General features: G+C 36.4%; 2 protein-coding genes and 2 pseudogenes across 3 annotated transcripts; 1 reads left to right on the top strand and 3 right to left on the bottom strand.

Moving 5' to 3' along the window:
• The first annotated feature begins 5,070 nt into the window (after positions 1-5,070).
• LOC145795802 (uncharacterized) lies at positions 5,071-5,559 on the top strand. Its single transcript, XM_082880706.1, has one exon. The coding sequence runs from the start codon at positions 5,071-5,073 to the stop codon at positions 5,557-5,559; it is 489 nt and encodes a 162-aa protein (XP_082736832.1).
• Positions 5,560-27,488: 21,929 nt separating this feature from the next.
• Positions 27,489-31,402, bottom strand: LOC114311131 (uncharacterized; annotated as a pseudogene).
• Positions 31,403-32,815: 1,413 nt separating this feature from the next.
• LOC145795095 (protein RST1-like) lies at positions 32,816-54,194 on the bottom strand (annotated as a pseudogene). Its single transcript, XR_014335318.1, has 16 exons — positions 53,911-54,194; positions 52,809-52,977; positions 43,775-44,469; positions 43,504-43,672; positions 43,238-43,368; positions 43,050-43,141; positions 42,295-42,382; positions 41,994-42,216; positions 39,351-39,428; positions 38,483-38,665; positions 37,148-37,997; positions 36,703-37,052; positions 35,475-36,098; positions 34,451-34,601; positions 34,144-34,262; positions 32,816-33,367 (listed from the first exon to the last, which is right to left on the bottom strand). The product of XR_014335318.1 is annotated as a protein RST1-like (transcript).
• A 3,697-nt stretch (positions 54,195-57,891) lies between these two features.
• On the bottom strand, positions 57,892-59,715 carry LOC145795801 (protein FAR1-RELATED SEQUENCE 5-like). The gene is made up of 4 exons (XM_082880705.1): positions 59,057-59,715; positions 58,492-58,973; positions 58,298-58,367; positions 57,892-58,030 (listed from the first exon to the last, which is right to left on the bottom strand). Exons 1-4 carry the CDS (start codon positions 59,713-59,715, stop codon positions 57,892-57,894), a joined length of 1,350 nt encoding a protein of 449 aa, XP_082736831.1.
• Between the last annotated feature and the right edge of the window lie 12,374 nt (positions 59,716-72,089).

Genomic DNA, 72,089 nt, shown 5'->3' with positions numbered 1-72,089 from the left:
GGTTTGATCTAGTTAGAGTGCTTCCCTTTCCTTCGGCCTTTGTAAAAGTTGTGTTGATCGTCGAGGACTTCGTTTTGATCCGAGAAGTTTGGATTTTGGAGCACTTTGGTTTTGGTCTCTTCTCTGTTTGAGCTCTAACTTCGAGGTAGGGATATCCTACTCCATCTTATGAGCTTTGTCTTTGAATTTTAGCATTTTGATATGTTGGGGGTCGTTGGGTAAATTTGTGAAAGTTTGGGGTCATTGTGTATTTTTTTTTAAAAGATGGGGTTTCAAACATATAAACCTTTATGTCTATAATACATTGGAAAATGGACTCGGTGTTGGATTATTGATGAAAATGGAACCTTAGGGTTGGTGTTGTAATTATGGGAGAAAGCCCTAATTGTTGATAAATTAATTTGTATAATTAATTTTGGGAAATGAGAAATTGAATAGGAAATATTCAAGTCGGAAAGATATGAGATTAAAGAGTAGAGTTGGATTAATTTATCGTTCACCTAGACAAATGTTGATATGTTGTCCATTTGATGCATTTATTTCCTGTTTAGAGATAACTGCTTTGGGCTATCGGTGGAGGATAGTCTTGATTGTTGTAGACAATGTATGATGATTAGGCAAACTAAAACTAATCAATTGAATGTGTCATCGAATATGACGATTGGAATAATGCATTAACCTTATGTATTGATTGATTGTGTGTATGATAATTGTTTATATGCATTGTATTGTGTGGGAGGAGATGAGGGATGTACTCCACGGTTTATTGGAAGATGGGGGATGGACCTCTAAACCGGATACTGTTTGACATTGATACAGCACTACCATGTGTATCATTTGTGAATCATAGAAGTGTTTTGTTTGACATTGATATAGCACTACCATGTGTATCATTTGTCTTGATTGATTAAATTTGTATATGATAATTGCTTGTATACATTGTATTGTGTGAGAGGAGATGGGGGATGTACTCCACGGTTTATTGCAAGATGGGGGATGGACCTCTAAATTGGATTTTGTTTGAGATTGATACAGCACTAAAATGTGTATCATTTATGAAGTATGGAAGTGTTTGTTTGATTTGATATAGCACTAGAATGTATATCTTTATCATTTGTGAAGTATGAAAGTGGTTTTATGTGTTATTGATACAGCACCAAGATGTGTATCCATAATGAATTTCGCGAGTATTTTAGTGATGAGTTATAATCTTATTAAATTATTTGGCCAAACTTTGAGTCTTGTTTTCAAACTTAATGTCGAATAAGGAATGGAAGATGAAGTATAACATGGATATGATTGTCATGAAACTGTAATATGATATAAGTTGGAATATAAGTGTGGACCATCTATTGAATACTATTATTTTAGTCATTGTTTATAATTGGTTTAGTATATTTCTACTGGGCTATGGCTCACCTTATATGGGACTTCATTTTCAGGTACCGATGGTATGCCACCTCCAAGGACATAGCTTGGGAGGCTAGAGGCAGACAGACTATTTTGTTGTTGTGTTTCCTTTGGATGTATTTCACGTAAATCCAAGCCAAGGGCTTAATATGTATTTGAGTTAATACTCTCTTTTTGTAACCAAGTGTTGACTTGAAAAGTTGTAAGCCTATAGGGCAGTTACTTTTATTGTCAATGTATAATACATTTTATAAGGATATTCTGATGATTGTAATATAATATCTTTTTCCTGTAACTTGACTGTATGATATTATGGGTTTATTTTGAGGGCGTTACAGCATGGCATCGCATTCGTTTTGAAAAGAATATCTTGTTAATATTAAAGCATGTTTATTTATTTAAATTAACTAGTTGTGGTTAATTAAATAAATTGGATTTAAGAGATTATGTAATAGAATCATACGGTTTTGGCATGATATGATTTCACGTATATGTATGAGTATCTTTGTATCCGCATATCTTCTAATGTTGTAATATGAGATTGTTTGGTGAGCTAGTGGTTGCTCACTCCCTACCTGTACATGTGTATAGGGAATGTTTTCAAATTTGAGGATCAAACAACTTGGCATGGTTATAAAGTGGTGATGAGCCGTAGTGCTTTTTAAATGTTTCTTTGGCTAAGTTTTATGTTTTGTAAAGGGCAACGCTCTCTTATTTATTGTAAGCCTCAAAGTATTTTTTTTATTTGTATGTAAATGTCATTGTTGTATGACGAAAGAGAACATGTATATTTAATTATTCATCATTTCATCAAAGAATGAATTGTCATTTGTAAATGGACTTAATTAATGAATATTGGTGATGTTATCTAAGTAATAAAATACGGGGCATGATAGACTTTCTCCACAGTTCTCTTCATCTTACTCACGTGGCATCTTCTTCTTCTTCTTCTTCTCTCACTCTCTGCAAAACACCAATCCCCCTACTCTTTTTCTCTTGTTCTTTCTTCACTTTGCTCATCATATTCTCTATTAGTCTTGTCACTTTTTTGTTTCCCTCTTTGTTATTTAAACTAATATATATATATATATATATGTAATGGACATGACTAAAAATACATACATGAACCCATCATTTGCTACCAGTATTCTCGACGAAATTTACCATTCCATGGATGGCAAGAACAAGAAATGCCAAGAATTGAAGTTTTACAACAATAGAGTCGTCAAAAATACATCTATGTACCCATCATTCGCTTATGGTATTCTCAACGTGTAGCGACCCTGATTTTTTGTAAGCCTTTATTTATTTTTATTTTTTATTATTATTATTATTATTATTATTATTATTATTATTATGATCTTATTTTATTTTTAGATTTATTAATTGTGTGGTTACATGAGAAGTTAATGTGGTATTTAATTAATTTAATGTGTTATTTAATTATAGGTAATTAATCCGAATATTGATATATTTATATTGTTTTAAAAAAAAAGGTGTTTATATATTGATAAAATATATATCATATTTATATTTATATGTATTGTATTTATGTTGTATTTTTATAATATAAATATAATACTCAGTTAGGTTATAATATACTTAGACTTCGGTATAATGTGCTAGACCTAGATTGAATCACAAAAGTGAATTTTTAGGAGGAGAATAGCCACAGAAGGGAGAGAGAGAGAGAGAGAGAGAGATCAAAATCAGAGAGGGGAATTGAGAGAGAATAGAGAGACGGCGGCAAGAGGAGAAAGGAGAGAGGAATGAAAAAGAAAGGGTTAGGGTTTTGTTTTGGTGGCTCCATTAATTCTCCAAATATTTCTTTGATCTTCAAAAAAATATTGTGAGAACAAAACCAACTTCTCTTGATTTATGTTTAATTCGTTGTTTTTATTTATTTATTTGATGTCGGCTTGATTTTGTATTTATATGTAGATGATAGATTGATTTTAATTATTTTGATTAGATACGTATGTCAGGTTTAGAGTTTTTGTATGTATTTATTTTATGATTGTAATCACACTCATGATTATATGAAATTAAAATAAATTAGGAACCCATAGATAAATTCCTTACACTGCACCATGACTCCATTGTTTGTTGTTTTATTTGAGTGTTGGTGAGAAAGAGTGTATAAAAAAAGTGAAGATTATGAGATTTATTTAAATGCCTTAGGCTTGGCATTGTTTTGTTTGTTCTCATGAGTGAAATGTTTTGTATATATATATATATATATATATTGTTGCCTTGTTCTCATGAGTAGACGAGTGATTTGATTTGCGCGTACATATATGCTAACCATCCTGGGAGTGTGGGTCAAACTCGGGACAATATCCTCGTGTAAGTTTGGTATCAGAGCTCTAGGTTACCCTAGACTTGTGAGAGTTTAGGTGATCCTCGGATGGTGGAAACATGGGTTAGCTGGTTTAGTTTGGTGATTGAGTTTATTCTAAGTATTTGTGAACGAATTCTTTTTGTGTGTTTAACTTGAAGGTGGTGGCTGGAAGGTATAATTTGAGAAGTGCTGAGCCCAATGGCATAGGGAAAGAAACAATTGCTAACGTGGCGGCAGCAGCAACTGCGGTTGCTACCGGGGCAACCCATACAGTGTAGGTTAATGTGGGGGAGATGATGGCTCAATTACTTCAGGTTGTTCAGAACAATAATCAAGGCTAGTAAGGAGATCCCTTTGCGAAGAGAAACAAAGACTTTGGTTCTTTGGGAGGTCATAAATTCTCTGGAGATGGAGGACCCATTGCAGCTAACGCTTGGGTTCAAAAATGTGAGATGGTGTTTGGTCGTATGCAGCTCACCGAGGTTCAAAAACAAGAGTTGGCTACACATCAGTTTGAGGGAGCAACCCTATTTTGGTGGAACTCATGGAAGGAGGGTCTAGATTTGGCGACTTTGACTTGGGCAGATTTCAAGATCCATTTTGATCGGAAGTTTATTCCTGCTGCTATTCGGTCTTAGTTGAGTGATGAATTTTCAAATTTGACTCAAGAGGGCAGAATAGTGATTGAGTATGTCACCAAGTCTAATGAGTTGTCTCGTTATGCCCCTTACTCGGTTGACATACAGGAGAAGAAGAATGAGAAGTTTATTAAGGGATTGAATCATTACTTGTCTAAGTCCCTTATTCCCTTTGATGCTAAGCCGTTTGACAGAGTTCTTGACTTGGCACTGAAGTATGAAGAAAATGAGAAGCAGTTTAAAGAAGGGAAGGCCAAGGTCGGAGAGACTTCTAGAGGGAGTCACTTCCAACAGCGAGATGGAAACAGATACTAACCCTATGATCAAAGGCATAGGGGTCAGTAATTTCAGAGGCCATAACAACAGGGTAGTCAAGGAAATTTCAGACCTCCGGGTAATTTCAGGCCCTAGGGCAATTTCTAGCCCCAGGGGCACTATTATCAGAGACAGGGTGGTCTGCGCCCACAGGGTTATCAAGGATAGCGGCAGCAAGTGCCACAATTTGGTTATCGTCCTCTTGTACCTCAGTTAGAGGGGGCCCCACCTATTAGAGTAGTAGCACCTCAATCGATCAATAGGAAGTGTTTTGGGTGTCAGCAGTTGGGGCATGTAATCAAGGATTGCCCTCAGAGACAGTAGGCGCGACCCGGTCAGGCAGCTCCAGCTAGGGCATTTGCAGTGATGCCAGGAAATGACAAAGTGCAAGGTACTTTTAATCTTTTTCAAGAACCCATTAGAGTAATTTTTGATACTGGTGCCTCTCATTATTTTATATCTAGACATTTTGTAGAAAGAGAACATATTGTAACTACCTCATTGTCTAGACCTATTTGTGTTGAGACCCCTTTAGGAGGGGCAGTTACTCTTGATGAGATGTGTAAAGATTTTGAGATTGACTTTGCGAATAGAGTCTTGTATGCAGACCTAATTGTTTTAGGGTTTGAGGGGTTTACAATTATTTTGGGTATAGATTGGCTGCGAAAATACTTTGTGACTCTAGATTGTATTGGAAAGACTATAAATATAGATATTCCTGGTATGCTACAGCTTACCCACACTTCTAGTGATGGAGAAGAGTCGGTACTGACGAGTTTTTTATGTTCGGTAGAAATCCCTAAGCAGGATATTAGTGAGGTAGATGCGGTACGTGAGTTTGAGGATGTATTTTAGGAGATACCTAGACCTCCTCCTCGACGGGTAGTAGAATTTCGCATTGAATTAGTGCCAGGAACTGCACCAATTTCTAAGGCGGCATATAGAATGGCGCCTAAAGAGCTTGTGGGGATGAAGAAGCAGTTGGAAGAGATGTTTCAGAAAGGGTTCACACGTTCAAGTAACTCCCAATGGGGAGCACCTACGACCTTTGTCTCCAAAGAATGATGACACACTCCACATGTGCATAGATTACAAAGAGTTGAACAAGGTGACAATCAAGAACAAGTATCCGTTACCTAAGATTGATGACTTGTTTGATCAGTTGAAGGGGGTAGCCATGTTCTCTCAGTTTGATCTCAGAACGGGTTATCATCAGATGGGTGTGTCAGAGGAAAGTATATCGCTTACTGCTTTTCAGACTCGGTATGGGTTGTACGAGTTTCCTGTAATGCCTTTTGGTTTGACAAATGCTCCTGCCTATTTCATGGACTTGATGAACAAAAATTTTCAACCGTATCTAGATAAGTTTGTGATTATCTTCATAGATAATATCCTGGTGTATTCTAAGAATGAGGAAGAGCACAGAGAACACTTGAAAGTTGTGTTGCAAACTTTGAGGGAGTAGCAGTTATATGCTAAGTTTAGTAAGTGTCACTTTTGGGAGAAAGAAGTTTGATTTTTGGGACATGTTATATCTAATTAAGGGATAGTGGTAGATCTTGAGAAAGTTGTTGCGGTCAAAGAATGGAAGCAACCCACGAACCCTACAGAGGTGAGAAGTTTTTTAGGACTAGCCAGTTATTACAAAAGATTTATAGAGAAGTTTTCCACTATTGCAGCACCCATGACCAAGTTGACCAACAAGAATGTGAAGTTCGCATGGACAGATGATTGTGAGAGAGCCTTCCAAGAGTTGAAGCAGCAGTTGACTACAACACCGGTGTTAATTATACCAGTACAAGGGGAAAAGTTAATAGTGTTTATTGATGTGAGTGGAACTGGGTTGGGATGTGTGTTAATGCAGCATCAGAAAGTTGTATCTTATGCTTCTCGATAGTTAAAACCTCATGAGAGACGATACCCTACTCATGACTTAGAGCTGACAGTAGTTGTTTTTGTGTTGAAAGTGTGGCGACATTACTTGTTTGGGGAGCGCTTTGAGTTGTACGTAGATTACAAGAGCCTCAAATATCTTTTTTTCTCAAAAAGAGTTGAACATGAGGCAACAGAGGTGGGTTGAATTCGTCAATAGTTATGATTTTGAGATCCTTTACCACCCGGGGAAAGAAAATGTGGTTGCAGATGCACTTAGTTGACAACATAGGATTATAGCTTCTTTTGTGATTCAGGAATGGAAGTCCTTGGAGTTAATTTCGATGCATGATGTTCAACCAATAAAGAGTATTGAGAGGGCATACATTGTTAGTTTGACCGTGCAGCCAACATTACTGGGTAAAGTTCGTCAAATGTAGAATTTAGATGGGTTTCTCATCAGAAAACTTGATGACCTTGTAGTGGATTTGATTGATGATTGTCCTACTGATTGGTCTGTGGACTTAGATGGGGGATTGTGATTCAAGGGCAGGTTGTGTGTACCTAACATTGTTGAATTGAGGAAAGAGATTATGGATGATGCCCATAGGTTCTGATATACCATTCACTCTGGTGGGACTAAGATGTATCATGACCTGAAGATGACGTTTTGGTGGGAAGGTATGAAGAAAGACGTAGGAGAGTATGTTTCTCGGTGTTATGTGTGCCAACAGGTTATGGCGGAACACCAATGCCCGTTTGAACTTTTGCAGCCTTTTGAGATTCCTACTTGGAAATAGAAGTACATCTCTGTGGACTTCGTGGATGGATTGCCGCGGTCTAAGCGAGACAATGAATCTATTTGGGTGATAGTGGATCGACTCACCAAGTCTGCTCATTTTATTCTTATCAGTGATCACCGAACTGCGGATAAACTAGCTAGGTTGTATATTCGAGAGGTGGTACGACTTTATGGCGCACCAGTTTCTATAGTTTCGGATTGTGATCCGTTGTTTGTGGTAGAGTTTTCAGCATGCTTTGGGTGCTAGGTTAGACTTGAGCCCGACTTATCATCCTCAGACAGATAGGCAAATTGAGCGGCTAAATCATATGTTGAGAGCTTGTGTCTTCGATCTTGGTGGTAGTTAGGAAGAACACTTGCCATTGGTGGAGTTTGCTTATAATAATAGCTATCACTCCAATATTGGAATGACACCTTTTGAGGCTTTGTATGGGAGGCCATGTCGATCACCTGCTTGTTGGATGGAGGTAGGAGATGCGCCATTGTTAGGGCCAGAGTTGGTGAGAGAGACCACAGAGAAGGTGAACATTATTCGGGAACATATTAAGACTACATAAAGTCGTCTGAAGAGTTACGCTGATAGAAACGGAAGGTCTCGCCGATGAAGGGTATCATGCGGTTTGAAAAGAAGGGAAAGTTGGCACCTAGATTTGTGGGACCATATGAGATCACTGAGAGGATTGGTAATGTGGCTTACAAATTAGCCCTACCACCTGCTTTAGCTATGATTCACAATGTGTTCCATGTATTTTTATTGTGGAAGTGTGTGCAAGACCCTTCCCAAGTAGTATCACCAGAGGTGTTGGAGATTAGTGATGATCTAACATATGTGGTGCGACCGGTTACTATTTTAGATCGAGATGTAAAGTAGTTGCGGCGCAATAAAGTGAACTTGGTGAAAGTGCAATGGAGCGAGGATGAGAACGATATTACCTGGGAGTTAGAAGAGAAAGTTTGGAGTGTGCACCCGTAGCTTTTTGTTTAGTACTCTCTCCTATCGAATCTCGGGACGAGATTTTTTTGAAGTGTGTATATTGTAGCGATCTTGATTTTTCGTAAGCCTTTATTTATTTATTATTATTATTATCTTATTTTATTTTTGGCTTTATTAATTGTGTGGTTACATGAGAATTTAATGTGGTAGTTAATTAATTTAATGTGTTATTTAATTATAGGTAATTAATTCGAATATTGATATATTTATATTGTTTTAAAAAAAAGGTGTTTATATATTGATAAAATATATATCATATTTATATTTATATATATTGTATTTATGTTGTATTTTTATAATATAAATATAATAGTCAGTTAGGTTATAATATACTTAGACTTAGGTATAATGTGCTAGACCTAGATTGAATCACAAAAGTGAATTTTTAGGAGGAGAGTAGCCACGGAAGGGGGGGGGGAGAGAGAGAGAGAGATAGAGAGAGAGAGATCAAAATCAGAGAGGGGAATTGAGAGAGAATAGAGAGACGGCGACAAGGGGAGAAAAATGAGAGGGAAGAAAAAGAAATGGTTAGGGTTTTGTTTTGGTAGCTCCATTAATTTTCCAAATATTTCTTTGATCTTCAAAAAAATATTGTGAGTACAAAACCAACTTCTCTTAATTTATGTTTAATTTGTTGTTTTTATTTATTTATTTTATTTACTTGATGTTGGTTTGACTTTGTATTTATAATGATAGATTGATTTTAATTATTTTGATTTGTTGCGTATGTCAAGTTTAGAATTTTTGTATGTATTTATTTTATGATTGTAATCACACTCATGGTTATATGAAATTAAAATAAATTAGGAACCCATAGATAAATTCCCTACACTCCATCATGACTGCATAGTTTGTTGTTTTATTTGAGTGTTGGTGAGAAAGAGTGTATATAAAAAGTGAGGATTATGAGATTTATTTGAATGCCTTAGGCTTGGCATTGTTATGTTTGTTCTCATGAGTGCGATGTTTTGTATATGTATATTGTTGCCTTATTTTCATGAGTAGACGAGTGCTTTAACCATCTGGGGAGTGTGGGTCAAACTCAGGACGATATCCCCGTGCAAGTTTGGCTTCCGAGCGGTGTTAGGTATACGGGAGGCACATGAGATATATGTGTAGGCCAGAAGTGGAGGCCGAAGTGGTGTAGTTAAGGAACAAAGAATTACATATGAGTTTATTGTTATAGTGTGAATTGTATTGATTTGTTTATCTTGAAAAATAGTAAATGACCTTGATAAATTATGAAATTTGAATAGAGACATGTATACGTGATTCTAGACAACTTTTGTCTTTTAACATTTTATTAAAAAGATCGATTAGAACTTGTAATTGGATGATTTTGGTTAAAATAGATTTTATTCATTTTAGCAGGACAGACTTTAGATGTTGTTTTAACCCATGAAACGAGCTTATTTTTATTAGTTTCGCGTAAACTGAAGTAAAAAATTATTCTTCACATTTTTTGTGTTTGAACTTTTCTGAAAAAAAATCATCTTAGGGCAGTTTCTGTTCATTTTCAACTTCAGATTTTTTGGTAGAATTCCTTCTAGGTTCTTCTATCAAGTTTTTCTCTCAACCTATTCAGTTTCTACTAAATTCGTTTGCAATGCCTTTTAGAAAATTTGATTATGTACAACTTTTGTTCTTTAAGTTTTGGTTAATTCAAATTATTTAAGTATGAAACGATACATTTTTATACTTTTTTAGCAAGTTACTTAGGATTAAATTATACTAACTTTATTCTTTGCAGAATGGTGAGTCTTACTAACTTTTTATGTAGGGCTGACCCACCATATTTTTTATTTAATTTTATTTATTTTATACTTAATTTATATTTCGTTGTGTATGGGCAAGAAACTAAACGTCACCGTATCTCGGGAAACTACCCATTCGTCTCGGTGCGGATGGAATTACTTGTTTTGTCTCGTAACAAGAATTAATGTGCTTTTTGTTGGTGTCTGGTGGACATGTGGATGTCAAATCTTGTACTCATACTAGTATACTTGTATACTGACCCGTTTGGTCTCTTGGCAACTCGAGTGCGTTCTATTTAAGTGGAGCCAAGCTTCCTTTGCAGGATTAGTTGGAACTACGGTGGTGAAGAGAAATAACTATGATCGTAGGACATGTCGTTTGAATTTCTTTTGTTTTCTTGAGCTTAGGGTTGATATTAGTTTATGCATTTATTTTTTTATGACCTTAGTATTTGGACAATTTGGCATTGTGGGTTATTTTTCAATGTTACATTATTTAAGTCGTTTTGACTAGTTGTTGCAACTTAAATGTTGGAGGTATTTGATAGTTACGAAATTATGGTGAATAGTTTGGTTGGTGTTTATTAATTATTATTATTTTTCAATCCCTTGTTATCTTTTGAGCATGGAAATTTACTTAAACCTTATGGAGACGAGAACGTTTAGATTTTGTTTCACCCCAAGGATTTGGATGGTGGAATATTGATTGGGGTTTAGTCCTAATTTAATATTTAATTGTCTAAAATTTTAAGGTCCTGATGTCCCATATCGGGAATGGAGGGAGAGTGTTTGGGCTATAAAACTAAAAACCTAGACCTTTATATAGCATCGAGGCCTTTTCCCGGGTGGTGAAATCCCTAACAGAACTCCACAGTTAAGTGTGCTTAGACTGGAGTAGTTTTGGGATGGGTGACCCACTAGGAAGAACAAATCCGTGCAGGCGTGGCCGCAGTAGTGTTTGCTTTGAAAATTTGGAGGCATTACTTGTATGGCGAGAAGTTTGAGTTTTTCTCCGATCATAAGAGCTTAAAGTATTTGTTTTCCCAAAAAGACTTGAATTTACGTCAATGGAGGTGGATGGCGTTTTTAGAGGATTATAACTTCGAGTTACATTATGAAAATGAATCCTACTCTGAGTCGTTTAAATGCTAGGTCGTTCCCCTCAAGTGACGCGTTGCGCCGGCCTCCGGGTGTTTCGAAAAGTGAGCAAGGGGTGCCGCATCGACGCCTGGGTGCGGTGAAAAATGGGCAAAGGTTTTCGCGTTTTTCCAGACGAGCACGGGTAAAGAAGCTAGTCCAAGACTATAGGTTTAGGGTAGCCACTTAGAACATAGGAACCTTAACTGGTAGGACGATGGAATTGGTAGATGTTGTGATTAGGAGGAGAGTTAGTATAGTTTGCATACAAGAAACTAAGTGGACGAGAGAGAAAGCTAGGGAAATTGAGGATACTGGTTTTAAACTTTATTATAGTGGTAAGGATAGACGCAGGAATGGGGTAGGAATCATAATTGCCAAGGGTCTTGTGAAAAGTGTGGTGGCAGTCACTAGGAAAGGAGATAGGATTATGCTAGTTAAACTAGTTATTAGAGGGAATATAGTGAACATTATTAGCGCTTACGCCCCTCAAGTAGGGTTAGATGATCAGACTAAGAGGGATTTTTGGGAGCAAATGGATGAGATCTTACAGGAGATACCCGTAGGAGAGAACCTGGTTATAGGTGGAGATTTTAATAGCCATGTGGGCATAGATAAACTAGGTTATGAAAGGGTGCATGGTGGATACGGTTTTGATAACAGAAATGAGGCTGGAGAGAGAATCTTAGATTTTGTTTTGGCTTTTGACCTGGTGGTGGCCAATACTATGTATAAGAAGAAGGAGGAGCATTTGATAACCTTTAAGAGTGGATTAGTTAAGAGCCAAATAGATTACTTCTTAGTGAGAAAAGTGGACTGCCTAAAATGTAATGATTGTAAGGTGATTCCTGGAGAGAGTTTGGTCTCTCAACATAGGATTTTGGTACTAGATTTATGTTTTAGAGGGAAATACCAAGCTAGGAAGGATGGTGGGCGTCGTAGGACGAGATGGTGGGACCTAAAAGGGGATAAACTAGAAATATTTAAGATTTGAATGGATAAGGAAGGTACTTGGGATTTAGAAGGTGATGCTAACACTATGTGGAATTCGATGGCCAATTGTATGAGGAGAATCTCAAGGGAAGTGCTTGGAGAGTCGAAAGGAACGAGACCCAGCTCTAAGGAAACTTGGTGGTGGATGAAAGAGGTTCAAGCGGTAGTTAAGGCAAAAAAAGAGTGCTTTAAAAAGTGGTAGAAGGATAGAACTGAGGAAAACCTTAAGAGCTATAGATTGGCTAATAAGGAGGTCAAGAAAGTAGTGAGAGAGACTAAGTTGAAAGCTTATGATGACCTATACACTAGACTAGATAGTAAGGAGGGAGAGAAGAGGGTATACAAACTTGCTAAGATACGGGAGAGGAAAACAAGAGATTTTAATCAAGTAAAGTGCATCAAGAGTGAGGATTCTAAGGTATTGGTGAAGGATGATGAGATTAAGGAAAGATGGAAGAATTATTTTGAGAAACTGTTAAATGAGGAACATGGAAGTACGACAATAGGGGAAGAAATAACCAGTAATACGATAAACCAAGACTATAGGTTCTATCGCAGGATTAGGAACTTTGAAGTGGAGATTGCACTTAAGAAGATGAAATCAAATAAGGCTTTAGGACCCGATGATATCCCTATTGAAGCTTGGAAGTGTTTGGGTAAAAAAGGAGTTGCTTGGTTGACTAGGTTGTTTAGCAAATTTTTGTTGACTAAGAACATGCCAGATGAGTGGAGGAAGAGTATTTTAGTACCAATCTATAAGAATAAAGGTGATGTCCAAAATTGTAACAACTATAGAGGAATCAAACTAATGTGTCATATAATGAAAGTGTGGGAGAGGGTGATGGAATGCCGATTGCGAGACATAACAGAGGTGTCAGTGAATCAATTTGGGTTTATGCCTGGTAGGTCAACAATGGAAGCGATCTATCTTTTGAGGAGAGTAATAGAAAAGTATAAAGAAAAGAAAAGAGACATTCATATGGTGTTTATCGACCTTGAGAAAGCATATGACAGAGTGCACCGAGATATAATATGGTGGGTGTTAGAGAAGAAAGGGGTGACAAAAGGCTACATTGACGTGATTAGAGACATGTATGAAGGGGTGGTGACCACTATTAGATCGCCAGCTGGAGAGACAAATGAATTTCCTATCACTGTAGGGTTACACCAAGGATCTACCTTAAGTCCTTATCTTTTTGCTTTAGTTATGGACGGGTTGACGATAACTATTCAGGATGACGTGCCATGGTGTATGCTTTTTGCAGACGATATTGTGTTAGTGGATGAGACTAGAGAAGGAGTTAACACAAAGTTCAAGATTTGGAGAAAAGCTCTTGAATCTAAAGGATTCCAGATAAGCAGAACTAAGACAGAGTACATGGAGTGTAAATTTAGTAACAGTAACAATGAAAGCAGAGGAGAAGTGAAGATTGAGAACCAAGAACTGCCTAAGAGTGAACATTTTCGTTATTTAGGGTCGATTATCATAACAACGGGAGAGATTGATGCAGATGTGGCCCATAGGATTAAGGCGGGATGGTGTAAATGGAGAAGTGCGTCTGGGGTATTGTGCGATAAACGAATACCCACTAGACTAAAAGGTAAGTTCTATAGAACGGCTATTAGACTAGCTATGTTGTATGGGACGGAGTGTTGGGCAACCAAGAAACAACATGTAGATAAGATGAGTGTGGCTGAGATGAGGATGCTAAGGTGGATGTGTGGTAAGACTAGACAAGACAGGATTAGGAATGAGTGTATTCGGGAATGGGTAGGAGTAGCATCGATAGAAGATAAGTTGAGAGAGAATTGTTTGAGATGGTTTGGTCATATTCAACGGAGACCAACAGAGGTAGTAGTGAAGAGATGCGATGCTGTAACGGTAGATGGAAGTGTTAGGGGATGGGGTAGGCCTAGATTAACGTTGACTAGCGTTATAAATAGAGATATGAATCTACTTAATTTGACTAATGAAATGGCCTTTGATAGGGCTGCGTGGAGAAGAAGGATTCATGTAGCCGACCCCATTTGATGGGACTTAAGGCTTGGTTTGGTTTGGTTTGGTTTGGTTTGGTTTGGTTATGACTTCGAGTTACACTATCATCCGGGGAAGGCTAATGTAGTGGCCGATGCCTTAAGTCGAAAATCCGTAAGTAGTTTGGCAAGTGTGGCCATTCGGGAATGGGTTATGTTGGGGGATATAGGCTAGTTTGAATTGCACTTGGGTGAGTCCGAAAAGGGTGCAACATTGTTTACTTTGAGTGCTCAACTTGTCTTAATTAGCAAAATTGTAGAGACACAACAAGGAGACAATGAAGTAGAGTTAATTCGTGATAGAATCTTCAATGGGAAGGAAGAAAAGGGTTTGAACATTCATTCGGATCAGACTATACGTTACCTAGACTGGTTGTTTGTACCTGAATCTTGTAGAGAGGAAGTGCTTTGGGAGTTCCCTCATTCATGCCTTGCGGTACATTCGGGAGGCACTAAGATGTATCGTGACCTTAGCCGTCAGTTTTGGTGGAGGGGTATGGAGTGGGATGTCGCATCCTTTGTGTCGAAGTGCCTTACTTGTCAACAAGTGAAGGCCGAACATCAAAGACCAACGGGTTTGTTACAACCCTTACCAATAGCCGAGTGGAAATGGGAGCACGTTACCATGGATTTTGTAGTTGGGCTTCCTAGAACGCAACGGGGCAATGATGCCATTTGGGTGATTGTCGATAAGTTGACTAAGTCCACACATTTCATTCCGAAGCGTATCGGTGATTCAGTTGAGCACTTGGCAGAGCTGTACGTTAGGGAGATAGTTCAACTTCATGGGGTTCCAGTAACCATTGTGTCGGATAGAGATCCTCGTTTTACTGCCCGGTTGTGGCAAAGCCTTCAAGAGGCATTGGAAACTAAGTTGACTATTAGCACCTCTTATCACCCTTAATCCGATGGGCAGTCGGAACATACTATTCAGATTTTAGAGGACATGCTTAGAGCTTGTGTCCTAGATTTCAAGGGATCTTGGGAGAGGCATTTACCGTTGTTGAAGTTTGCTTACAACAATAGTTACCAAGCTAGCATCGAGATGGCACCGTTTGAGGCCTTGTATGGCCGACCATGTAGATCACCAGTTTGTTGGGCCGAGGTAGGGGATGCACCGTTGTTGGGTCCGAAAATTGTTAGGGAGACAACCGAGAAAGTTGCTCTCATTTAGAAGAGGTTGATTACAGCCCAAAGCCGACAGAAAAGTTATGCCGATAAGAAGAGACGACCTTTATCTTTTGAAGTAGGTGACCATGTCTTCTTTAAGATCTCACGTAGGTTGGGTTTAACGAGGTTTGGCAAAAGTGGAAAGTTGTCTCCGAGGTTTATTGGACCTTTCGAGATATTGGAGAGAATTGGGGAAGTGGCATATCGGTTAGCCTTACCGCCATAACTTTAGGAGGTTCACAATGTGTTTCACGTGTCTATGCTTAGGAAGTACGAACCCGACCCTTCTCATGTGCTAGATTGGGTTGATTTGGAGGTAGATGAGGGCGTCTCTTACAACGAGCGACCGATTCAGATATTAGATACGCGAGAGCAAGTGCTACGGGGTAAAACCATACCATTAGTGAAGGTGTTGTGGAGACACCATGGAGTTGAAGAAGCAACGTGGGAAAGGGAAGCGGAAGTCCGCTCCAAGTATCCAGATTTGTTTGAAAATGCTTAGTCGTTTATTTTAATTTGTAATAATTGACGATCGCATGTTGTTATATGTATTGTTAATCTGAGCAAGAGATTATGAAGGAATGATACTTTGCTAAAGATGTTTTATTTCATATGTCTAGTATGAGCAATTGTGTTTTGACGAAATGATGAGGAAGAAAATGGTAAATGTTGGTTGAGCATTAATGTTGCGACTTGAAAATGTTGTTAGAATGGTCATAATTGCTAGAACCCTTCGTTTGATTAGTTTGTTTAAATTTCGGGATCAAAATTTCCTATGGTGGGGAGGTTGTGACGACCTAGTATGCCATCCGTCTCTTTTTCTTTGTTTAACCTCGGATTTGTCACGTTAGTGTGTCGGGTTTCACTTAGAGCCTTGTGAATCATTTGGGTTTGTGGTGTTCGGAAGTTTTCCCTCAAATAATTTTTGTTCTTGTTTATTCGGTGTTGAATTTCACTTGCTTCGGAGGATGCACGGTCAAGTCTGGAGTGCCTGGGGGTTGAACTAGAAAATTCTGGGCTGTTGGGCCAGGGCCACATGTGCAGGGGGTGAGGCTGCACATGCGGGGAGGGGTGAGTTTCAAAGTGTTGCACACTGCTTAAATTGCAGGTGCGGAGGCTAGTGTGGGGGAGGGGTGCCGCACATGCGGGGATCAGTGTCGCACGTGCAGGAAGTAGGCTCCGCACGTGCGGGGGCAAGTGTCGCACGTGCAGGATGGGTTTAGTCCGAGAAACTCTATTTTTTTCCTCTTTTCGGCTGAATTATATCATATTTTGACATTTCTCTCTCACTCTAAAATTCATTTTTCCTCCTCCTCCTCCTCTCTAATAACCTTTACCAAACACTCAAAAACTTTGATTTCTTACAATCCATGAGACTTTGATCTATCTCCTTTCACAAATCTTGGAGAGCAACTCAAGAACCTCACTTTATACGGTGGAGATTGAGTTTGGGGCCTTTTGATTTCTAGGGTTTCATCTTCTCCTCTTCGTCAAAACTTGAGGTAGGGATTTCCTTGAGTTATATATACATGTTTTGCTATGATGTTGTATTTTTAAGGGCCTTCTTGAAGTTATTACAATGTTTTGATTTTGTTATTCAAAATGTAGAGATTTTTTTTTTTTTTTTTCAAATGTGGGTTTAAGTCTCAATTTCTTGTAAATGCTTGAGGGCTTCTCTTTCATTAACTTAAGAAAGATGATTTTGGTGGAGTTTCACCAAGGAAATGGGAAATGTCTTGGTTTTAATGAAGAACCCTAGAAATTGGGGGTTTTTTTTTTTTTTGAAAATATGGAAAGGCCTATGGACTTATTTCCTTTCTTGTGTTAAAAGAATGAATGAGTGTGGATTTCACAATATGGTAAGAAAAATGATAATCTTCTTGATATATGAGAGTGGAGGATTCATTTTCAAACGATTGTTAAATGCATGAACATGTATAGTTGTGGGATGATAATTGTTGAGTACCATGGATTATGGGAATTGAAACCTTGGAAATTAATGTTTGAGAAATGACATATAGTCTTGAAGTGACTAAAATGCTAAGAATTGTGCATGATGAGAAGTTATTGCTATGTGTTGATAACATAGGTTGAGCATATGGTTATTTTTGTGAAATGGCATTGAGGGGAGGAAAGATGGAGAAATGTTATGAGATGTTACTTATTGCATCATATTCTCATTTGATTATTTATCATTATTGTGCATCTTGAATTGAGTTAGAAACTTTTATTTCGAGAAAAGATTATATTGTAATGAGAACTATGGAAATGTTTAAGGGGTAAATGCATTGGTAAGTCCGTATAGGAGGTGTAGATGAAATTGATAAGTTGGCCTGAGTGTCTGGGGTGAAAGACCGAAAACACGCGTGCAGGAGGTACCACTTCCCTTCCAGTTAGCAACTGGTAAAGTGGGGTTATTGGTAGTGCTTGTTGAGCCTACTTGTAAACACCAACCTAGGGATTACCTGAGTCGTATTTACCACCCCTAATGATTAAGATTGAAAATTTGAAATTGATGAGATTGCAAAATGTTATTGGAACATAGTGGTTTTCAAGAAGAGCATAAAATGAGATTATTTTGAAATAGCATGGCATGGCACTTGCATTTGCATTAAATGTGGGAAAATTTGCATAACTGTATATACTTTGTAAGGATTTTTCTGTTGGGCTTTGTGCTCACCCCTATGTGATTTTATAGCGATCCCGGGTTTTTCCCCTTTATGTACAGTATTCCGGACTTGGGTTCCATGATTGAGTATTGTTGTATATGTCTCGTTCCGTCCTTTAATTCTTTGTATATGAGTTTAAGGACATTGTTGGGCAGGTTTGTAACAGGTTGGTTGTGATTAGAAACAAAAGATTGCTGCCCAGTTTTTAGTGTCTTCGCTCGAGCGAGGCTTTTGTCGCTCGAGCGAGCTCTGTGTTTTAGCTCCTTCGCTCGAGCCAGGGTTCCTTCACTCGAGCGTGCGTCTACGTCTAGTTTTGGACCTGAAGGTTGTGTTTCTTGGCTCGAGCGAGCTTTCCTTTGCTCGAGCGAGCGAGGACTATGTTTTGGGTTTCTTCGCTCGAGCGTGCTTCTGAGTTATAGACTTGAAGCTTCGTGTTGTTGGCTCAAGCAAGGCTTCTGCACTCGAGCGAGGTTTCTTTGTGTCTGGTCACTCGAGCGACCACTCCTTCGCTCGAGCGAGCCTCGAATATATCAGTTCGCAGTAGCAGATTCTTCTTCACTTTTTCACCATCTCTTTTACACAAACCCTAGATCCGACTGCTCTTCTCTCTCTATACACCTTCTCTCTAAGAATACACCTAGTTCTAGTGGTCTTCTACCCTAGTCCCTTTGTTAGAAAGGTGGAGCTTGGTGTGGGCTACGTTTTGATCCGAAAATCTTTGAGTTTGGAGCATCTTGAGTTTTCATCATCTTCTCCATTTGGTCTCTTCACTTGAGGTAGGGATACCCTACTCATTCTTATGGGTTTTGACATAAATTTTAGTCATTTTGATTAGATGGTGACTTATGGTAATTTTGGGAAGGTTAGGGTTTGATTTATAATTTATAAAAGAGGGGTATTTCCATGTTTGGGCCAAATATGTATAAGAGACTTGAAATTGGGGTTGTTTATGTTATATGAGTAAAATTTGGCCTTGGGGGCAACATTTGAGAATAGAGGGATTAAAGCCCTAATTGAAATTAAGTAATTAATTTGTATCATTAATTTGGGAAATTTGGAAATATGAAATTGTGTTGGAAATCATGAAATTGGGAATTTATGGGATTAAATGGTGTAGTTGGATAAATAAATCACGCACCTATGAGAATGTTGATATTTTATCTGTTTGATAAATATATTCTTTGTTTAGAAATAACTGCTTTGGGCTATCGGTAGAGGATAGTCTTGATTGTTGTAGACACTGTATGTTGATTAGGGAAAACTGAAACTAATCACCTGGAATATGTCATTGAATATGACGGTTGGAATAATACATCGAATATGTGTATTGATTGATCATTGTATATGATAAGTGTTTAAATACATTGTATATGTATATTGTGTGGGAGGAGATAGGGGATGTACTCCATGGTTTGAGAGGAGATAGGGGATGCACTCTCAAACCTGTTTGGGAGGAGATAGGGGATGGACCCCATTGATAACTAAGTTGGCCGGAGTGTCCAGGGTGAAAGTCCCGAAATCTTAATTACGTTTGCATAACGTAGATAATTGAAGTATGGAAGTGTTTAATGTGAGATGGAGTCTCATTTGAGTTGTGGTTAACGGAAGTGTTTTAATATAAGTTGTAGTCTCATGTAATTGTTTGGCTAGATAATGAGTTAGGTTTATGAATGTGAATTGGATAAGTAAAGGAAAGTGAAATGAAACACAATTGTATTTGCCATGGAACTGGGATGTGCTGTAAAATTGGTTTATAGTGTTAACCATTTATCGAATGCTAATGTTTTAGTTATTTCTCATACTTGGTTTAGTATATCTCTGCTGGGCTTTGGCTCACCCTTTATGGGACATCATTTTCAGGTTCAAGTGATATGCCACCTCCAAGGACGTAGCTTGGGAGGCTTAAAGGCTGAGAGATCTTTTGTTGTTGTCTTTTTGGTATTACATGTAAATTCAAGCCAATGGCTTGTTTTGTATAAAGAGTTAGACTCTTCTTTTGTTGTAACCAAGTGTTGACTTGGAAAGTTGTAAGCCCGTAGGGCATTTACTTTTAATGTCAACATATAATACTTTTGTACTTGATACTCTGATAAATGGAAATAGGCTTTAGTCTCTTATGTCTATGCATGTCAAGAATGTGGGGTTTATATGTATTATTTTGAGGGCGTTACAGATTTGGTGCAGGTAAAGATGTGGTGATCCCGCCGAGTTGAGGGCGTGGACATATTTTGTGAAGAGTAGATGACTCTATTTTGTTGTATATCTTTTGTTAGCCAAGGGCTATTCATGTATGGGTCCGAGAGGCCACTTTTGTGTAACCAGACTTGAACCTTGGAAGTTGTAAGCCCATGGGGGCATTTTATTTACCTTTGAGATTTGATGCTTCACATGCTTTAGATTCATGCGTTTTCATACCATTGATTGTATATTTGCATGTGAAACTTTTGTATAAGCTTGTTCATTAATTATGTAAAGATGGAAGGATCATTATCATTATTTGGTGAATGTTAGCTGATGTGGTTGATTTATCTTGGTTAATTTTCAGGGCGTTACAAGTCTGCTTAGGCTGAAGTAATTCTGGGATAGGTGACCTACTAGGAAGAGCAAATCTGTGCCAGCGTGGCCCAAAGCGGACAATATCGATGACATGTAAAGGGTTGGGGTGTTACACAATGAAATCTGTCGTTCCATGGACGGTGGGAACGAGAACAGAGTCAGGGCCATAGTGTCATAGACAAAGACACGGCAAGCCTCTGTCGAGCATGTCTCCTCAAGCATGAGAAATCGAGGACTTCTTGTCTCACTGCAAAGAGGCCAAAGCCAGTGAAGACGACTAGTGTTTCAAAGAAGGAGAAACAACCGATCTGGCCTAGGGCCAAGCTCGTAAGCTTTTTAAAATCTCTGTTCAGTAATGGAAATTCGAAGAAGACAAAGAACTCAAGCTAATGATCAACTGGAGGTTACTGGGATGCACGTGTGGAGAGAAAAGCAAAGTCCACTTAAGCATCTACGTGTTCATGGGCATCTTCATAGTTGTTATCTTTTTTTGATATTATCATTTCTTTTTTGATGTTATCTTTTTTGATATTAGTTTGTAATCACCTTTAACCATTGCAACTCTCTCTATATTTCTATGATTTAGTTACCAAAATTTTTTAACGAGGATGTAGCACTCCTATATATTTTTACTTTTGACAAGGGCATATAGATGAATTTAGCTACCCTAAGAAGGAAGAGGAAGTGATAAAACAACATTAAGAAGTGATAGGTTGAAATGAAGTATTCGATGGCTCAACAAAAAAAAAAAAAATGCAATTTACCTCATTGTATAAAACGTAGAGAAAAAAATACTATTATATAAATGTGTAATTTTAGATTCCAAAGTATAAATTCATTTTTTTTTTTGAAAATTCTAAATTTACAAAATACAAAAAGACACATGTTATTTAATAATTCAATTATATATATTTTTTAAGGTTGTAATTAATTATTTGATCATTATAGTAACACATTTTAAATTTTCTATTATTGACCTTTCAAATCCCTTAATTAATGGATTTTTCAAAGTATTTATATGGAAATCAAGTCACTGGAAAAAAAAATTAAGAATACATTTATTTATTTATTTATTATTATTATTTTGGCACAAGAACACTACTTTGAAATGTTCGCCTAAATTTTATTTCTTATTGCATTCTAAGGACTCCACAATAATTAGTGATTTGCATGGGACAATTCTTTCCTACCTAGAGTCAAATTCATTTGGTTTGCATCAAAGCTAGACACTCATTATATGTGGTAATTATATATCAAAGTGCATATATTAAATATAAAATAATATAATTTTTTTGGCACTGCTATTTTTTTTTTTTTTTTTTGGGGGGTACTATGTAACATAATATAATCATAACTAATGACATGAGTCAAACTAATTAAAGAAAGTTGTGATATATCATGTCTTCACTTTACCTTCAATGCATGCAGCTTCCTATGGGACATAACTCTATACAAATTGATTAGTTCAAGAATTTTCAGACCCATAATTGAATAAGAACGAATCAACCGACACTTTTTACATATTTTATATATCTTTTACACACACATACTTATATTAATCATTGGTCATTTGAGCGGAAATTAGTATTTTCCCTAACAAAATGTGATTTAACATTGTTGGCTAATGAATTGAGATATGAACATTATGATAAGATTATGACAATTGAAATAATGAACTAGGTGTGCATAAGTAAAATTGAAAGTCTAGAACACTTTTTAAAGGCTTTTTTTTTTTTTTTTTGGAATTTAAAGACATTTGTTGAACACCTAATTTCTTTCTTGACGAATTTATGCTTAAATGACTTTTTTTAGATTGAATTAATAAAATACAATACAATCATAGTAATAGCAGCAACCACCACTATTATACTTGGGTAAGCATGTAATGCAAATCCAAGTAACCGTTTGAATAATTTGATGACCACTTTGATTGAAGTAGTAAAAAGTGTAATTGCATACCTACTCGCCATTAAGATAATTCATCAACAGCTCAAGAAATTTGCAACAACTTTTAGATGAGGTGTGGCAATTGTTTTTTGTCATTTTTTAAATGTGAAAAAATGATAAGTTTGGTAATTGTTAAATAAATTGTTTTAATTATGGAGAAAGTTTTGTCAGTCTTTTCAATTTTTAAGTTTTTTTGTGAGAAGTACGATATTAGTCTTATAGTGTTTGTTGAGCCTTTATTAACATAATCAAAGGGACATGGTGGGACTTTTCAAAGTATAGAGAGTAAAATCGTGTTTTAACAATTTTGTTGACATTTCGGAAAAAAAAAAAATTTGGAGAAGGTTTTTTAGTCAAACCATAAAGACTTTTTACTATTTTTAACTTTTTTAGCAAAGAAAAAAAAAACTGTTTATTTAGAGATTACCAAGATATTTGATTTTGAATTTCAAGACAATTTATGAAAGAAAGAGGAGTGAAAAAATAAAAAAAAAAAACCTTGTATTCCATACACTTCTCTTTCATAAATCCGAAGTCCAAACATTTATTAATTCCTAACCAAAAGCATAATGAAAAATTGTAGTGTAGTGACATGCTACAATAAATCTTTAAAATTTAAAATGAGACAGTAAAATTGCATAGCATATAGGAGCCACATTAATTTGAAAAGAAGAAATTTTAAATTTTATTTGATTGTATAATACTATTCTATTAGATGTACTACAAAATAGTAATCATATATCAATATCTACACCTATTATTAACATCAAATTTAATTATAAGGATGGACTTTATCATGATCGAACTACTGTAAATGTTGAAAACCTTCAATATACTTTTAATGCAGTTGTTTTAAAACACAATAATACACGTTTGTAGCTAATCAAATGAAAAACTAACATGATTTTACAAGCCTTCAATGGATAATAAAAAAAGGCCAATAATATTTACAATAAAAAAGGACTAAAATATTTAATGAGTACAAATTAATAATTTTTTTAAATACCATTTCTTCTTAAGTCTCGTATTAAATTCTAAAACTTCATTATTATATGCTATGCAATAGTTTAAACCATTTCATTACTAATACAAATAGTTTAAATAATTGTAAAAATAAATTTTTAGTAAAAAACTTTATAAAAAAATTACCATTGTGCAACTTTTTTTTTTTTTTTTTTTCCTTCTAAGTTTATGTCTACCCAACTGAATGGCGTAACCTTTTTTTTTTTTTCTTGTAATTTTATGTTAGCCCAACCGAATTGCTCATTTTACAATATTCAAACTCATTTTTTTTAGACATATTTTGTGAGTTAAAAAAATCGTGTGAAAACATTTGGGGATAAATCTTGAGTTTTCAATTGTGTCAATTTAAATTCTAATTTTTTGATTTATTTTCAATTTAAATCATTTTTCTATTTTTGTTAAGTAAAAGCGGCTGAAAAATAGTATTTTAATCATTAAACTCAATGTACATATACATAAAATGTTTAAAATACTTTATTAAGTTTACTTAATAAAAATAGGCAAATGGCTTAAATTGAAAACAAATCAAAAGTTTAAAACTTAAATTGACAAATTAAAAATGTAAGATTTATTTTATTATAAGACTTAAACTTTGAATTTTTTTAATTTATTTTTATAATTGTCCCAAAAATTAAAGTGGAGTGATTACTCTTAGGCCCCGTTTGTTTTGGGAGATAGAATGGAGGGGATTGATAGTGAGGGGATTAATAGTGAGGAGATTGATAGTGAGGGGATTAATAATGAGAAATTGTTAAATTATTTTTATATAAAATAATAAAACAAATAAAAAAATATAAAAAAATAAACATTATATTTAAAAAAAATTCCCAATATATAAAAAGAATAAAGCTTTGGACCCCCAGTGGGGGTACTGGGGGTCCTCTCCCATTGGTTCAAAAAAACAGTTTTTTTTTTTTTTTTTTTTTTTGAGTTTTCAACCAACCCCAGGCCGACACGTGGCACTGGGGGGTCACTGGGGGTCACCCCAACTGGGGGTCTGTAGCATTGCTGATATAAAAAATAAAAAAATAAAAAAATTTCTATTCCCTTCACTATTTTTCTAATACTATCTCTACCTCCTCCTTACCAATCCCCCTTCCTCCTCCTTACTAATACCAAGGGATTACTAATCCTCTCCCTATCTCTCAAAACAAACACCACATTCTCAATCCCCTCCCCATAACCCTAAACAAACGGGGCCTTACACTCTCTTTCTCGATTTTTAAGTCACTTCATGGATTGATGAGTGAGATAAGTTGAAAACTTTACCTAGGACTAGGTGGGTTCTTCATGAGGGATCTAACAAATATATTAATAATTGGTTATATTACTCTGTATATTTAGAAAAGTAATAATCAAAATTACATACCATATTCATTCCACTACTCATTATTGGATTAAATATATATATATGCTAATAATGATAATCACTAAAACTATTTTGATATGGAATATCACTTTCGTTATTTTAATAACTAATTAGTTATTAAAACTATTTTGATTGGCAAATTTTAATAACTAATTTGATGTTGCTGAACATGTAATCAAGGTGCTCTCACTAAGGACAAATTTGTCTGAGTATTTATTAAATTTGAAAAACATAGCTTAACTTATTAAAAAAATAAAATACAAAGTGATTTGAAATTGCCAATTGTATGCCCATCACAATCTTCCTATTTAACTACTGATTGTGGAAGTGGTTAACAATTAAACAACAAAATCTCTCCTTTTAATCCTTCATACCTATATTAAAGTTATTTAGAGTTTTGTATCATGTAAAACAAAACACCAAATCGGACCATACACAAAACTCTCAAATTCCCAATTTATCAATCAGATTTCAATAAAAAGTGAATCAAGGTTTTAACCAAATAGTAGTGCAAACCCAATATAGTATATCCAGATATACACATTTACGTAAAACTTAACAGGTAATTAAGCAATTAAAAAAAAAACAAATTCAAAATTCAAAATTCAAAATTCAAAATTCAAAATTCAAAATTCAAAATTCTCAAAAATCAAACAGGAAGTTGAATCGAAAAAGAAGGTACTTGCTACTGTTTAGCTACCTGTTCCCTTTGCTTGCTTTCTTGCTTTTTAATGGCTTCCATTGGGAACACTGTACACTTCCATTTCACATTTCCTTTATATATGTGTGCGTATATATAATAATAATTCACGTACACATGTGGGTAATTGCATAGAAATAAAAAATAAAAAAAAAACAAAAAAAAAAAACAAACAAACGAACTAGAAGATTAGAGAAGCTCTAGGTTTGTGCAGATCCAGAGAAGACTCTATAGGAACAATCACAGACTCACAGGGTATGTAACGCTCTCATGAACAGAGTGAGGAGACCCAAAATTTAGAATAAAAAGGGGAGAGAGAGAGAGAGAGAGTCAACAAACAGTGTGGTTTTTGGTCCATATGCAGTGTATCTCTTAATATTTGAAAATGATTATATGATCACCATGTAATTTGTGAATTGAATTATATTGTTAAATATTGTCTAATTTAAGAACAAGTGTCATGATAGACTAATAGATTATATACTTATTTTTAAATTTCAAAGGATGGCATGACCACCATGGCTAAATGCACTTTATTTTTTAACCAAGTAATGAAAATACAGAAATATTTTAGTCTTTTTCATTAAATTGTGATCAGGCCTAATGGTGCACTTCAATTCACAAACCACAAAGGGATTATGTGATCATTTTCAAACGTTAGGAGATAAACCGCACATAACCCTAATCACAGAGGGGTAAAATGAAGTTTACCCTATACATAATAAAAATAAAAATAAAAGAGTTTTCCATTGAGGGAATAGTTTGGCATAAAGTTGTCATGAATTCGAAAAGTTTTGTGATGTTATCCTCTTTTTATTCATCTTTTATTTAAGGAAAAAAAGACTGCAGTCGATTATTTGTTTCATTTTAAACTTTTTTGATTAATAATCGCAAGGTCTATTTTTTGGGGACAAACGAACAATAACAATTTAAAATGTTATATCATCTCAATTTATTTGTATATTTATCTATTATTCATTTATCTATTTACATCACTTATTTTTTCACATGTCATTTTTTATTTGTCCACTATACCTATATGTTCATATCACCACCACCACTACTGCTAGCTATTGTCGCCAGCTACTTCTAATGACTTGTAGAGCTTCTACATTTTTTTAACATAGAAAAGGAAGAATTTAATTTAAATAAGAAAATCAATCACACACACACGCGCGCGCGCACACACACACACACATATATATATATATATATACAGGGACTGATATGAAACGGAGATAAAGAAAACTTATCATGTATAACATTTTGCTTTAATTTAATCTATAATCTAAGCCAATATATAGTATTAGAAGCACTATATCAAAATAGAATTGAATTAACAAATATAAAATTTGGTGGTGTTTGCTGGTTTAATTGGGGGATTAGTAATGTTATGGTTTGTCTAAAATTACCAACACCACTTTGATTTTTTTTAAATATAAATAATAATAATAAAACTTGCCGTTTTTGAAGAATTAAAAGGGCTTCATTCTGATCATTACCATCTGCCATAGAAATTACAATGTAACAGTAACTCTGTTATAAGATGTGCATAGCCAGTCTCAAAAGCAATTGAAGGCATGAATTAATAATAATAACAACTCCACAGAGCACCCCCTATAGCTTTCATTGCCAAAGGATTCAAATTGAAATCCTCTTCGTATGATGCCTGACAGGTCATTGGAGCTAAAATTCAATATTTTGAGAAATGAAATGGAAGTTAATTCTGGAGGGATTACACCAGACAACTGGATACTGGAAAGGTCCAAAGACTCAAAATACTCATGTTTTTAAAATTTGGGGGAATTATGACCAGTAAGAAGGTTATTTGACAGGTTCAGTCCAATGATGCCTCTCAAATTGCCTATTTGGGTCGGCACAACACTGGTCAATTGGTTACAAGATAAAATCTATTATGGGAACAAATGTGGATGCAATTGTTCGAGTATTTCTGGCAACATAAAACTCACCTGACCCCTCATAATCAACAGGAAACAGAATGTTGCCATTGGAAACGTCATTACAAGAAGTAATGTTGTCAAGGCACTAGGGGATGCCATGTGAAAGGTTGTTTCCTAAAAAATCCAAGATAATCATTTGTTTTGATTGACACAAATGCACAGGGATTTCGCCTTGTAAATGGTTTCGTCAGTAAAAGCAGAGTTAACATAGGAAGAGGAGGAAGTTGAGTCGAAAGCTCTCTAGACAAGTCGTTTTCTCGAATGTCTAGGGTACCTAGAGAGGAGCACTTCAACAAGTTGTCTGGGTTCATTTTTAACAACATATTGTTGTGGAGATACAACTACTTCGAGTTTGGCAGGCTGGAGTTTTTTAATAGTATTTCACCATGCAAGTTATTAAAAGATAAATCCAAGTATTGCAATGAAATCATGTTTCTTGTCACACCGATAAGAATCTCTCCTTCTAATCCATTGCTCGATAGATCAAGAGTCCTCAGTCGCCTCATTTCATCAAGTTGGGTCCAAATATGATCTTGGTGGGATAAAGACATCCTTGCCATCAGAATTTTCTGTTTCAATGGGAAAACACTAGTTTCTCTCATACAATCTAGGACTGCAACAATTAATATCAGTTGATCAGGCCTGCGTAGTAGTTGGCTAAGAATTTTGTGTCCCTAAATTCCTCTATTCCAAAATACTCGCAATCATTAGATTATATGGAAGCCTTCTTGTTGCAAGTTGCTGCATGTAGTGTGTGAAGGTGTTTAAATTGGGAAGGAACTGAAAAAGAAAAGGAGAGAAGCCTTGTCATCTCTTGATAGAACCATATAGCTCACATGCATAATTCTTAGAGACATATACCAGTGTTACATGATCTTAGTTGTTGTAGATTGTCCAAACTCCATGGCACATGCCACCACCCCGTGCACGACTTCTAGAGCCCATAGGTTGCAAGCTTCTCGATGACTTCTGGAACTCTATGATCACTATCATTAGCCAATCAAAACATTTTCAAGTGCCACAATTGCATAATATTTACAGCTCATAGTAATGGCTCTTGCTGTCCAAGTTGCTAGAGCCCTCTTCGCACCACCTTCATTTACAACTAACAGTTGTGTTGCTTGGGGCACATAGCAATTCAACAAATCAAGTGCCACTTTCTCATATCTGAAGGCAACGGCAACTGATTTGAATCTGACACCAGAAAACTCTATTCGGGAGCTTTCAAGAGGGATTGGTTACAAGATTTGTTTTCTTCATTCCCCATACAGCACACAGTTTTTGATCTCGTAGCTTTACATAATCCATCTATCACGTACTTGAATGTCAGGCTATTTGGTGCAAAGCCCACCTTCAGCAACCTATCCTGAAGCTCTATCAACTTGGCAATATCACCTGCCTCACAATAAACCTTGAGGAGTGCATTACAACATTCTATGTCATAAATTTGAAATTCTTCAACAATTGAACCAAGTAGAGATTTTGCTTTATCAAGATTCCTTTCCTTGCAGAATCCATTTATCAAAGCCCTGCAAGTTTCAATATCAGGATTTACACCAAATTCAACCATTTCTCTCATTACGGACTCACCCTCCACACTTTTACTTAATCTACACAGGCAGCCTATAAGAGCTTTATAGGTAACTAAATAGGGTTTCATATCATTAGAAACCATCTCAGCTTTCAACAGTAATGCCTCCTCCACAAAATCACACTTGGATAGAGAATAGATCAATTCATTGTAAATTTCCTCTTTAGGCTCATGACCAACTTGAGACATTCTTTTCAAGAGATTCTTTGTTGCACATGACCAATTCTCCTGACAGAAAACAAGGATTAGATAATCAGTTGGATTGTCTAGATAACAATGGACTTGACTTATGAATTGAGGTGAAATGAATTGTCATGAAATGAATTAAGATAAAATGGCTTGAAATATGAAACTTGGCATATTATGATCATGTAAGAATACGAATGATTTCATCATGGGTATTGTATATGCATATCATACTTATATCTTTGTTAAGTTTCATATATTGCGCTAGATTGTTTCTACTGGGCATTGGCTCACCCTACTTGGAAAAACATATTCAAGTGCTGGTGATATGCCTCCGCCAAGGACTTAGTTTGGGAGGATTGTGAAGCTGAAGGCTCACTTTTGTTTACATTATATTTATCTTTTGTACAAGCCTAAGACTTTATCTGTATTGAGTTTATGACTCATTTTGTTGTAACCAAACACGGTCTTGGAAAGATGTAAGCCATTAGGGCATATGAATATCTATGTTAGCTTTCATTCTTTATTACGTCTTGTAACACATGTTGTAAATTCAGGATGAACGATTTATGAATATATATCGCATGTGTCACCTTTTGTATATTAACTCTGATTAATGAAAACTTCTTATTGTATCTATATCGCTTTGTACTGGTGTTTGGAGTTGGATTATTGTAATTATTTGGGGGCGTTACAAACCATCCTACGTAAGATTTGATGAGCCTTTCTCACTTTCCCTTCTTTACAGAGATCATTCATCAAGGCAGTATATGAAACCAAATCTGGCATCACGCCCCTCCTATACATAATCTTATACAAATAAAATGCATCTTTCAATCTTCCCTTCTTACAATAACTATCAATCAACGTATTATATGTCACAATATTAGGATCAAACCCTTCTTCTTCCATATTCTCCAAGAACTCATTCACCTTATCGACGTCTCCACCTTTGCAAAAGGCATGAGTCTATATTAAAAGTATAGGAATTGGGGTGTACCCCGATTCTTTCCATGTCTTCATAGATTTGCTAACACTGATCAGTATAATTCAACTTCAAAAGTCCGTCCAAAAGACTATTAAATACAGCAACATGCAGAACAAATCCAAGCTTTACCATCTTCAGAAAAGATCTCAAACCTTCTTTAATCATGCGCATTTTAACATAAGCCTTAACAAGCATATCAAAGGTAACGGGGTTCCAATTACACTCATTTGTACACTGAACCAAACTTTGGAAAACATCTCCACTTGCCGAAACATCTCTATTCAACTCTATTAATTCAGATAACAGTTTCATTGCCCGTGAATAGTTCCTAGACCATGCTAATATGTGAACAATAATACAGTAGTTATGGGTCGATGGTTTAAGACCCAAATCATTTTTGACCCAGTTAAAGAAAGTGAGAGCTGTGGAAGAATCAGACTGGCATCTCAACAAAACCCTAGAAATTTCATGGGTACCCAAATGAGGAAGAAGCCCTTGAATGTCTTTGTGAACAATGGGAAAATGGTTTGAGATTGGAGCATATGAGATCGACTATATTGTTAGGGTTTTGAGTATGGAGAAGGAAACTGTAAAGTGGGTTTGAGATTGATTTGGTCTGAAAATATGTTAGGATTTGGAGATATGAAATTGACGACGATGACAATGAGAATGACAATTTCAATAGAAAATTAGTGTTGAGGACTGGTTCTGAAGTCGGTGCAGAGCAGATTGATCTTTGGATGATTTGGTTAATAGAATTGATCGATGTTCGATTCATCGGTTACTAACAAAATGATGAAGCTACTCTACAAACTGAAACAGAGAAACATACCGGGTTACTAGGTTAGGTTAAGCCCTATAAATCAAATTTCGAACAGATGAGACGATGAATATAGAAATTCGATCTCTTCAGCTTCTCAGTTACAGTTTGTTTGATATCTGAAGGACACAAAGCCAGACCAGACCCTTTTAATCAGGAAACCTGTGTACCTTTTATAGGGGGGGAATTTTGAACAATCTAGGGTTTTGGATGAACAAATAACCCAATGATCAAACGTCCTACAATATTGACCGTTAATTTGTTAAAATTATATCGATTTATATTAATTTATACTGTTTTATCTATTAATTATAGATTAAATTTTAAAATTTATAATCTGACTTTTAAACCGTTTCCCTTCGTTTAGTTAATATATATATATATATATATATATATTTTAACCTCTAATAAAATATCAAAGTAAAAATGAGTGTGAAAGATATTTAAAATATGAAATTTGTTACAAATTTGTAGCTATATATATCAAAGATATTATATAAAATTACTTTGTGTTATATATATATATATATAAATATTATGTAAATTAATATTATATATTATGCAAATATTTGATAATTAATTAGAATATTCTTCAATCCATCAATTCGTCCAAAACTGTCCAAACCACAATTTGCTAATCTGCTAATTCGTCAATCCGCCATTCGATTTGTACACCCAAACCGCATTGCACACACCCTATTGATAGTTATCAATTGCATGAAAGTAAAAATAAAAATAAAAAATTAAAGGTTTTTCAAAATAAATAAAATGAAAAACTCTAAATACACTTTTTATTAAAATTAAAATATTTTTAAATTTTTTACTTATTTTTAAAAGCCTTTAAAAAATATATATATATATTTACTAATAAATCCTATATACAAGACTTGTCCCAATACTAAAAATGCTCTTTGACTGGGGCATCGTTTTTACTTATTTTTAACAGACTTTTAAAATATATATATATATATATTTATTAATAAATCCTATGTACAAGACTTGTTCCAATACTAAAAATGCTCTTTGACTGGGGCGTCGTTGCTAAATTGAAAATATAACAAGTTTCAAGACTATTTTTAAGACTAAAGTGAAAAATATATCCTATTTTAGAGTTCAAAATATAAATTATTTGACCTTTTTAAAATTAATTTCACACAGTACCACTGCATATAATTTCAGAAATGAAAAAAAAAATTCAAAAATTAAATTGAGACAACAATTGATTTGAAAATCTGAGAAACGAACCATACACCAAAATTTTTAAATATTTTCACTCAAATATTTTAGATTCTTCTTTCTTCTTCTTCGTTTTTTTTTTTTTTTGAACAAAAAATATTTTAAATTCTTCTAAGAACGTGAAATTTCCACAAGAGGTTACACCTTGAGAATAAAATGAAAAAAATCACATCTTGATTCAACCCATAACAATAAGATTCTCATTTCACTTCTCAAGTTTACCATCCAAACATAACATTGAAATGTAATCTCATTCCATCATAGAATGTTATTCTATCCTAAATTTCACGTTTATTAAACCGTTAATCTACATCAAGATGCGATATTGCATTAATTTTCCTATTAGAAACAATTTCAGTTGCTAACAAAGTTACATCACATAGAAAATCAAATTCCTCTGAAACTACTATACAAAAAACAAAATGTTACAAGCTGCAACTAATACAAACATCATGCGTTCAAGCCTTGTTGCAAGCATTTCAGCCTATGTCGCAGAATTCAAGGGACCACCAAGTTGGCAAGCTTGAATTGCTTCTCAGGAGGCAAATAATCTTTCAAAGAAACACAGGTACGATGCATCACCTGCAATAGGAAAAAAGCAGAAACATTCTCACTCACATCAATAGGCTGCAGGATAGGTGAATCATCACTGCGTGCTATACGCATGGCCCAATCACAAATTCTCTCTGTGGATGCCCACAAATACGAAGCCACAAACTCTGCAACCAACCCCCAGCTGCTATCTGATAAAAGAGATGAAAGGGTAACTGGTAGGTCACTCAACACCGTGTGTCGGTCCACAACTAGGAGAGGCATATACTTGGAGCAGCTACCACAGAGCATACCAACGGAACACAGAGCCTGCAGGGGAACCAAGGATAAATATACAAGTGCAATGAAGTTTTCAAGCTGTTAGCAGGTGTAACCCACTAAAATTCATCTGAAAAATTTAAGCCAGTTGATAACTCATAACCTAGTTTTTCAATAGAAAGACTTCAATGACACCATTAAAAAAGAAGCTAAGGTATTGTAAAAGTGCAGCAGGAGCCAACAAGCCCCAAAGAGAAACTGCTATGAACATATCAACAAAATAGAACTCAACCCCAAAAGTTAGTTGTTAAGGTGAGGGTGCCCTCACGTTTATATACTGCACTTTACTTTAGAAGTCCTACACTTCATGTGTAGTGGGTGATGAAAAAGGAGGTACCAATCTTGGGATCTCTTGCATTACCAAGCAATGTGAGACTTCACATCACACCCTCCCTCACTTGGTAGCACCCACCACATGCAAGCTAGGGATACGCACCCTACCTATCCCTGGTTGAACTTAATCCCAAAAGCTAGTTATTTAGTGGGGATGCCCTCACGCTTATATAGTGCACATTACTTTCATAGTTGGGCAATGTGAGACTTCACTACGCACTAGCATCCCATTAAAATGAAGAGAATAATTGGGAGATGAAGGCAGCATGTTTTCAATTACCAACACACTTATTTTCAGCACTAGATACATGATTTCTGATAGAAAATACTACCATGTATCGTGCATTTGTGCCAGAGTAAACAGACTAGGGTTTTGGGACAATCCACATCAATTTCAAAAAGTAACGATAACATATTAGAAGAATTGGGCCTACCATGGAAGGATAAATTGTTACACAGCTAATTTCCACTACATCAACAAGCCACTGTTTTTTTATACTTCCTTCAACATGTTGCAGAGCTGCTACAACTTCTACCAGAACATCCCAAATACCTGAAAAGATACAAAGTCAAGATGTAATCTGAAAGTGAAGTTTTCAGCTATAAAGGCATGAGACGCAATAATGCTCATTTTAACTTGGTGAAGAAATAAAATTTAAAGATTCCAGTTTCAGAATTTACTGATTATTAAATATAGTTTCCTTAAATTATAGCTAGGTTACAATTCTGTGAAAAACTAACCATCTGATCTAGTGTTCAATAGATAAGCTTTCAGTTTTCCCAGCTCGCACGGTGGGATGGAACCAATCTGAACTAGCCTGGCCTTCGCTTGCATCGTTTTCACTACCTTGGAGAATTCACCATCTCCTTCCACTAAATTTACTTCTGAAACCTGTACAGGGCATGCAGTAGTTAAAGTTACTGAACTAGCAGAAAGCTCAAAAGCTATGGTGTGTACAATATATAGGGAATAATGAAATTCATTTCCTGCAGAAACACATCATGCCCAGCAACAACTCAATCTTGCTTTTCCATGTGCAGCCCATAGGCAACGTAAAATACCCAATGGCAGTGCATGACTTGGTGAAACTAAGACCAGGGCTGAAACTGACCAATTCAAGCCGATTGATTTGGTTTTACTGTGCTTACTGGTTATGCTTCCAAGATTTGAAGAACACAGATGACATTGGATACCAGGTTGATTTTGAAAGATTCAGCTTGGGCCTTATTCACCTTGATTTTGACAGATTTACTTCGCTCCCTCTACCTTCAGTGTAAGATTCACCCTAGGCCTCTATTTAATTAAGCCTACTAACAGGTAAAAAACAGACTCATGAGGCCAGCCCAATTAAGCAGCCATTATTTTTTAATCTACTGATAATGTTGTACTTCAAGTATATGATTAATAAAATATAATAATTCGGTCCAAGGTTCAATTTTCTGGAACCGACCTGGGTGGGCTCCTTCTGGGGCTTTGGTACAGACCGCAACCAACCAACCCAACCCGTGTGTACCCCTATACCTACCAACCAATTTGTAAGAGAACTATTCCACTAAAACACAGGAGAAAAGATATTTTTAAGATGTCTATCAGAGAGAGAGAGAGAGAGAGAGGAGAGTTGCAAATCATGTGAAGACATCAGATTTCTGAAGGACATCAGCCTTTTGAATGAGTAAATTTAAATCACAAATTTAGAAAAAAATAATATCCATGTAACAAATATAATCACAATTGTGAATACCTGTAGAAGGATAAATAACCAACCTGTCGAGCCTTCACAAGACATCTAACTACTGCAGACCAGTCTACTGAATGCACCTGCTCCATCCCTGGAATAGTGTCTGAGTGCAATACAGGCAATGAAGAAAAGAGGACCCCCATGCAATTTTCCAAGTTTGATACATACTCTCGAGTGTCAAGAGAAGTTTCCATACAAAGATACAGGCCATTCCAGCACGAAACCCGCAATAAGCTTTTATGTTCTACGGTACAAACTTCTCTAAAGAGTAAAGAAGATAAAAAATTAGCCACATCATCAAATTGTTTCTCAAGCCTAGAACCCGAGAATATTTTTATCAGGTCTGCCAGATGAGAGAGAAACCATGATTGAAGATTCAGCTCAAGTGTCCTGAACCTGGACAGGTCAGACAGCTCATCGAGAAAGCTTAGGAGTGGATCAAATTGGTTTGCATGAGCTAAAGACAACTGCAGGCGTTCCTCCCTAAGGATTCCACTTATAAAAGCTGGAGACAATGACTCGGCAATTTGACCCTCATATTTCATGCACCGTCTGATGATTGCTCCCCAATCCAATGCTGGCAGTCTGGGAGCTTGTGAAAGGCAATGTAAAACAGTTGCAACTGTGTAAACATGTGAAATGTTACTTGCCTGAATTTTATAAAGTAAAATAGAAAAAACGGAAAAGACTAGAAAGGAGAGATTTGTATGCATCCACCACAGGCATTGGGGGGGTGACACAGAATTTTAATTCAATACTCTGCATAAGAAGTGAAAAGGAAAATAGTTTTCTGATTGATAGTTGAATCAGTTAATAATGTGATTTCCTTAAAAGAACCAGCAATCTTGAATCATCTCTTTATGTTTATGGAGGAGCAGCATATCCACAAATAAATTACCCAAAACTAGGTCAATACATGGATATTCATATCTACATCATGAATACTAGTAAGCTTAAATAGGTTACACAAGTAAATCATCTTTCCACATAAGTCAATATGAACCTTACAAAAGACAATTTAGCTATAGAGATATATAAAAATAATAAATAAATCAATAATGAGCCTAAGAAAATTAATTAGAAGCTCCCGAGTTTGCCTCTAGTTCTACTGCAGTGCAGATATATGTCACATTAAAGAGTGTCAGTCATAATTGCAGTATAAAATATTTTCTTCTATATAAGAATAAAGTGCTTTGATTACGAGCAATATAGTGCTTCAATAAGCATTTCCTCATAATCCAACTAGAGACCTACCCCAAGATAGTTCAGATGCATTAGCCACAAAGAGAGCTCCATGACTACATTGTCCTTGGGAAATTTTTTTGATACAGATTTTTGACCAGCAGCGTTACTTGGGAAACTACTCTCAGTGTTTTGCAATTCTCTGAACCACAAACAATGTCTAAGAAATGAAACTACCCATGCTGCATATTGTTGCAGTTGATCGTCATCGGAATTTTGTGTGACAAGAAACATCTCTTGTACCAATGATGTCAACTGGGACTCCAAAACATGACATGAAAGTAAAGGACCCATTATGTAAAAAGAATCTTGTAAGGAACAATTAATACTTGTCAAAAAAAGAGGAGAAAAAAAATTCAAATCATCAAACTAAAAGAAACACTGAGTTTGGTAATGCAGCAAAATATAATCACCTTTTGGTCATAAGTGGTGCGCAAAGTATTTAAAGGGTAATTGGGAACCAGAGTCCCAGCACCTTCTCCTAATGCATTAACAACACCAAGCATCCCACCAAAATGGGTAAGAGGAGGGTGAGGATCAGAGTAACTTTTCCGAAACCGGGCCAACAAATCTTTTACGACTTCAACTTTCAAAGAGTGCACACCTTCATTCAAAATACAGGCAAGTAAGCTTCCTGCTCCAACGCAAGATGCCATCAACAAGCTCTCTGATGGGAGATGCCTGATTTCCTAACAGACACTAGTTCCGAAATGAGCTCCCTAAAGCCACTCACTAGCTGGTCGAGTTCATTATCATACATCAGTTCTACTCTGGCAGAATGCCACCATGGACGGAAGTGCAAGACAAGATCCCACAGATAATACTATATCCAAACCTTCACTGTTAAAAGAGTTTTGAACTGAATGATTCAAATGTGGAATCCATGATAAGATAAAGGCTTTAATTTTTTGCACAACATCATGGGCCCCAGATCTGTATATTGCACCAATAGAACTCCCCAGACCAAGGACAAGTCCTGCAATACCCCATATATCTTCCTCCAAATCATTATAGTTCTTATCCAATGACTTGTAAGTTACATACCAACCAGTATCATCTGTACCCAGCGGGAAATATACAGAGAGACTTTCTAGAAGATCAGATGAAGATGGAGTAAACTGACTTATCATCTGACACAAGGCCCTAATGATTTTTCCAAGTAAATCTACTTCCTGCATCTTACAGGTTTCTTTTCCCAAGTCGGATTCATCAGAAGCTTCAACCCAAGTAAGAAGATCTTGACATGAAAATCTCAATCCAACTCCACAAGCTCCTTTTACAAGGGTGCTTCTGCTACAAGATGAAACCTGAAAGCACAGACCATGAAACAATAAATTAGACACCATTTTTTTATGTAAAGTTATTTCCTTATCATTATCACATTTCTTTTAGTAGTCCTATGTTCAACATGCCTATAGGGTATGTCAGCAGGAGACGAGAAAAGAGAAAAGAAAAAATTCCATTCTTTCCTGCTTTATGGCTGATTTCTGAGTTGAGAAAAGAATAGTGAGGAAATATTTTAAGAACATCTCTTTTTACAACAAAAATTATCCTCAGAAATGAGGAGACAATTCGAGATAAAGTCTAAAAGACAATTACACATCCACCAAAAATGTTTATCCAGGACCATATTCTCAATTAAGCCATGACATTTTATGAAACAAAGCATCAAGATAATTTGATTTTAGACCACAGTTTAAGGTACGTGATGATGTTTTGAAAACCATAATTTGATTCGGCAAACTTCTTCACAGCAACATGTTCCAAGTAGTAGGGCACGAGAACCGTGTACCTGAATAAGTGCTTCGATGTTTTGGAATTTTTGTTTGTGATCAGTCACATGCAAGCAACTTGAGATCAATCCAAGGGAAATAGCAGCTGACCACTGGCGATGTTCGTGCTCACACTGGAACAGCCAATCAAGCAGGAATTTTGAAGCAGTTGATTCAACAGCATGGGCAGATGGAGGCAAGACCTGGAAATAGCAAAGTTTTTCTAAGGACTGAACTGAGCAAGACATGTTAAATGGGGAATCTAAATAAACTACAAGCATATCACTGCTTAAGATTAACAATCTCCAATAGAGGTGAATCACCAGAATTGATGAAGTGGACAAAGTTTGGGGAGCATGACTTGCAAGCAAACTCAATCAATTAAGGTAATGTTTATTAGCTAATAACCAGGTAACTCAATTTGATCATTGCAACTTATTCTGAAGGTTATTATTTCTTACAATGGAGTAGGTTACGTTTTTTTTTTTGGATCAACAACAAAATTGTATTGATTAATCAAAAATAAGAAATGAGGATAAGGCATCCTCTACAAGAAAAAAAAATAAAGGAAAAAAAACATAGCCCAAAACAAACGACTACAAACAACAGAACTCTACATGTCACATACTGACAACTAATCTCTAACTAGCAAAAACAGTGGAATCCCCCGAAAAAGAGGATTCACTGAAGCCCAAAATAAAGTTAAGTGACAAATTTTATCCAAACCCATGCATTCCTTTCCAACCCTAAAACCCAAAAAGTTGCAAAGACGGCGCAATACCAAAACACTTTGGCCCTCTTCAATCCTCCCAAAGCACAAAAGTCGATTAGTAGCATATGCCCACTAACTTAACTGTAATGGAAAAATAATGACATTGAAATTCTTACCTCACAAAGCGCACCCAAAGCTAGTACAATGTTTTCTACAGATCTAGGAATTGATTCCTCTGCAAGCCGTTTTATTATCTGAAAGATGAGCAAGGATAAAGTGTCATATTTGTGACGCCTCGAAAATAATCCATCAAGATGAAATACTTTAACTAACATTCACTATATAAGTATAACGAAACCTTCAACTTTTACATCATTAATCACCGGTTTCATACAAAAATTCCACATGCGAATTATACATTCAAGGATGTTGAATACATGAATATATAGCATGTAGAGCGTCAATTTTCAAAATAAATAAAATGCTCTCATGGGCTACAACTTCCAAGACTTAAGCCCGGTTACACAAAAGTGGCCTTTCGGACCCTTACAAGAATAGCCCTTGGCTAGCAATTAAATCACAACAAAATAGAGCTATTTACTCTTCACAAATTATCCACGCCCTTAACTTGGCAGGATCACCACGTCTTTTCCTGCACCAAAATCCCATAGGGGTGAGCATAAAGCCCAGTAGAGAATTCTTACAAAGTATATACAGTTATGTAAACTCTCAATTGTTGAATGCAATGCCATGTAATGCCAGTTTAAAGGAAATTCCATGCACATGTTCTTAAAAATTATCAAGTTTTCAACAATAGTTTTAAAATAAGTCTCAAAATTTCCGAAATCTCCAATTTTAATCAATAGGGGCGGTAAATACGACTCAGGTAATCCCTAAGTTAGTGTCTGCAAGTAGACTCAACAAGCACTACCAATAACCCCACTTTACCGGTTGCTAATCGGAAGGAAAGTGGTACCTCCTCCGCGCGTGTTTTCGATCCTTCACCCCGGACACTTAGGCCAACTTATCAAATTCATCTACACCTCCCAACCGGACTTACCAACGTATTTATCCCATAACATTAAAATAGTTCCCATTTAAAATATTATTTTTTCAATGTAATGTTTCCAACTCAATTCAAGATGCATATAAGAGTGATAATAATAAATTGCACGAGTATATGATGTAATAACAAAAGCCTCATAACATTTCTCCATTTTCTTCCAACTAATCTTGTTTCACAATTAACCATGTACACAACCAAGCTATCAACACATAGCAATGTGTTCTCATTATGCACAATCTTCAACAATTTAGTCCCTTCAAGACTATGTGCCTGTTTGGCAGAGCTTAATTACAGCTTATTTCAGCTTTCAGCTTAATTTAAGCTATTTTGATATGTTTAGTTTAGCTTATACCTTATAGCTTATAGTTTTTTGGAAGTCAGAAATCAGCTTATTCTTTGAGTGGGACAGGAGATGCTTTAAGAATAAGCTGGAAATCAGCTTAAGCTGAAAGTTATAAGCTATAAGCTGTTGAGGTATAAGCTATAAGCACTTTCTCACAACTCTACCAAACAGGGCCTATATACAATGTTTTCGAACATCAATTTCCAAGATTCCCATTTCTCATGACCCATGTTACACAACAACTTGTCATCTCACAACCGTACATGTTCGTGCATTAATCAATAGTTTTAAAACAAATTCTCCTTTCTCATATATCAATAAGATTGCCATTTTTTGCTAAACCACATCATGAAAACCTACACTCATTCATTCTTTTAACACAAGAAAAGAAAGAGCCCCATAGGCATTTCCATATTTTTCCAAAATCCCTAATTTCTAGGGTTTTTCATCAAAACCCAACATTTTTCATTTTCATGGTGAAACCCTACCAAAATCATCTTTCTTAAGTCTGATGAAAAGGAAACCCTCTAGGATTAACAAAGGGTTGAGGTTTAAACCCACTTTTAAAACTCTCTACATTTTTAAATCTCAAAATAAAAATCAACATAAGAATCTTCAAGAAAACTTTTAAATCAACATTAATATAGCAAAACATGTATATATAACTTAAGAAATTCCTACCTCAATGTTTGATGATGAAAGAGATGAAACCCTAGATTTTATGGTGTTGAAGAGAGATCTCCACCACATACAATGTGATTCTTAAGAGGCTCTACAATGTTGATGAAGAAACTATGGACCAATTTCTAATGGATGATGAAGGATCAAGGATTTGGTCTTGTTTTGAGGTTGAAATATAGAGAGAGGTGAGAGCAATGTATTTTTAGAGAGGAAGAGAGACAAGAAAAATGATACACAGCCCAAAAGAGGAGAAAACAACAGAGTTTCACGGACTTTGGCCGACCGCACGTGCGGCACTTGCCCCCGCACGTACGGAGCGGGCCTCCCACACGTGCGGCTACCTCCGCACCTCCCTACCCGCAACTGCAATTTAAACAGTGTGCAACCCACTGAAATTCACCCCTCCCTGCACGTGCGGCCTCACCCCCCGCACGTGCGGCACTGGCCCAACAGCCCAGAATTTTCTGGCTTGATCCTCGGGCACTCCGGACTCGACCGTGCACCCTCCGGAACAAGTGAAATTCAACCCCGAACAAAAACAAGGACAAGAACTTTATTTTAAGAACAACTTCCGGATATTTCAAACTCAATGAGAACAAAAGGAGAACTTAGCAAGGAAAAAGAATATACCCGGTCGTCACAATATCATTCTTTACGCATTATACATGGAAATTGGGCTGGATGTGACTAAAGTGCAGTACGGACATTACTTTTAGAAGGGTAACAAACCTTCAGAATACCATTAGCAGCTTTAGATGTTTTATCCAACACAGTGGATGGCGCCTTAGCATCAAGGAAGGTGACACAAGCCCTCAACCAACGTTGCATGAAGGGTTTCCAAGATTGCAGTGAAAGAAGTGCAATCAGGATGTTTCTCGAGAGCTACAAAGATGCAACTATCTCCACAAGTGCATTCTCGTATTTAGCATGTACGTTTTGCAGTCCCTGAACTCTAATTAATGAAGAATTAGAAGTATGGTAAGGCCCTATGAAAAGATTTCAGCATAAAGCATTGGTGTAGTGATTTTACTTTTGCTGCCCCGTGGTCATGTCTTTAGGAGTCAAAGAAAGGCAAAACAGAGCTGCGCCAGGTAACTGACTAGCTCCAGTGGTATTTCCTGCAAATGAAATGCATATAAACACCTGGGGATCGGGATTACATACATGTGAGTCTCACCAAAATCATTAAGTTTCTACTTCAGCATCAATAACATCAACCACGCCCCATTCTTCTGATTTTCCTGAAGTTATTCACTTAACACATCTTTTCTATATTTAGAATCTCTTCTGGAAGTCTTCTATTTCTAAAATATTATATCTCATTTTCTGGTATTTTCTTACATTCATGTACTTCAAACATTGTGCCAGACTAAAATGACCAAGTAACATTTTTTATTTCTAGAGACTGGGTGTTGGTATGCAATACTTGGTTTTTGTTTTGTTTTATACACAGTCACAGGTTTGCTTGTAGAGGACTGCCTGTCCCGTTTTGTTTTTCTTCCTCTTTTTCTCAATAAAATTCATTTTGTTGCCGATCAAAAAACAAAAACAAGAAGCAGAAAGTGTGGTTACTTGCTGGTACTAGTCCCACCAATGCGGGGTACCAAGAGACTTAACGAGAGACACATGGAAGGAAGATCGTAGGAGGTCACAAAGATGACAAACAAGAAATTTTATTTTTATTTTGAAATTTATCTCCAACAAAACGGAGACTGGAAAAAACACCAGCATTTTCTCAGAAAGGCACAACCAAAGGATTACAAAGCAACAATCTGTTTATTATACCCGAAGCAAAAATAACCTGAGGGAAAACATCTAGCAACTTCTCAATCTTGTTTACAGCAACTTTTTTCTCCTTTACAAATCTGCGCCATGTGCTGAAGAAAAATGTTAAAAGGTTATCAAGTTAGCCACTTCAAACATTTCCAAACATGTGAAGCAGACAAAAGATGTTAATAAATATGTTTATTTACATGTGCTCATATGTAATAATCTTGACTTCAAATACTTCCATGGCCCATAGTACTTCAGGATCAGTCTCAGAAGTAAGCAGTTCCATGTTCCTTTTCTTAAAATCTGGAATGCTTTTTTGAATGTGTACTACCTGAGAATACATAACGCGCATGAAGTAAAAAACATAAAATCAGTAACCAGCTCAAATAAAACACAAGACAGAAGTAAGCAAAACTGCAAGGAACAATGAGCCAATAGGTATGTTCTCAACTTTGACAAAATTGACCTCATAATGAGTTAATGCATCGTAAGCAGAGACCCGGGCCTTTGCCCATAGAGACCCATGACCAGAATGTCTGGAGGTTCCAACATCCCACAATATTTGCAAAACATTTCTCGCAGCTTCAGGGTATGCTTCAGCATCCACTGCACCCCATCTTAAAAGAAGACATGCACTGCCCATAATATGAAATTTAGAGAATTTTAAAGGAAAGTAAGAACAGTAACAGATGATAGAAGAACTATGGCTCAAACACTGTTGAAGAGTGCCCACATACCAAACAAGAAACAGTACTGGATAGTTGGCCCTCAAAGATGCCATCAACAAAAGTGGGAACCAGATTTGAGGTAATCCCATTTTCCAGAGAATAGTCTGTTTTCTTGCACTCAACTCTTCAGTACACAACCCATCGAGTAAACAACAAAGCAACTCATGACTGTCATGCTGTTCATACCCCCTAAATTCGGAAGCCTTGGCACAAACACACCCGAAAAAGGATTTTGGATTTATCACATTTCTCAAGCCAGCCTCTTGACTAGTTTCAGTAAAGAGCTTCTTTAAAGAAACGGTAAGAGGACCTACAGACTTGTCACGACCCCATTCTGTCCCTAGTAGAATGATGCCGTGATGGCCAGTAATTTGAGATTACCAAAGGCCAACTTACAAAGATTCACACAACAAAGTATACATATGGGGCCTACATGTGCGGAAGCAATAAATTTAAATTTAAATAGTCCATAAGAGCTGTGCATAGATCGAATGAAATGACATACATCTTAACATGGTGTTACATCTTGGATACAAATAAACTAAAGTACATGATACATCTTGATCAAAAGTCTTCTCGAGCCAATACATACAAAAGAAATGAATTACAAACTAAGAAGCATGATCTTCAAGATGCTAGCAAAACATGAATCCAAAAACATCTTCCAAACAAAGCTTAGGCGACATCGCCTTCTTGCTCATCACCTACATATATATAAAGGGGAAAGTGAGCTTGGATACTCAGTGAATGATATAAGTAATAAAGGTTTGAATGAATGATATCCGAGATCTTTATCAAAACAATACATATCATAACTTGTAACAAAATAAGGGATGAACCAAGTCCATCAATCAAAGTCTTTCAAAGTTTCAAGGGATGCTTACTAACATCAACATAATACAAGGGATAACATTCCTGACAAAACAAGGGAATAATCGACCCGGAATCAATTAGACAAACCCACCCATACAAGACCGTCGGTGGCAAAGGAGATATCTCAAACAAGGGTACTAGTTGCATTATAATCCCCTAGCACTAAGGACTTTCCAAGAATGTCATCAAAACAAACATAATACTTGATACAAAAACTAAAGGATAATCATTCATGTTTGATCAAATACTTTTCCAAAACGAAACAAAGCTTTATCAAAACTTTATAACATAACTTTATTAAAAATACCACTCACAATAACTCTTCGAATGTAGGGCTTAAGGCAAGAATCCAAGACCTACAATCATATAGCAAAGGCTACTGAATGCATTTCCAAAAAGACAAGAAGGAATGTTCAAAGATGATTGTGCAATGCACTCTCAAAACAAGCTTTACATGAATGAAAATGATCCTGGCATTTCTTTCCAAAACCAAGCCAAGACACAGCAAAACATGTGCTGGGAGTCAAAACACTGTTTTTCTTCTAGGGAAAACATGCTAATGGATACACAGAGATGATCTAGGCAAAAATGGCCAAGCTGGGTGAACTCAGGGAGTCTTGGCTGAGGTCCCACACCTCTTGGCCGAGGTGTGGTCTCCTAGGCCTAGGTGTGCGGCAGCCTGCCGAGATGTTACAAAGTGCCGGCAAGGGTGTGCCATGGTCGACCTAGGTGTGCATACAAGATAGACTAAGATGCAAGTGATCATGCAAGGTAGGCCAAGGTGAGATACGATGCTTGGCCTTGGTGTGAGATCTAGGCAAGAATGGTCTCGGTGATCACACTTAGGGAAATGAAGTCTGGAAATCTGGGTTTCCCCCCTTGAAGAACATGAAGAACATAAACATGAAGAACATGAATGCCAAAAATCATAACTTCTTATTCAAAATATGAGATTTCATGATATGAGTTCAAAAATGTGGACCTCGGTACCCGTACTCGAAGATTTCATGAAAACAAACACAAAAACATGAAACTTGTTACAAATTTTCGGATCAAAACATGATTTTTCTTCAAAAACACAAGAACATCATTTTCTCTTTCTAAAACCAAACTTTAAATCAAAGCATGACTCATGAATCATGCTAGATCATGCAATGTGATCATATGAACATAAAGAACAACAAGAGTAGATCAAGAATCTAACCTCAAAACACGAATCAAATGGTTCAAACTCTAAGGATCAAGCTTGGAAATCTAGTTCTCTCTCTAAGAACTTCTTCTTCTTCCTAGAGCTTCTCTCTCTACGAGGCTAGGATATGGAAAGTGATATGGGTTTCTCAGCTAGAGCCTGACTTAACTCTCTGTTGGGACACGTGGCATCATCTGATTGGATCTCCTCAAAAAGGTGCCAGAGTGAAAAGACAAGAGTATGACAAAGTGTGTAAGGTAGCATGGGCACTCTGACAAGGCAATGATCCCGGATCAAGACATAGGCTTCGGGCAAGTAAGGTCTTCCTGATCTCGGCTAGGAAGGATAACACTTGGCCTAGCTGTGCCACACCTTAGCCTAGATGTGCCACACCTCGGTCTAAGTCATACCAGTCTAGGAACAAGATCACTAGGTGCATGGATCAAAGATCTAGGACGCCTAGATGATACACATCTCGGCCTAGGTGTAAGAGGTTCAAAGGTGTGACCTAGGCTTGAGACAGCAAAGATAGATGACCTAGGCTTAACACACCAAGCAAGGAACAAAGCATGCATATAATACTTAGGCAAAACATGATAGCATCAATATAAGACAAGAACCTTCACTTAGGCAAAACAAATCAAAGTCTAAAGATGCAAGCTTAACAAGGCAAAATCATGTAAATGCGTATGAGTATGACCAAGACAAGTGCTGGAAATTTGTGATAATGTATATAATATGATAGTGGTGTTGGTGAAGGATACTGGCATGTATAGAATATGATAGTGGTGTTGGTGGTAGATAGTGGCATGTATATAATATGATAGTGGTAGATAGTGGTAATATATAATATGTAAGTGGCATATAATGGGTTATAATGATGTTTGTAATATCTCCTATATAAGGAGTGTCATTTGGTCTTGTAAGATAAGAAGTTTTGAATATAACAGAAATATATTCCTTCTTCCTCATATTTTCGGAGTTCTTCTTCCTCATATTTTCTAAGTTGGTATCAGAGCCACAAAAAACACAGCAGCCCTAAAACCGTCATAGCCATGTCGGAAGTCACGTCTGAAACCACTTCAACCCCTGCCGCTGCCATTCCGGTGAAAACGTCCAACTCTCACTCTGTCCAAATCACCACCATTCGCCTAAATGGTGATAATTTTCTCCGCTGGTCACAATCTGTCCGGATGTATATCCGTGGGCAAGGAAAGATCGGTTACATCACTGGTGACAAGAAGGCTCCTGCTGTTAATGATCCGCTGTTCGACAGTTGGGACGCTGAAAACTCCATGGTTATGACATGGTTGGTCAATTCCATGGAGGAGGATATAAGCTCTAATTACATGTGCTATACTACTGCACAAGAATTGTGGGATAATGTTAGTCAGATGTATTCTGACCTAGGAAATCAATCTCAAGTTTTCGAATTAACTTTGAAGTTGGGAGAGATTCGTCAAGGAGATGATTCCGTCACCAAATATTTCAATTCGTTGAAAAGGTTGTGGCAGGATCTTGACATCTTCAACACATACGAATGGAAATCGGTTGACGACTGCAACCACCACAAGAAAACTGTGGAAGACAGCCGTATTTACAAGTTTCTTGCCGGCCTCAACATTGAGTTCGATGAAGTGCGAGGAAGAATTATTGGCAGACCTCCTCTCCCATCCATTGGCGAAGTATTTGCCGAAGTCAGAAGGGAAGAGAGCCGAAGGAGCGTCATGCTTAAGAAAAAAGGTACTGGTGAATCAATTGAAATTTCTGCTTTAATTAGCGATGCTGCGGCCAACAAGGCTGCAAATTACCAGCGCAGGTTTGATGATAAGCCACGGGTCTGGTGTGATTTTTGCAACAAGCCTCGCCATACACGCGAAACGTGTTGGAAGATCCATGGCAAACCTGTCAACTGGAAAAGCAGCAAACAAGGAGAGAAAAATCGTGGCTTTCCTACCGCTAATGAAGCCGATTCAGGTCCCTTCAACAAACAGCAGATTGATCAACTCTTAAAGCTGATAAAATCCAACTCCTCATCCGGTACTCCTAGTGTTTTGTTGGCACAAACAGGTAGAAATCCTAAAGCCTTCTCTTGCCTAAACTTCTCTCCGTGGATCATAGATTCCGGTGCCTCCGATCACATGACTAGTTTTTCCCATTTATTTAGTACCTATTTCCCTTGTTCTGGTCATGACAAAATCAGAATAGCCGATGGTAGTTTTTCACCTATTGCAGGAAAAGGATTTATTAAACTAACTGAGAAAATTAATCTCAATGCTGTTCTTCACGTCCCCAACTTAGCCTGTAATCTTTTGTCTGTCAGTAAACTATCTAAGGATTCTAATTGTCGTGTTACATTTTTTGAATCCCATTGTGAATTTCAGGACCAGAACTCGGGGATGATGATTGGGCGTGCTAGGATGCTTGAAGGTCTTTACTACTTTGATGAAGTACCTGCTAGTAATAAAAAAGCTCAGAGCTTTAATAGTACTAGTTCAATCTCTGTTCAAGAAAAAATAATGCTATGGCACTATAGGCTGGGACATCCTAGTTTTCTTTATCTGAAACATTTATTTCCGGAATTATTTAAAGGGATTGATTGTTCTTCTTTTCATTGTGAAAGTTGCATTTTTGCAAAATTTCATCGCTCTACTTATTTGCCAAAACCTTACCAGGCTTCCAAACCTTTTTATTTGATTCATAGTGATGTTTGGGGCCCTTCTAAAATCACTACTCTTTCTGGTAAAAAATGGTTTGTTACATTTATTGATGACCATACCCGCTTATGTTGGATTTATTTGATGAATAAAAAATCTGACGTGAAAAATTTATTCACAAATTTTTACAATATGATTGAAAACCAATTTCAAACCAAAATTGGTATTTTACATTCTGATAATGGAACAGAATATTTCAATGAGCAGTTGGGTGAGTTTTTGGAAAAAAAGGGAATTTTTCATCAATCTACATGTCGGGATACCCCTCAACAAAATGGCATTGCAGAACGAAAAAATAAACATCTACTTGAAGTAGCACGTGCTATAATGTTTTACATGCATGTTCCTAAATATTTATGGGGTGAAGCAATTTTAACAGCCTCTTATTTGATAAACAGGATGCCTACAAAGGTGTTAACATACAAAACACCTTTTGATTGTCTCAAAACTTTTTTTTCCTGACACGAGGTTATTTTCTGATTTACCCGCCAAAGTTTTTGGATGTACTGCCTATGTTCATGTTCCCAGTCAATTTCGTTCAAAACTTGACCCCCGTGCTATCAAATGTGTTTTTTTGGGTTATTCCTCAAACAAAAAGGGGTATAAGTGTTTCGATCCTCAAACCAAGAAATTTCATGTGAGTATGGATGTGTCATTTGTGGAAACAAAATCCTATTTCCCCAACACTTCTCTTCAGGAGGAGACAAGTGGAGTAGAAGACCGTTTTTGGGATATTTCTATCCCGCTCCCCAACGTCATTTATCCTACACAAAAACCACATCTGTCTGATAATGATCACTTAGGAGAACCAAGTTCTATAGTGCCTAGTCAAGAAGATTCTTGTTTAGGGGGAGAAGTACTACAAAATGATCTAAATCCTGAGCTTCAGGTTTATACTAGGAAGCGATTTCATCTGAGGAATAATGACCCGAATGTCCATCCTAATGACTCGAATGTCCACCCGAGTTCTGGCATCGAAATTTTAGGTCATCCTATTCCTTCTATTTCTGACCTTGATGTTCCTATCGCAATTAGGAAAGGTGTCCGAAATTGCATTAAACATCCTATTGCAAATTACCTCTCCTATAAAAGACTGTCTAAAAACCATAGAGCTTTCACATCTAGGATTTCACACTTGTTTGTTCCAAGGAATATACAGGAAGCATTGGATGATCCGAATTGGAAATTAGCAGTCATGGAAGAGATGAATGCTTTAAGGAGAAGTGGTACTTGGGAGATAGTTGATCTACCCAAAGACAAGAAAACAGTTGGGTGTAAATGGGTGTTTACGATAAAATGTAACGCAGATGGAAGCGTTGAGAGATACAAGGCGAGACTGGTGGCTAAAGGCTTCACTCAAACTTATGGGATCGACTATCAGGAGACGTTTGCTCCTGTTGCTAAAATAAATTCCATCAGAGTACTGTTATCTCTTGCAGTAAATTCAGATTGGCCTCTACATCAACTTGACATTAAAAATGCATTTCTCAATGGTGATCTTGAAGAGGAGGTGTTCATGAGCCTACCGCCGGGATTTGAGCAGAGACTTGGAAGCGACAGAGTATGCAGATTGAACAAGTCATTATACGGACTCAAACAATCACCAAGAGCGTGGTTTGAACGCTTTGGGAAGGCAGTTATCAGTTGTGGCTTCTCGCAGAGTCAAGCAGATCACACAATATTTTATAAACATTCAAAAAACAGTAAAATTGCAATTTTGATTGTTTATGTTGATGACATCATTTTAACTGGTAATGATGAAGCAGAGTTAGCAGCCCTCAAAGAGAAACTCGCAAAAGAATTTCACATTAAGGATCTGGGAGCCCTCAAGTATTTCCTCGGAATGGAATTTGCAAGATCCAAGGAAGGTATATTCGTTAATCAGAGAAAATATGTTCTTGATCTCCTTGGAGAAACAGGTATGCTTGGTTGTAAGATGGTGGAGACTCCGATCGAGCCTAACTTGAAGTTACAAGCTGCTAAGGCTGAAGAAGTCAAAGAGAGGGAACAATATCAGCGACTTGTAGGGAAATTGATTTACTTGTCTCATACGCGGCCTGATATTGCCTTTGCAGTCAGCATGGTAAGTCAGTTCATGCACTCACCAGGGGCAGAGCACTTTGAGGCCGTTTATAAGATCTTAAGATATTTGAAAGGAACTCCAGGGAGAGGCTTACTGTTCAAGAAACATGGGCATCTTCAAGTTGAAGTATACACAGATGCAGACTGGGCAGGAAGTGTTACAGACAGGAGATCAACATCCGGATACTGCTCCTTTGTAGGTGGGAACCTAGTTACATGGCGGAGTAAAAAACAGAATGTGGTAGCTAGAAGTAGTGCAGAAGCAGAGTTCAGAGCTGTTGCCCATGGAATCTGTGAAGTAATGTGGATTAAAAGAATTCTTGAAGAATTAAAGCTTTCTCACCCGACACCTATGAAGGTCTATTGTGACAACAAAGCAGCTATATCTATAGCTCATAATCCAGTTCTACATGATCGCACAAAACATATAGAAGTGGATAAACATTTCATCAAGGAGAAAATCAATGCTGGCATAATCTGTATGACCTACCTTCCAACAGGTGAACAATTAGCTGATGTGCTAACAAAGGGACTACACAAGAAGCAATTTGATAAGCTGACTAGCAAGCTGGCTATGGAAGATATCTTCAAACCAGCTTGAGGGGGAGTGCTGGAAATTTGTGATAATGTATATAATATGATAGTGGTGTTGGTGAAGGATAGTGGCATGTATAGAATATGATAGTGGTGTTGGTGGTAGATAGTGGCATGTATATAATATGATAGTGGTAGATAGTGGTAATATATAATATGTAAGTGGCATATAATGGGTTATAATGATGTTTGTAATATCTCCTATATAAGGAGTGTCATTTGGTCTTGTAAGATAAGAAGTTTTGAATATAACAGAAATATATTCCTTCTTCCTCATATTTTCGGAGTTCTTCTTCCTCATATTTTCTAAGTACAAGAATGAGGGTTGTTATAAGACTCATCCAATTCCAAGAAGTGATTCCATAATCTCTCCATTGCTAAGAGATTCTGCATGATTGAATTAAAGAAGCAAGTATTACCAAGATTAACCAAGCCTCTGACCACATAACCACTTTTTCCATCCAAACTACTTATGGTGTTTTCTAATTTTATCTCACTTATAACATTGCCACTCCCAAAATAAACATCCTCAACATCCACCAAGGCCCCTTGAAATGATCGCCCCTTTATCAATTTCACAATATCTTACAGCGGATCTTTCTGTTCACCACTTTCCTCCAATTTTTCAACTGGAATAAGTGTATTGCAAGGGAAGCACCAGTGTAGTTGAAGGTTTTCAAATTGGATAGCCAATGGATGACGGGTTTGACTGGCATGCTGAATTGCATGGGTTTGAGAGGTTGTTAGGAATCCAATCCCCCTGCATGAAAGATGACCACATTCCAAACAAACCCAAATTGCTTTAGACTCAGGTTTCTTGTCCATAGAACCTCCCCCTTTCTTCTTCACTTGCTTGCCCCTTCCCTTACTTGCCCACCTATCAACCACACCTTCTCTGTAGGGCCGGCCCTGAGTTTCCTGGGGCCTAAGGCGTAATAATTTTTCGGGGCCTTTTTAGATATTTATAAAAAAATAAAAATAAAAATCACTCTGTTTGATTTAGAGTTTTCAAAAATAATTGTCTAAGTTTGCAATTCGTTTTTTTTTTTTTATATTTTTTGTATTTGGTAAAGTTTTTTTTTTTTTTAAAAATATAAATATATTATAGTTTTTAAGCGTATCTAAATTAGATGTATCTAAAAAATAAATAAATAAAAATTGGGTAAAATATTTTTAAAAAAAAATACTAAAAAACACATAATTGGGCCATAAAGAGAGAAAATAATAGGCCACACAAAATTAGGCTAACGACTAATACATATACATATATTTTATATTTTATTTTTTTAATTGGACTAACAACTAAAACTTATAAATATTTTTTAATTGGACCTTTTATCAATTGGGCCAAATAGATTTTTTGAGACCCCTTTAAAATGGCCTAAATTAATTAAACAGAATTGGGCCATTTTAAGTTTTTAATATAGTGCAAGACTAAATTTGGAGGCCTTTTTTTGGGCCTAATTTTTGGGGCCGTAGGCACAGGCCTCACCAGCCTTAGCCCAGGGCCGGCCCTGCTCTCTATAATCTTCACACCTAATATGTTCTATAGACCTTATTCTTGAAGAAAATTTAGCTAAATCAATACCCTTATCAAGATGGGAACACACATTCCTCTCTTTTATGATTGAAAGTCCATTATCAGTACTTGGAATGCTATGCTGGCTGACAGTTTCAGTTTTCTGAGAAAGGGTAGAAACTCGCTTCTCTGTTTGACCACTTCGGGCTTTCTTCTTAACTTTTTTCGCCATTAATTCCTGAAACCAATCCAGGAAAACTATAAGCACCAAAAGAAATAAAACCAAATCCATATCCCGTTTGGATTGAGGGGTTTGACTATAAAAGAAAAGAAATGGTGAGAAACAAAAATCTTATCACTTATTTGGATGAATGAGGAGAGGCAAAATGATGTGAAAGGAAGAAATTGAAAGAAAGTGAAGTCTTTAAAACTCATGTTCTATTTTTCACCAAACTTGGTGCCATTTTTTGAGAAAGGTAAAAATTTTATAATACCTAAATTGTCCATCTAAATTAAAAATTAAAAAAGAAAAATAAAAATAAAAAGAAAAAAGAACACCAATAGAGTCCTCTTTCTATCATGTTCATCTAAACATAATGTGAGAAACCGCAGTTATTTCTTTTCCTCACCACCATAATCTTTTCCTTTCATTCCTTACCTAACTTACCAAGAGGACTGTTACCCTGTATATGGTTGGGGGATTTGGAAAGAAAAAAAGAAAAGAGAGGTGAAATATAAATAAAATCCCTTTCCCTTTCAAATTCGTTCTCAAATCTCCCAATCATACACAGCGTTAAGCAAACATCCTGATGATCAGGGAAAAAAACGTTCCAAAGCAATCCAATAAAGCAATAAACATTAAACACTAAATAACTAATAATTAAAAAAAAAAAAAAAAAAAAAAACAGACGCACTAACAATCATTAGTAAACCAAACCATTCCTAAAATCCCTACAGTCAATTAATTACAAACCCACATAGTAAAAAGAACGGAAACAAATACCAAAAAAAAAAAAAACATAATCACATCAAACGATCAAAACAAGAGATACATTCAACAAACCAATCCAATTATTCCACCAATACATACAAATATTTGAAAAAAAGTAAAACCCATCAAAGATTTGTGTTTGGAAGATACCCAGATGTTTAAAAAGAACAAAATATTCACCTCAAAATCTGATATTGCTTGAACAATCTCTGATGGATTCTCAGAAAGAAACTGTTGCTCGAAGATTAGGATCTAAAGATAAGGGTAGTGAGCTGTGTTAGAGAAAGAGTGGTCAGTGGAGTGCGCATTTTAAGGGGTTTGGCGCACCCTCATGGTCTCTACTAGCAATCTCTCTCTCAATGGAGCGAGGATAGTGAAACAGAGAGGACGTGGAATTGGAGGTAAAAAACACAGTTGAAAAGAGGGACAGGGTTTATCTCGGGACCTTGGAGAGTAATAGTCGTGATAAAATGAAACCTTTCATTAAATTTAAATTTCACAAAAATGATACTCCAATGTTAATATCAAATTAATATTAAATTCAAAATATTTTATATCTTTCATCAAATTGAATATGTCTAAATTTTTTATTAAATTACTGTAAATAGTTATTAGCTTTACAAGTATACACGAGTATTGGATGACCGGTTAGATGTTCGACCGGTTGTCCCTTGATCGACCACCTCCTTGCAAAATTTGTTTTAAGATTTTAAAAATTTTACACTAGCCGGTTGACCGGCCGAACATCCTCCGGTTGTTCTCTAGGTCGACTGTAACGAGTTGAATTAAATTGAAATATTATTATTATTATTATGGCAAATTTTTTTTTTTTTTTGAATTTTAATTATTCTTGGGTCTTGAGTATTAAATGAGATATAAATTTAAGGGGTTTTTTTTTTTAAAAATCCCTCATATTAAGATTTTATAGCATAAAGAACATCTAATATTTTCATAATGTCTAAGGTCCTTCAAGTTGATCAAGAGAAAATTGGTCCAAAGAAAATTAGTCCAGAGAAAATTACTCCAGAGAAAATTCACGTCACAAAGAAAATTGAAGAATTTCTCTGGACTTTCAAAATTTCTCCAGACAACGTAGCAACCCTTTTTTCAAGCAACCTGCTGGAAATCCAGAGAAAGTTAGAAAAGAAGAGGTTGCCAAATTTCTCTGGACAACATTGAGGAGTAGTTCAATCAAAGCCAGAGAATTTCTCTGGATCAACCCAAAGAAATTTTAGTTCAAACCATAGAATTTCTCTGGACCAATAGAGAAAAAATTCAGCTTAAACTCGAGAATTCCTCTGGACCAACCCAGAGAAATTTCAGTTCAAAGCAGAGAGAGAAGATCATTTCATTGAGTGAATAAGCAACAAATAGCAACCTATATATATATATATATATTAAACAAATTTCTCTGAGTTTGTTTTTTTGAAATTTCATTGACTTGTCAAGATATTTCCATGGCATCATTCAAGACATCAAACCCTAATCCCACACTTCATGATCCTCTTTCATGATGTAACCCAGGCAACACTCATGTGTATCTCTCATTTATTAAGCCAATCTTCCCAAAATGAAAATATACTTATGAACCTCCATTTTCATTCATCTCCAAAACCCTTAAACCCAATAACGAGAACGAGAAAAAGAAGCAAGGAAATAGTCAAAACAAGGCTTCATTGAAATCAGTGAAAGTCTTAGATTTTTCATTGAAATCGAATCTACCCTTTGATTTCAGGTACTCATACTCTAAGACTAACCCTTTGATTGAACCCATTGGGTACCGTGAACCATCGAGATTCTCTCCCTTTGGACCTGGACAGCTTGACCGGAAATGGACTAGCACTTATGCTCTGGCTGAAGAAGCAGTTGATTTGCTATAGGTAGGAGAACAGCAACGCGAGGTTCTTGGTGGACCACTCTCCGAAGAAGAAGTTGTTGTGCTTGTGGAATGGTTTCGTCATAATGATTGTTCTCAACAGATTAATTTGGGTTCTCTCTCTCTCTCTCTCTATATATATATATATGTATATATATCACTCACTCATCAGATTTGAGAGTGAGTGCTATAGTGTAATGGTAATCTCAAACACACACAGATCGATTGACTGTGTATTTTTGGCATTTGATTTGTTATTTTGTTGAGGATTTGGGAGAGAAGAAAAAAAATGGGCTTGTGAAATCAACAGATAGATAGAGAAAGAGATGAGGAAGAGAGAGAGGGTATATAGCGGGAAGAGAGAGAGAGGAAGTGGTGCTTTGCCATCTCTTCTCTCTAGGGTTTCAGAGAGAGAGAGAGAGGAAGTGTTGCTCTGCAGTAGAGGAGGAGAGACAAAGAGTCAAATTTCTCTGATACATGTTTAGGGACCTTAGACATCAAAAAATAATTTTGTGGATCTCTTCCATTACGAAAAGTGGGAGAGGGGGAGGAGGGGTCCCTGCTGTGGAGGATTCACAGCCGTGACTGCTGTGACGTAAAACGCCACCATTTTATTTTTTTATTTTTTATTTAATTAATGTGAGGGTTCATTAATTCTTCATTAATTCTTTCACTATAACAAACAAAACAATAAACCTAATAGGGACGGAGCCATCTTCTGGGTCCCGCGGGCCTATAAAGTTGAAGGGGGTGAGTTTGTGTTAAAAAAAATTTATTTTATAAATAGAAAATATAATAAAATAAAAATAATTCATGGAACAAATCAATTTATAAAACCAAATTGTATTTTTTTAAAAAGATTAATTTTAAAATTAAAATCAAACAAACCATACATGTTTTGACTTTTTCAAAACTGACTTAAATGTATCAAAAGTGAAATTGAAAGGGGAAAAAATTGTATTTGAACAAATCAATTTATCAAACCATAAGCAAAAAAAAAAAAAAAAAAAAAAAAAAAAAAAAAAAAAAAACCACCAACTTAAGGCCAAAATATATTCAATTCACATCCAACATCTATATAAAAAAAAATAAAACAAAATTATGAACATTTAAACTTCAAAATCTCCTACCAAATATTCCAAAATCTGTCTCAACCGTTCTAAATTATCCAAAAAAAATTCTAAAAACCTTCAATTTGAATTCTCAAAACAAAAACTACAAAGTGGATCGCCATGTCAATTTTGTGGAGGCGGTTGGGAATAAATAGAAAAATCAAAAGAACTCTCATTTCTAAATTCGGTCTCCATTGAATTGTGCCCCATCGGATTAAGTGATATTCCCTATAAAAAAAAAGAAAAGAAAATAAAAGAAAATTCATTAGAATAAATTTTATGGACTAAATTACATTACAAACATATATATATATATATATATATATTACTTACTTGAAAACTTTGTGGACTATGTGATGCTTGGAAAGACAAATGTTGTGATTGTGGATACCTTGGTGAGGATGAATTAGTATCATGTGTGAGAAGATTATACCCATAAGTTATCAATTGTGGCCAATAGAGACTCCCACCATCCTACTCCATAAAACACCATGAAAAGTAAATACACTAATACAATGTAGTCTAAAAAATAAACAAAATAACATAAAACAAGAGCTAACCTGTGGTTGACTTAAAGATGAATTTTGAACATTTGTGATATTGCTTGATTGACCAATAATTTACATAAGTTGTTAAATTTATCAATACATTACACAATTTATAAAATAATAATAATAATAATAATAAATAAATAACATAAAACAATAGCTAACCTGTTGTTGGCTTGAGGATGAATTTTGAACATTTGTAGTGTTGCTTGATTGACCAATAGTCTAAAGAAATTCAAAAAGTTATCAATACTTTACACAATTTATAAAAATAAATGCATGTCATTTGAAATTTCAAAAGTACGTAGGTAATACCTTACTAAGGCGGGTAGGTTGTGAAATAACTTGTCTTCTTATTCATCATCTAATGCCAAGGTTTTAATCTACCCCTCCCTTTGTGTCCAACATCTTTCTTCTTTATGCCCTTAACTTGTGCAAAGTTGGGGTCGTCCACATCTAATTCATTGGTACCAAAATTTCCAACTCCCTTCATCATATTATTTACTTTTACACACAATTCCTTAATTCCTTCATCAACCAATTGATAGGCAGGTTTGTGCATAGATGCTTGAGTAGCTAGTTTCACCATTCTTGGACAAAGATCTCTATAACGTGCTAATATTAACTACTTCGGATCATCCTCATCCACTACAACATTTTTCTCTTCAACTTCACAATCTTTTGCATCCAATCTCCATCGGCCTGATATATACCTTTCGGGAATTTTCATAACATTCATTCTACCAAGTGCTTTGATTGCATGACTACATAAAATTCCAAAGTTCTCAAATTTCTTACAAGTACAATGTATTTCTTGATAGCTTTTTTCTCCTCTTAGCCCAGTAACTTCCACCCTACCCTCCACAATATACTCTTCACCATTACCATACAAGCCAATCACGCACTTAACTTCGCCTTCTAACTCATGGAATTGCTTCACTTAACAACAAAGGGACGTATCCAACTCACAATGAAATAAATCAAAAATAGGAGGGGTGTACAAACTCGCAACTTGGATTAAAATGAGAGACTTTTTCAATTTCATTCTTGGCAACTTTTGTCTAGAATCATATATTGCAGAAATTTCCTCATACCGCTTATCTACAACAATCCGATTGAAGTGAGTAAAGAATTGAACAATGTTATGATCACCTTTCAAATATCCCCTTAATGTTCCATTTAGACTTTCACTAAGTTGTGTGCTTCGCATTCCTCCAGTAAATACCCACTTCATATACACATGCGCCCACTGCTCTCTTTTTCTCCAAGTTCTTTTCACACTCATTCTCTTGCAAGTTGTATTTATCAATCAAAGAATTCCAAGCTTCAATTAATTCATGCTCATTCTCGTAGTCATAAATGCAAGCTTTTAAATCGCTACTAAATTTTGAACCACTCTTGAACAAGTAACCTAAATGCTTCAAAGCATTTTGCATTAGGTGAAAAGTGCACAACCCATGAAAAACCTCAGGCATGATTTGTGAAATTGCCTTAGCCATTGCTTGATCTTGATCTGTGAAAAAACTAACAGGCTTTTTTCCTGACATTGCATCCAAAAATGTTTCAAATAACCATTCAAATGACTCTGCAGTTTCATCATATAATAATGCTGCACCAAAAATCGCTGTCATTCTAAAGTGGTTAAAGCCAGAAAATAAAGCAAGTGGACGGTACTCCTTATTTGTTCGAAAAGTTGTGTCAATGACACTGCATCACCGAAAAGCCCATAATCTGTTATCATCTGATGGTCAGCCCAAAAAATATTAGTAATTATCTCATCTACATCCAACTAAATGGCATAGTAAAAATATGGATTTTCTGCCACTTGCTGCTGGAAATATCGTAACAAACTCCATGCTTCACTATACTGCAAGTTTCGCTGTCTTTTTGCACGTAAGTAGGTTTTCTGATCCTCTCGCGTGAACCCTACAAATTCCTTCCCTCCTGCTATAGCACTAATAAGATCATATGAAGCCTTAAGAGATATACCACTCTCATCAGCTATGTCAATATTTATACCCTGAGCATCACATACCTTTCTCTGAGATGGCATCAAATGAGTACATTGAGGAAGATGCAAAGAGTGGTTGTGGTTGCTATCAAACTTCGACACAATCCACTTCGACAAGTCCCGCTTAAAAGATATATGCATAAATGCTTTACAATTTGTTCTTGTCTCACTTCGAGGATTTTTTATCATCGTGTACCGTTTATCTTTTTCCCTCTCTCCTTCCTTACAACAAACAAACTTTCTATTAGTCATAAAACCATCTTTCTGACTTTTGTTACAATAATCTCTTCTAATACTAAACCCCACAATTCTTCTGTATTCATTATAAAACTCATATGCAACTTCTTCTGATGGAAACTCCATACCAAGATATGGTGATTTATCCTTGGCCAACTCTCTCATTTCTTCGATGCATCCCTCAAGTCCACCATCATCCATTATACTATCCTCCATTTCAACACTAACAAATATGGGGAAAATATATATATATATATATATATATATATATATATATTAAACGAAACAAGAATCTGAGCAAAAAAGTTATTAATTAATTTTAAATGCTGAGTAATTAAACAATTCAATGAAATCTAATAAATCAATTAATAATATAAATTAATTAAAAGGATAGGGGAGAGGGAAAAAAAGATGTGTAATTTGTACAGTAACCTTGGAAATTTATTGTATCTGAGTAGATTATAATATACAATTGCAAAATTATATTAGAATTAGTATATTATATAATATAGGGAATCTTTTGGCAGACACACTTAAAGATGTGAATCATATGCCCTCTTATTATATAAATTTTTGATATATGTTTTGTATTTTTGTTACAAATGTTATGTCATTTTTTATTAAATTATAACAATTTATGATTAAAAAATTAAATTGGCATTTTATAGTAAGATTATATATTTTTTTATTGAAACTTTTTTTAGACCACAAAATGCATAACATTATTACAAAAATAAATAACATTGTTATAAAAATGTGTAATATTTCCACAAAAATACATAACATTGCTATAAAAAAAATAATTATGAATTACAAATTATCATAACTCCTTAAAAAAATTATATAATATTTATACAAAAATACATAATATGTACAAAACAAATTACATAATAAAATTTTTTTCTTGTAATATACAATTGTGTTTCTCAATCCATTCACAAAAAACAAACCAATCTATTATACTTGTTCAACCCACTAACATACTGTACAAAACAAAATACAAAACATATATACATATAATATATGTTGGAAATGGTGGAAAAAATTCTGGGTAAAACCAGAATTTTTCTTCAAGTTTGGTCTATTTTTTAGGTGGGCCCCGAGTGTCGATTTACTCGGGTCAAAGTGGTAACGCGTTCTATGCCGCGTTGTGATTCACGTGGTATATTTGGTTGCTCAAAACCATTACCGAGTGAATGGGAAATTGAAGCCAAAGTGTGCTCCATGGAAATGGAGTTTTGGTGGAAATTCCTTAAGGTTGTAAATTGGCTTGTCCCACATTGATTTTGTGGGAAGTTTTGAAAGGGTTTATAAGGCTTAGGGTGAGATACTTGGGGTGTGCCCCAAGGGGTACCCAAGTGTTTTAGAGGGAGAGGTTATGGGCTAGACCCATTGGACCCAAAAATCACCACACGCGCGCCGCCGTCGCCGTCCGATCGGGCGGGCTGGGCTGGCCTTGGGCGTGGTTGGGTTGGGCTTCTAATCTTTTTGGGCCAAAAACATTTGAATTTAATTTTATTTTTTATTAAAATAAAATCCAGAATTCAAATTAAATTGGTTTGGATTTTTTGTTCATCCAAACAGGGCCCTTCCCGTTTTCAAACAGAATTAAACTGTAATACCCCTGTTCCGTAATATGTTAATTGGTCCTTAACATGATGTGATTATGTATTTTGATATGATTTGTGTTCCACTATGTGAAAATATGTGATTTGAAGTTCCATCTGTTCACCGTAGGAATATCTGTTTGAATAATCAGCTTTGGAAATTTAATTGAGGGCCTTATCGGCCACAGAACCCGAAATCGATTACGCCATTGTGGTTGGCATAATTTTTAGAGCCTACGGTGAAATTTAATTGAAAATTGATTCTGGTCAATTTAAACTGATTGAAATGATAAATTAAGTACCCCATTATTTTATATTATTATATTGACTTAGTGGGACTTAATATATTTGAGCACTACACCTTATTTCTCTCCCTTGGCTTATTTTGGCTGATTCTTGAACTCAATTTGAGAGGGAGAGCCGACCATAGGAGGGAGAAAGAGGGATTATGCAACTTTGGTCTTGAAACTTGGAGATTGGAAGTCTAATTCAAGATTTGATCATAGATTGTGAGGATCAAGCTCCTAGGTGAGTGATTCTTGGATTATAATTGTAATTTTGTGCATGTCCAAGCTATCTTGGTGATCAAGAACAAGATTGTAATGAAGTTGAGTTGTGTTTGTTGAATTGAAGCTTAATATGTGCATGCATGTAAGAAATACTTTGAAATTTGCATGTTTGAGCACAAATGTGTATAACCCATGTGAAATATTAAAGGAAACTCATGTCTTGATCACCATTGGTGTTATCTAAGTTGAGAATGTGGCTAATCCATCACATGCATGTACAAATTGAGAAGATATGAGCTTTGAATGCATGAAATGGCTACATCGGTAATGAGTTGGTGGAAAATGAGCCATGCATGTAAATAAATTATGAAATTGAGCTTCAATATGTTGTAATTCTATGTTTGTACCATGTTAGTATATGATTATGTGAAATTTGGGCCGAAATCATGCATTTAGAGCCTTTGAATGTCAAGATGAAGCTCAAGAACTCAATCTGGAAAACCCAGATTTTCGATGTACGCTCGAGCGGGTGAAGTTATGCTCGAGCGGAGAAATCGAGCTCCCAGCATTTTCTGCAGATGTGGTGTTCGCTCGAGCGGGGAAGTTTACGCTCGAGCAGGGAGCTGTGTAGGCAGGCAGTCCGCTCGAGCGGCCTAGTTCACGCTCGAGCTGGAATAGAAGGCAACCAGTACTTTCGCAGACTTAAGGGTCCGCTCGAGCGGGTAAGTCCACGCTCGAGCGGGGACCCTATTTTCTGAAATTCTGTTTTTGCATTTTGTGTTCTGTTTTCCGTTCTCTTTCACTTGCAAGCACTCTTAGGCATATGCTAAGCATTGTAAATGAGTTAATGAGATAATAATAAAGCCTAAAGAGGAATATGTGAATTAAAGAACGGATTGAACTGTTAATGACCCTTTTGTGTTCATGAAACGTGTAGGGTCAAGCTCCAGGGCAAATCCACAAGCCGATCACTGTGAGTAATATCAATATTTGAAAACTTGTCAATGTCCAATTGTTATTCCCCTATAAATATTATGAGTTGTTAATTGGGATTGTGGACAAAAGTTTGACATGAATGAATGGGCCAAAGGCCGTTTGACATGAACGAATGGGCCAAAGGCCGTTTGACATGAATGAATGGGCCAAAGGCCGTTTGACATGAACGAATGGGCCAAAGGCCGTTTGACATGAAAGAATGGGCCAAAGGCCGTTTGACATGAACGAATGGGCCAAAGGCCGTTTGACATGAATGAATGGGCCAAAGGCCGTTTGACATGAACGAATGGGCCAAAGGCCGTTTGACATGAATGAATGGGCCAAAGGCCGTTTGACATGAATGAATGGGCCAAAGGCCGTTTGACATGAATGAATAGGCCAAAGGCCGTTTGACATGAATGAATGGGCCAAAGGCCGTTTGACATGAATGGAAACCCGGATGGGCCAAAGGCCAGAATGTTTGGAACTACAGTTACTTGACTTGCATTTCGTATAGTTATATATATTTTGCTGTTAAACAGAAGTATGAATTGGGCCCAAGGCCGTTTGGAGCATGTTGATCTACATATTGTTATGTAACTGTTATATTTGATATTATTCACTGGGCTATCGCTCACGCTCATTCATGTATTTGTAGGTGAGCCAAGGGAAGTCCAAACCCAGCCCCAGTGAAGTCTGCTAGGAACAACAGGAGTTTTGGGAGAGTCAGCCTTGTGCCTCGCGCATGAGACCATCCTTGCCCTTTTACTATGTACCTATGTTTTGTCTTGTTGGCAAGGACCCAGTGCATGTCTGTACATAGTCTGTTATAGGTTGACTCGTTTTGGACGATCCTGTCTGTAATGAATTTTGTGAAGCTGTACTTTTGATGTGAGTTATTAACGTATCTGAGTATGGTTTGTTTGATGTGCATATAAGCACGGCTCTATGGACAAAGTTTTTAATTTTTGCTTCCGTTTGGCCACCATTAACTCTGTTAAAATACGTTTAGAACAGTTTGAGGCCGTAGGTAATCTCATGATTACTGGCCGGTTACGTCCTTAACCCACGGGGGCGGGTTCGGGTCGTGACAGAGTGGTATCAGAGCACGAGTTAATAACTCACACACTTGTCCAAAAGAGCAATAAGCGTCTAGAAAAGATCTAGGATGCATTCATGAGATAAGTATGAATTCGAAAGCATCGAGAATATGCTTAAGTGTTTTGATTTGGGCAATTATGTGCTATAAGTTGTGTTGTACTTGCATTGCAAACTGTTTGATTACATATACTCTCTAGTATATGCATATTCGTAGAATCTTTTGTATATTGTATAATGCAAGTTTAATCAGACGGTGAATAAGAACTCCGTAAAGTTGTGTTTAACTTTAAATATTTGTTAATGATATGAAATGACAAAGTCCCCTAAAATGTTATGTTGGTATGAATTAATGATTGTTCAAAATTTTCCTTGAACATAATTGTGGTATCCTTAGCAGAGGCCCTCGCCCAGGGGACATAATACTGTGGCTTATGGTCATGAGGCCCTAGCCCGGGGGACATAATACCGTGGCCTATGTATGAGACATGTTGCCAGTATCGAAGATTCCCTTATGGAACTTGATGTGCTTGACCAATATGATATGTTACGCTAAGGGAAGTACCACACATGACTTGAATATGAGATATGAATTGTTACACTAACGTGTCAAACAAGTTTGTTTTGTTGAAATGCACACCCATGAAAAGTTGTTTATGTGCATCCAATTCTGCCTACGGGTGTCTATGTGAAATATGAACATGATTTGAGTATATAATTACTTAGTAAATGTTCAGCATGCGATATTTGATAAATATGCAATTATCTGTTACGTAAGTGATTAATTGCGTGCGATATGTGAAAGGAGAATATAACAATGTGTCTATGTGCGAATGTACTCATGTGATTTTGTGTTTAATTTCGTATTGGGCATCCCAGTATTTGGTAAAGTTTGATAAGAATTTGTGTAGAGTGTGGGCAAATTAAGGGCATACGGGTTGGAAGGTTCTTCCACAGCCCGACTTAATAGTTCGGAAAGAGTAGTACAAGAATTGGCAGAGATCTTGAGACAACAGCGTCAGTTGCCGCTACGGCAAGAACCTTTGCCACCACCAGTGTGAGAAACACCGAGGAGTTTGTTATCAGACTCCTGGGGCTCGTTATAGATATGGTAAAATGGACCATACGGTAAGGAACTGTCCCCGGATTGAACGAAGTGTGAATGAATCCTCTGCCTTGGCTAAATCCGTACCAGTGGTAGGAATTGCTACTCAGGATGGAGTAATCACACTCATCCCAGAAAGCACTCAGAATGTTGTAACCATTATCCCAGGTATCTATACTGTTTACAAAACGAATGCTTATGTGTTGATTGATTCTGAATTAGTACGTTTGTATGTCTTCGCTTGGGATATTATTTGATTCGGATCGGCATATATTTCATATCTGCTGCATGTGTATCTAGATTGGTTAGACCCACATGATCGAGACTGTATTCATTGGAGGTATATGCCCCGTTTGGGAAATTTGTGAAATACGTTTTGGGATATTGATGGACTCTGCACATGCACATATATCTATCTACACCTAAGCTCAGGGTGATTTATTATGTTATCGTCGTCAATGACTAAACCACTGGAATTGTGACCTTGTGATTGTATAACTAAGTTGAGCACCCCAAATAATAAACTCTGCAAATTATGGATCATGTATGTGGAACTGGTAGAAAATTGACTGAACTGCGTGACTAAACTGAGCTTGACTCGTAAGTCTTTGTTTTGTGACCGATTTGGAACTTTTGCGTGACAATCCTAGGTTATGTGTAACTGAGGAACCTTGTTTACCGTGTTACTGTGCACTATGTACTTGCATATAAGACTTATTTGGGAACTGCTGATTTGATTATGATACATACCTTTTTATATGAACAACTGCATGCAAATGCATCTACACCTGGACTTATGTGAACAATGTCGTATTGTACGTGACCTGAGTCATTTTGATATAAACAGTTGTGATGAATGACCCTGATTTGACTTTGAGAACTGATAGACTTAGGACAGTTGTGTAACTATCAACCAAGTACCTAAGCAAACGAAGTATGCCTTACAGAACCGAATGTGCCTATTTGAGAAAATTTTTATCTGATTCGATCCGGTAGAACCTTTGCTTGATATAATTTGATGGAACCTTTGTTCGATCTAATCTGACAAAACCGTTGCTTGGATCGACTGATAAGACCCTCTATCCAATTTGATTTTGTAAAAAGGGGATTAAGAATGGCTTGTGAATAAATAGCCAGATTATTCTTGGCAGAAAAACTGATAGACCCAAAACTTGAATTCATTTGGGATACTTGATTTATTTGAAAGACCTTTTGTGGGCTATCAACAGATTGATCTGACTATGAACACCGTTGAGAACCAATCCCCAACTATTGAGAACATACGTGTTAAAAACGAACGGAATTGTACAAACCCCGTGATTGGGTGTCGTAAGGAGTGTTGTTCCATTTTGTTTGTTTGACGCTATGGGAACCGATGACGGTAGACTGATTTGATTTTGAGCAGTACTGAACATTTGTCTTTGACTGATCAGAACATGTTTTGTAAGGGAGAGTGGTTGTTTCAGTATTATCAGATTTTGGAGAAATCAGGTTATAGTGAATGGTGTTGTGTTGCTTTGATGACATTCTTAGAGTGTCCTTTTATGCTAGGGGACGTTAAGCCTATGTAGCACCTTTGATTGAGATACCTTTTGCCACCGACGGTTTCGTACGGGTGGGTTTGACTAATCGATCTGGAATCGGCCGCCGACGGTCGCAAACGGGTGTGCTTCGATTCCGAGACGATTATTCCTTTGTTTTGTTTGGAATGTCATCCTTTGGCATTATGTAAATGTTATAGACGTCCAAGAAGCTTTGAAAAATCCTGATCAACCATAAGTGTGCGAATTCAGTGCACCATGTGAACGCCTGCCCAGCGCCATCATATTCTGTAATTGGGGCCCTGAGGATGTGTAAATTGTGCTTAACATGTGATTGACTCCTTTGATACTACCTTTGCCATTATGGAGGTTTATATATGAATTGCCTTATGCTTTTAACGACTATAAGATAAAGTAGAAAGACTTGATGGAACAGAGAATTGAATACTGAACTGAATTGTGAATTGCAAACTGTAAACTGTTGAATGAACTGAGAATACGTGTGTTCTATTAGAAGTCAATTGCCTCAGTGTTATTGTACCTTACAATCAGTATTATGGGGATGTCTGGACTATGTGTATTGTGTGGGTAATTACTTCGATGTTACCTTTGTTGTTTCGGGAATCAGTATCTGGATCCATCTTATGTTCCTGAAGACTGCTAATTGACCTTGGATAATTGTGATGAGTCACTGGACTAAATACCGAATCAGATCGTGAATTGGGGAAATTATTGAAGAATGAATTGAACTTTTGTGACACAGAATAGACCGAACTTCTGTGATAAAGTTAGCCGACATCTAAAATAAATTTGTTGGTGACCTACCATGAATGGGGCAATTAGTGAATTTGTGTTTGAATATTTTCGGTACCAACAGGTCGAAGTCGAATATCAGTGGTGGCAGAACTGCTTCAATCTCTCCATTTTGGAATGGGAATGGGAATATGTGGCTACGAATTTCGTTGTGGGGCTACCTTGAGCACCCAAGGTATAAGTTCCATTTGGGCTATTGTAGGTAAAATTATTGAAGTTGCCCATTTCTCCCTATAAAATTTTGTATGATGCTTGTAGACTAGCCACTACTTACATCGATGAGATCGCTCATTTACATGGAGTCCCAGTACCTATTGTTTAGACAGAAATTCTAAAATGTGTTTGAATCCGGAAAAGCCTTCAAAAGGCAATGGGGGCTCAGCTTCTGTTCTGTTATGTTACCCGGACCCGAAGGTTCCCTTATGAAACTGGTTATTCGTAACCTCACATGTATATGTTCTGTACTGTTCCGTTCTGTTCTGTTCTGTTAATGCTAATGGATGTGTCACGTAAACTTAATCATGACTTATGATTTCTGTATATGATCTGGACAAATTACGAGTTTGATACGAAACTGAATTATGATTCGGCGCCGTTTTTCCATCCGCAAATTGATGTATGATCAGAAAGAACTTGTTAGACTCTGGGAGAAATGCTCCAAATGTGTACCTTATATTTTCGAGGAATTGGAAAGATCTATTCATCGTTGGCAGACCTTACTCACGACGACGGCTTACACTTTAGTTTCGGTATGGCACCATACAGGCCTTGTATGGAAGAAAAGGTAAGTCTCTGACCGAGTAAGAACTGAGTTTTGTTTGACTTTGGGGCTAAGTAAGTGGCTATCAAAAAGAAATGGAACCGTTGAATAAGAAAGTATTCCGAATTATTTTCGACTACAGGTAAATTAAGTTTGGAGGACCAAACTTCCTAAAGGGGGGAAGACTGTAATACCCCTGTTCCGTAATATGTTAATTGGTCCTTAACATGATGTGATTATGTATTTTGATATGATTTGTGTTCCACTATGTGAAAATATGTGATTTGAAGTTCCATCTGTTCACCGTAGGAATATCTGTTTGAATAATCAGCTTTGGAAATTTAATTGAGGGCCTTATCGGCCACAGAACCCGAAATCGATTACGCCATTGTGGTTGGCATAATTTTTAGAGCCTACGGTGAAATTTAATTGAAAATTGATTCTGGTCAATTTAAACTGATTGAAATGATAAATTAAGTACCCCATTATTTTATATTATTATATTGACTTAGTGGAACTTAATATATTTGAGCACTACACCTTATTTCTCTCCCTTGGCTTATTTTGGCTGATTCTTGAACTCAATTTGAGAGGGAGAGCCGACCATAGGAGGGAGAAAGAGGGATTATGCAACTTTGGTCTTGAAACTTGGAGATTGGAAGTCTAATTCAAGATTTGATCATAGATTGTGAGGATCAAGCTCCTAGGTGAGTGATTCTTGGATTATAATTGTAATTTTGTGCATGTCCAAGCTATCTTGGTGATCAAGAACAAGATTGTAATGAAGTTGAGTTGTGTTTGTTGAATTGAAGCTTAATATGTGCATGCATGTAAGAAATACTTTGAAATTTGCATGTTTGAGCACAAATGTGTATAACCCATGTGAAATATTAAAGGAAACTCATGTCTTGATCACCATTGGTGTTATCTAAGTTGAGAATGTGGCTAATCCATCACATGCATGTACAAATTGAGAAGATATGAGCTTTGAATGCATGAAATGGCTACATCGGTGATGAGTTGGTGGAAAATGAGCCATGCATGTAAATAAATTATGAAATTGAGCTTCAATATGTTGTAATTCTATGTTTGTACCATGTTAGTATATGATTATGTGAAATTTGGGCCGAAATCATGCATTTAGAGCCTTTGAATGTCAAGATGAAGCTCAAGAACTCAATCTGGAAAACCCAGATTTTCGATGTACGCTCGAGCGGGTGAAGTTATGCTCGAGCGGAGAAATCGAGCTCCCAGCATTTTCTGCAGATGTGGTGTTCGCTCGAGCGGGGAAGTTTACGCTCGAGCAGGGAGCTGTGTAGGCAGGCAGTCCGCTCGAGCGGCCTAGTTCACGCTCGAGCTGGAATAGAAGGCAACCAGTACTTTCGCAGACTTAAGGGTCCGCTCGAGCGGGTAAGTCCACGCTCGAGCGGGGACCCTATTTTCTGAAATTCTGTTTTTGCATTTTGTGTTCTGTTTTCCGTTCTCTTTCACTTGCAAGCACTCTTAGGCATATGTTAAGCATTGTAAATGAGTTAATGAGATAATAATAAAGCCTAAAGAGGAATATGTGAATTAAAGAACGGATTGAACTGTTAATGACCCTTTTGTGTTCATGAAACGTGTAGGGTCAAGCTCCAGGGCAAATCCACAAGCCGATCACTGTGAGTAATATCAATATTTGAAAACTTGTCAATGTCCAATTGTTATTCCCCTATAAATATTATGAGTTGTTAATTGGGATTGTGGACAAAAGTTTGACATGAATGAATGGGCCAAAGGCCGTTTGACATGAACGAATGGGCCAAAGGCCGTTTGACATGAATGAATGGGCCAAAGGCCGTTTGACATGAACGAATGGGCCAAAGGCCGTTTGACATGAAAGAATGGGCCAAAGGCCGTTTGACATGAACGAATGGGCCAAAGGCCGTTTGACATGAATGAATGGGCCAAAGGCCGTTTGACATGAACGAATGGGCCAAAGGCCGTTTGACATGAATGAATGGGCCAAAGGCCGTTTGACATGAATGAATGGGCCAAAGGCCGTTTGACATGAATGAATAGGCCAAAGGCCGTTTGACATGAATGAATGGGCCAAAGGCCGTTTGACATGAATGGAAACCCGGATGGGCCAAAGGCCAGAATGTTTGGAACTACAGTTACTTGACTTGCATTTCGTATAGTTATATATATTTTGCTGTTAAACAGAAGTATGAATTGGGCCCAAGGCCGTTTGGAGCATGTTGATCTACATATTGTTATGTAACTGTTATATTTGATATTATTCACTGGGCTATCGCTCACGCTCATTCATGTATTTGTAGGTGAGCCAAGGGAAGTCCAAACCCAGCCCCAGTGAAGTCTGCTAGGAACAACAGGAGTTTTGGGAGAGTCAGCCTTGTGCCTCGCGCATGAGACCATCCTTGCCCTTTTACTATGTACCTATGTTTTGTCTTGTTGGCAAGGACCCAGTGCATGTCTGTACATAGTCTGTTATAGGTTGACTCGTTTTGGACGATCCTGTCTGTAATGAATTTTGTGAAGCTGTACTTTTGATGTGAGTTATTAACGTATCTGAGTATGGTTTGTTTGATGTGCATATAAGCACGGCTCTATGGACAAAGTTTTTAATTTTTGCTTCCGTTTGGCCCCCATTAACTCTGTTAAAATACGTTTAGAACAGTTTGAGGCCGTAGGTAATCTCATGATTACTGGCCGGTTACGTCCTTAACCCACGGGGGCGGGTTCGGGTCGTGACATAAACGGATTTGGATTTATTGCTCATCCAAACAGAGCCCTTCCCGTTTTCAAACAGAATTAAACTGATTTGGATTTATTGCTCATCCAAACAGAGCCCTTCCCATTTTGCTATCTGTTTGAATTCAAAACCAACAGGTATCATACCTGTTCAATTCAAAACCAACAGGTATCATACCTGTTCAATTCAAAACCAAGAGCCACATACCTGTTCAATTCAAAACCAAGAGCCACCTTCACATCTATAAATAGAACCACCCTCATTTGATGTTTTCCATTCAGAAATTTCGTATTTCACTTCTGCTAATTATATTCTTCATCTTGCTGCATTTTATTTCCGAAAGAAAGAGTGTAAACACTTAGTGTGTTCGTAAGGCAAACAATTTGTAGTGCTGCTATTGTTTGTGGTAAGATCATTTCATCCTGGGAGATAGATGTCCAAATTCTGAAAGTACCGTGGAGAGGACGAATCTGTCTTAAGGACACAGTGTTAAACACTGGACTTGATCAGAAAAGTTATTCAAATAAATTAACCAAGTAAGTTGTTTAATTTTATTCTGTTTTTTATTTGTTTATTTAATCAGATTTTATTTTTGTTTTTGTAACAAAATAAAATCTGTGGTTTTATTTATTTATTATTATTTCGAGTTTGATTTTTGTAATCAAACAAATTCTCTCATTTTATCTATTTCTTTTATTCTTGTTGTTGTTTTGTACACAACAGAATTTAATCTATTTAAATACAGTGAAGATTGTCCAACAATCTTAAGACAGATTCCTTTTTGGGTATCTTCATTGTATTTAATTTTTTGTGTTTTCAAATTAATATTCTGGTTGGAAAAACAAATAGTGATTTATGCTATTTGACAGATAGTAGTAATATACTGTCTCTTTTCTTTGACAACAACTAGTAGTACGATACTGGTGTCATTAACAATTTAGAATATTATTTGATTTTACAGAAAATTCTTGTGATATTTTATTTTTCTAGTTTTAGTAACAAGGAAAATAAAATTATTTTGTTGTTATAATTATTTTCTGGTTTTAGTAACTAGAAAATTAATTTGTGTTTTAATATTTTCTGATTTTTGTAATCAGAGATTATGGCTACTACAACTGAAACTGCATCTGGCAGTGGTACTCCTATTGTTACACCTACATCGGTCCCTATCCAGAACCATGTTCATGTACCAATCAATCATGGAGAAAAACTGGAAAAATTTAATGGTACCGAGTTTAAGAGATGGCAGCAGAAGATGCTGTTCTATCTTACAACTCTTAATTTGGCCCGGTTTCTCCATGAAGAGGCTCCAGCACTTAAAGAGGGTGAAAGTGATCGGCAAGTTGTTGCCGCTGTAGATGCTTGGAAACATTCAGATTTCCTGTGCAGAAACTACATCCTAAATGGCCTTG

The sequence above is a fragment of the Camellia sinensis genome, chromosome 7, assembly GCF_055761805.1.
Source record: "Camellia sinensis isolate YWXY chromosome 7, ASM5576180v1, whole genome shotgun sequence".
Classification (NCBI taxonomy): Eukaryota; Viridiplantae; Streptophyta; class Magnoliopsida; order Ericales; family Theaceae; genus Camellia; species Camellia sinensis.
The sequence above is the reverse complement of the archived record's forward strand: the minus strand, read 5'-3'. Positions and strand labels throughout refer to the sequence as shown.

Excerpts from the sequence above, each read along its gene's own strand:
- LOC145795802 (XM_082880706.1), top strand. The coding sequence starts at position 5,071 with ATGCCAGGAAATGACAAAGTGCAAGGTACTTTTAATCTTTTTCAAGAA.
- LOC145795801 (XM_082880705.1), bottom strand. The coding sequence starts at position 59,715 with ATGGATGATGGTGGACTTGAGGGATGCATCGAAGAAATGAGAGAGTTG. Across the intron at positions 58,974-59,056 it reads TATTTTTACTATGCCATTTA|TGTCATTGACACAACTTTTC; the intron begins GTTGGATGTAGA and ends TCGGTGATGCAG. Across the intron at positions 58,031-58,297 it reads CCAAGAATGAAATTGAAAAA|TCATGCAATCAAAGCACTTG; the intron begins GTCTCTCATTTT and ends AATTTTATGTAG.